The sequence below is a fragment of the Loxodonta africana genome, chromosome 20 (assembly GCF_030014295.1).
Source record: "Loxodonta africana isolate mLoxAfr1 chromosome 20, mLoxAfr1.hap2, whole genome shotgun sequence".
Lineage (NCBI taxonomy): Eukaryota > Metazoa > Chordata > Mammalia > Proboscidea > Elephantidae > Loxodonta > Loxodonta africana.
The window spans coordinates 49,781,021-49,853,109 of record NC_087361.1 but is presented as its reverse complement, the minus strand read 5'-3'; positions in this window follow the sequence as shown (position 1 = coordinate 49,853,109).

The following is a 72,089-nucleotide window of genomic DNA, read 5'->3' as shown; positions in this document are numbered from 1 at the left end:
GGGTGAGAGTAAAAGAAATGAATTATAATGTGTGGAAAAATACGCACACACACACACATATATATAAATTTCACTCACGCCCGTTGATCAGCAAGCTTCAGAATGATCAGTAATTGGGCTAATGCCATAATTATCCACAAGGGGTTTGAACCTGGATTCGTATCCTTCAAAGTAAGGGAAAAGGCAAGAACACCCGAAAGAAGGACAGAGAACGCAGCCAATAGAAGTGTCAGGACATGTGGTATGGGGCAATGGGTGTGAATGATGGGCTGAAACCCCTGCCCACCCCTTCACAATTACACACAATCGTTCTCCCTTCTGAAGTAAAACAGTTTTCTGAGATCCCACGTATTCTGACGTCTTTCTTGGTATTAGAACATTTTCATCTGGGTGTTTGAAAGTAAGTTGTGAAACATTTATCTTCGTGATATATTGTCAAAGCATAGTACTGTCGCTGTGACAGTTTATATTGCAATTACTTTTGATATTACTGTTGCTATGAGTGCTATTTCTGTTATCATCACTATTACTAACACTGTAATTATGATTACAGTTATGATTACCGTTACGATCACCATTAGGTGATGTCCAGCCCCACTCCAGAAACTTTGATACCTAGAGAATATGTCTGACTTCACAGTAATTTGCTATCATTGAGAAGGTTACAACATAACAAATGAAATTTTTTGGAAAATTTCGTTTCAAAACAAAAATGCACTAGTGATGGAATAATGATATAAACTTTCCCGGTAGCTACTCTGAAAATAACAACATTCACCTAGATGTATATATTCTAGCAGGTTTATTTTTTATACAGCACATTTCTATACAGTTACCACAGAGAGGTCATATAATATTTGATTTTATTGCAACATCAGCCTTTGGACTATAGTACATATTATATTATGTTATGCTGCATTATATTATTATATTCTGTTGTATCACCTTAAATAATTTTTTTGTATGTTTTAAAGATACTGGATTTTCTAACGATAAGTTCAATAGCATGTATTTTAAACATTCTAACAATATCTCTAAAAGAGTAATACAAAATTATAAAATAAAGTGTGAAAATAAAATGGTTTCAAGATAAGGAACTTTAATATTCAAATGAACATACCTTTTTAAATTAAATTGGTATCATCTTATGAACACAATTTTATTTTACTTAATATGAATATTTTAAGCCTTAAGTTTACTTAAACTCTTCTTTAAAAGCCTAACTTTCAGCGATGGCATAGTTCACCACCTTAAGTATAACTAATTATGTATTTCTGGACATTTAGGTAGTTTACAAAAAAATTGCCGTAATATTATGAATACCACCTTGGCCTACAAATGTGTGTCCATATCTCTGATGATTTCGGTATTCTTATTTCTTAAAAGTGGAGTTATTAGATGACATAATTTGAAAAGTTTGTAGGATTTTACTATCTATACATTATATACATTACTATGGTCAGTATAATAATAAAAAAGTCAACTTGGTAAAAAAAAATAGCATTGTGTTGTTTTAATTTGCATTAATAAAGGCTAAATATTTTCTGGTGGTCAGCCAGCATATTGATTATGGACTTGGACTGGGAAGCCAGAGGCCTGGATTTAAATCCCAGCTCTGCTATGAACTGGTTCTGTGAATTTGGGCACATTTAATTAATCCCTTTGTGCCTGAGGGTTTCTTTTTTTTTTTCCCATCTCTGTAACGTGGGGGAGAAAATACTCTATCTACCCTGTGGGGTTGTTTGAAATGATCAAAAGGTTTAATACAGATAAAATACTTAGAACATGACTGGACACTTACTAAGTGACCAATAAATGCTAGCTATTTATATATTTTTTTATATTACTATTTGATGTCTGTTAATAGCCTTCATCTATTCTTATCTTGATGAATTTATCTTTCCCATTTTGAATGAAGACACTGTTTATGTATCTTGATAGTAGTTTGCCCCATGTGTCTGTTGCAATTTTTTTTTTTTCGGTTTGCCTTTTTTTAATAGTGCTGTTTGAGATAGCTGACACTTAATTTTAGGTAGTCACATTCAATAAAATAGTTTTAAAAAAAAGAGTCATTTTTACCTCTCATTTCTTTTTTAACTCATTAATCATCTTGGTGGATGCATCTAAACTGTGTTCAAATCATATTCCACTTTTCCAAAAATTTGGTCTAAGGAGTCCACATACAAGTATCCGGTGTGAATGTAAAGTTGCAATACATTGAATTGGTAAAGCTAATTTTTCTCTAGGTTTAACATGAAAGATTCACACCTTTGGTACTTCCAACAGAATCATTAGACTTTTTTTTTTTTAATACTTTTTATTGAGCTTTAAGTGAACGTTTACAAATCAAGTCAGTCTGTCACATATAAGCTTATATACACCTTACTCCTTATTGCCACTTACTCTCCCCCTAATGACTCAGCCCTTCCAGTCTCTCCTTTCTTGACAATTTTGCCAGTTTCTAACCCTCTCTACCCTCCCATCTCCCCTCCGGACAGGAGATGCCAACACAGTCTCAAGTGTCCACCTGATACAAGTAGCTCACTCTTCATCAGCATCTCTCTCCTACCCATTGTCCAGTCCCTTCCATGTCTGATGAGTTGTCTTCGGGAATGGTTCCTGTCCTGGGCCAACAGAAGGTCTGGGGACCATGACCGCTGGGATTCCTCTAGTCTCAGTCAGACCATTAAGTCTGGTCTTTTTATGAGAATTTGGGGTCTGCATCCCACTGATCTCCTGCTCCCTCAGGGGTTCTCTGTCGTGCTCCCTCTCAGGGCAGTCATCGGTTGTGGCCGGCCACCATCTAGTTCTTCTGGTCTCAGGATGATGTAAGTCTCTGGTTCCTGTGGCCCTTTCTGTCTCTTGGGCTCGTAGTTATTGTGTGACCTTGGTGTTCTTCATTCTCCTTTGATCCAGGTGGGTTGAGACCCATTGATGCATCTTAGATGGCCGCTTGTTAGCATTTAAGACCCCAGACGCCACATTTCAAAGTGGGATGCAGAATGTTTTCATACTAGAATTATTTTGCCAATTGACTTAGAAGTCCCCTTAAACCATGGTCCCCAAACCCCCGCCCTTGCTCCGCTGACCTTTGAAGCATTCAGTTTATCCCAGAAACTTCTTTGCTTTTGGTCCAGTCCAGTTGAGCTGACCTCCCATGTATTGAGTATTGTCCTTCCCTTCACCTAAAGTAGTTCTTATCTACTAACAAATCAGTAAAAAACCCTCGTAACCACAAAAGTATGTGTTCTTCTCAGTTTATACTATTTCTCAAGATCTTATAATAGTGGTCTTATACAATATTTGTCCTTTTGCCTCTGACTAATTTCTCTCAGCATAATGCCTTCCAGGTTTCTCCATGTTATGAAATGTTTCACAGATTCCTCACTGTTCTTTATCGATGCGTAGTATTCCATTGTGTGAATATACCACAATTTAACCATTTATCCTTTGATGGACACCTTGATTGCTTCCAGCTTTTTGCTATTGTAAACAGAGCTGCAATAAACATGGGTGTGCATATATCTGTTCGTGTGAAGGCTCTTATTTCTCTAGGGTATATTCTGAGGAGTGGGATTTCTGGGTTGTATGGTAGTTCTATTTCTAGCTGTTTAAGAAAACGCCAGATAGATTTCGAAAGTGGTTGTACCATTTTACATTCCCACCAGCAGTGTATAAGAGTTCCAATCTCTCCGCAGCCTCTCCAACACTTATTATTTTGTGTTTTTTGGATTAATGCCAGCCTTTTGTTGCAGTGAGATGGAATCTCATCGTAGTTTTAATTTGCATTTCTCTAATGGCTAATGATCGAGAACATTTTCTCATGTATCTGTTAGTTGCCTGAATATCTTCTTTAGTGAAGTGTGTGTTCATATCCTTTGCCCACTTCTTGATGGGGTTGTTTGTCTTTTTGTGGTTGAGTTTTGACAGAATCATGTAGATTTTAGAGATCAGGCGCTGGTCTGAGATGTCATAGCTGAAAATTCTTTCCCAGTCTGTAGGTGGTCTTTTCACTCTTTTGGTGAAGTCTTTAGATGACCATAGGTGTTTGATTTTTAGGAGCTCCCAGTTATCTGGTTTCTCTTCGTCATTTTTAGTAATGTTTTGTATTCTGTATATGCCTTGTATTAGGGCTCCTAACGTTGTCCCTATTTTTTCTTCCATGATCTTTATCGTTTTAGTCTTTATGTTTAGGTCTTTGATCCACTTGGAGTTAGTTTTTGTGCATGGTGTGAGGTATGGGTCCTGTTTCATTTTTTTGCAAATGGATATCCAGTTATGCCAGCACCATTTGTTAAAAAGACTATCTTTTCCCCAATTAACTAACACTGGGCCTTTGTCAAATATCAGCTGCTCATATATGGGCGGATTTATATCTGGGTTCTCAATTCTGTTCCATTGGTCTATGTGCCTGTTGTTGTACCAGTACCAGGCTGTTTTGACTACTGTGGCTGTATAATAGGTTCTAAAATCAGGTAGAGTGAGGCCTCCCACTTTCTTCTTCTTTTTTAGAAATGCTTTACTTATCTGAGGCTTCTTTCCCTTCCATATGAAGTTGGTGATTTGTTTCTCCATCACATTAAAAAATGTCATTGGAATTTGTATCGGAAGTGCATTGTATGTATAGATGGCTTTTGGTAGAATAGACATTTTTACTATTAAGTCTTCCTATCCATGAGCAAGGTATGTTTTTCCACTTAAGTAGGTCCTTTTTAGTTTCTTGTAGCAGTACTTTGTAGTTTTCTTTATATAGATCTTTTACATCTTTGGTAAGATTTCTTCCAAAGTATTTTATCTTCTTGGGGGCTACTGTGAATGGTATTGATTTGGTTATTTCTTCTTCGATGTTCTTTTTGTTGATGTAGAGGAATCCAAGTGATTTTTGTATTCTTGTCTTATAACCTGAGACTCTGCCAAACTCTTCTATTAGTTTCAGTAGTTTTCTGGAGGATTCCTTAGGGTTTTCTGTGTATAAGATCATGTCATCTGGAAATAGAGATAATTTTACTTCCTCCTTGCCAATCCGGATGCCCTTTTTTTCTTTGTCTAGCCTGATTGCTCTGGCTAGGACCTCTTGCACAATGTTGAATAAGAGTGGTGATAAAGGGCATCCTTGTGTGGTTCCCATTCTCAAGGGAAATGCTTCCAGGTTCTTTCCATTTAGAGTGATGTTGGCTGTTGGCTTTGCATAGATGCCCTTTATTATGTTGAGGAATTTTCCTTCAATTTCTATTTTGCTGAGAGTTTTTATCATAAATTGGTGTTGGACTTTGTCAAATGCCTTTTCTGCATCAATTGATAAGATCATGTGGTTTTTGTCTTTTGTTTTATTTATATGGTGGATTACATTAATGATTTTTCTAATATTAAACCAGCCTTGCATATCTGGTATAAATCCCACTTGGTCATGGTGGATTATTTTTTTGATATGTTGTTGAATTCTATTGGCTAGAATTTTGTTGAGGATTTTTGCATCTATGTTCATGAGGGATATAGGTCTGTAGTTTTTCTTTTTTTGTGATGTCTTTACCTGGTTTTGGTATCAGGGATATGGTGGCTTCATAGAATGAGTTAGTATTCTGTCATTTTCTATGCTTTGAAATACCTTTAGTAGTAGTGGTGTTAACTCTTCTCTGAAAGTTTGGTAGAACTCTGCAGTAAAGCCATCCAGGCCAGGGCTTTTTTTTTGTTGGGAGTTTTTTGATTACCGTTTCAATCTCTTTTTTTGTTATGGATCTATTTAGTTGTTCTACTTCTGATTGTGTTAGTTTAGGTAGGTAGTGTTTTTCCAGGAATTCATCCATTTCTTCTAGGTTTGCAAATTTGTTAGAGTACAATTTTTCGTAATAATCTGATACGATTCTTTTAATTTCAGTTGGGTCTGTTGTGATGTGGCCCATCTCGTTTCTTATTCGGGTTATTTGTTTCCTTTCCTGTGTTTCTTTGGTCAGTCTGGCCAATGGTTTATCAATGTTGTTAATTTTTTCAAAGAACCAGCTTTTGGCTTTGTTAATTCTTTCAATTGTTTTTCTGTTCTCTAATTCACTTAGTTCAGCTCTTAATTTTTATTATTTGTTTTCTTCTGGTGCATGATGGATTCTTTTGTTGCTCACTTTCTATTTGTTCAAGTTGTAGGGACAGTTCTCTGATTTTGGCTCTTCTTTTTGTATGTGTGCATTTATCGATATAAATTGACCTCTGAGCACTGCTTTTGCTGTGTCCCAGAGGTTTTGATAGGAAGTATTTTCATTCTCATTGTACATTCTATGAATTTCTTTATTCCCTCCTTAATGTCTTCTATAACCCAGTCTTTTTTCAGCAGGGTATTGTTCAGTTTCCAACTGTTTGATTTCTTTTCCCTAATTTTTCTGTTATTGATTTCCACTTTTATGGCCTTGTGGTCTGAGAAGATGCTTTGTAAGATTTCGATGTTTTGGATTCTGCAAGGGTTTGTTTTATGACCTAATATGTGGTCTATTCTGGAGAATCTTCCATGTGCGCTAGAAAAAAAAGTATACTTTGCAGCAGTTGGGTGGAGAGTACTGTATAAGTCAATGAGGTCAAGTTGATTGATTGTAGTAATTAGGTCTTCCTTGTCTCTATTGAGCTTCTTACTGGATGTCCTGTCCTTCTCCAAAAGTGGTGTGTTGAAGTCTCCTACTATAATTGTGGAGGTGTCTATCTCACTTTTCAGTTCTGTTAAAATTTGATTTATGTATCTTACAGCCCTGTCATTGGGTGCATAAATATTTAATATGGTTGTATCTTCGTGGTCAATTGTCCCTTTTATCATTATGTAGTGTCCTTCTTTATCCTTTGTGGTGGATTTAAGTTTAAAGTCTATTTTGTCAGAAATTAATATTGCTACTCCTCTTCTTTTTTGCTTATTGTTTGCTTGATATATTTTTTTCCATCCTTTGAGTTTTAGTTTGTTTGTGTCTCTAAGTCTAAGGTGTGTCTCTTGTAGGCAGCATATAGACGGATCATGTTTCTTTATCCAGTCTGAGACTCTCTGTCTCTTTATTGGTGTGTTTAGTCTATTTACATTCAGCATAATTATAGATAAGTATGTGTTTAGTGCTGTCATTTTGATGCCTTTTTATGTGTGTTGTTGACAATTTCATTTTTCCACTTACTTTTCTGTGCTGAGACGTTTTTCTTTGTAACTTGTGTGTTCCTCATTTTCATAGTATTTGACTTTATGTTTGCTGAGTCGTTACGTTTTTCTTGGTTTTTATTTTGAGTTATGGAGTAGTTATACCTCTTTGTGGTTACCTTAATATTTACCCCTATTTTTCTAAGTAAAAACCTAACTTGTATTGTGCTATATCACCTTGTATCCCTCTCCATATGGCAGTTCTATGCCACCTGTATTTAGTCCCTCTTTTTGATTATTGTGATCTTTTACGAATCATTAGACTTTTATGGAATAGAGATTATTATAAAATTAGTCAATCAGGTTGATTTGATTTAGATAAGACTGTGATATAAAAGGAGCCCTGGTGGTCCAGTGGTTAAGTGTTTGCCTGCTATGAGTCAGAATCAAAAGGATGGCAATGGAACGGGTGACGTACAACATTATGACTTACCGACCAGATCTTCATTGTTGTTGTTAGGTGCCATCGTGTCAGTACTGACTCATAACAACCCCATGTATAACAGGCCTGGTCCTGCGCCATCCTCACAATTGTTGTTATGTTTGAGTCCATTGTTGCAGCCACTGTGTCAATCCATCTCGCTGAATGTCCTCCTCTTTTTTGCTGACCTTCTACTTTACCAAGCATGATGTCCTTCACCAAGGACTGATCCCTCCTGATAACTTACTGCTCACTTCAGACACACTCAGCTTCTCAGTCTTACAGCCACCTATTCCTCCTCAGTCTCTGCAGTGATGACGGTGCTTTTCCAGCTTGCACCACAGTGACAGACGATGACTTGACCAAGCACACTCTAGGGTACCTTACCTGCCAGGCACTGCACACCTGGCTCTTCTTCTTTCTTCCAGAAATGCTGGGAAATAACACCTAGAAGGTTACTCTTTGATTAACTGGATGTGGGAACAGTCAATATATCCTTCTCCCCCACCCTCCTATGGACTGTCCTGAGAGGCAGTACTTCATGTGGTTTATTGGCAGAGAGTTCTGATAGATAAAACAATCAATTGTCCCTGGTACCCAGCAGTGGCCGGCTTGGTAACACCCTCACCTTTGCTCTCCATCCATTGCCTCCTTTCCACTTGAATCCACTTCTTTGGAATTGCCCTTCCTAACAAAATAGTACCAAGTAGGGTTTCCAAGGAGTGGCTGGTGGATTTGAACTGCTAACCTTTTAGTTAGCAGCCGATTGTTTAACCACACTGTGCCACCAGGGCTCCAAGTAGATGTATGATTCATACTCCGATTTATGAGGAACCCAGGCTAACGGTGAACTAAAAAAATACAGTAGCTATAACATTCAATATTGTCTGACTATTGTAATCAGTATAATCCCGTTTCAGTTAAGATTTACATTGATGGTTTCGGTGTCCAAATCACCACCATGCTTTTCTTGTGCATTTAGTGTCTTTTGTCATAATAGAGCACCAAGGAATAAAATTAAAGTAAGCTGATGGTGTGACAACCTCTGCACCATTAAACACATAAAGAGGCTAAATTATTAAAGCAAATAGCCTATGGGCTGGGTTGTCAGTTATGAGCCCTAAGGACTGTGATATGTTAGGGCTCAGCAATGCTTTCAATGTGTTGTTTGGTTTTATTTTCTTAAAGCAATAATCATTGTTTTGGTTCTTTATTATGTAATTGGGGGCCCAGTGGCAATTCAGAGAGAATTCTCCCCTTCAGCGTGGTAGATTTAGGTTTGATTTCCAGCCAATGTGCCTCAAGCACAGCCACCACACACCTCTCAGTGGAGGTTTGTGTGTTGCTATGACGTTGAGCAGGTTTCAGCAGTGCTTCCAGACTAAAACGAACTAGCAAAAATGGCCTGGTGACCTATTTCTCCAAAAAATCAGCCAATGAAAATCCCATGGATCACAACAGTCCAATCCTAGTTGTGTGTCAGGTACCCATGAGCTGGGGACCAACTCGACAGCAGCTAACAACCATGACAATGTAAAGCCTTTGTTGTTAAGTCAATTCTGACTCATATTGCCACTATAGGACAGAATAGAACTGCTCCAAAGGGTTTCCAGGGCCGTAAATCTTTATGGAAGCAAATTGCCACATCTTTCTCCCAAGGAGTTGTTACCAGAATAAGGTTCTTGCCTCTCACTGGTCAAGAATGAGCAGGTAAGTCTCATAGTTTTCCACACGAGCAAAGCTTTATTGAAGAGGCTTGCAAGTGGAGATGAGGAGGTCCTAAAGCAACCCTTACCCTCACCTCACAGAACAAAAGAAAGGCCCAAGTTTTTAAAATTTCTTGGGTGGGCAAAGATTCATGTTTATTCATAGACACAGGCAGGGATATATTAACTAAGGTACTCATGCAGCAGCTTTCCAAGATGGCTCCTGTCCTGGAAGCCTCTGGGAATCGTAGCAGGGCTTACGGGATGTCGCGTCTGAGCAGCCTCCCGCTCCCAGGGTTCAATTCCCCGGCTGGGGCTGTATCCCTCACTGACCCTGGTGGAAGGTCACACAGTGGTCACAGGTGGAAGTTCTGCGCATGTCCCTGGGCCTGGTTTTCTCCAGCTGCTTCTGAAAGGCAACTTTAAAGAAGTTTGCAGACTATTTTTAGATACCCTGCCCCATTGTTCTGGGGGATGGCTTTGTTTCTGCGCCCTGGCCTATTTCTTGTTATTTTGTTTGTAGACTTGGGAGCCCCTCTGCTCTCTGTCTTACTAAGTCTCTAGGTTCCACACTTAACCCCCTACTACCTCCCTGATAGTATAGTCTATTTCTCTTTTACTTGCTTCTCCTCTAACCACACCAATCTCTTTGCTATTTTTCAAACAGGCATCCTTTGATCTCAGGGCCTTTGCTCCCTGACTTAGAGTCACTGGCAGGTTTGACTGCCAAACTTTTGGTTAGCAGCTGAGCTCTTAACCACTGTTCCACTGTTGTTGTTGTTGTTGTTGTTGTTAGGTGCCGTCAAGTCGGTTCCGACTCATAGAGAGCCTAGCACAATAGAACAAAACACTGCCCAGTCACTGTTCCACTAAGGCTCCATATAACAACATTACCAAAAACCAAAAACCAAACCCGCTGCCATCGTGTTGATTCCAACTCATAGTGACCTTATAGGACAAAGCAGAACTGCCCCATAGAGTTTCCAAGGAGCGCCTGGTGGATTTGAACTGTCGACCTCTTGGTTAGCAACCTTAGCACTTAACCACTACACCACCAGGGTTTCCGTAACAACATTAAAAAAAAAAAAAAAAAAAAAACTTTTTTTTTTTTTTTTTTAGGTTACCTAAAAAGCCAAAACAATAGTTCATGAAAACATGGAAATGTTAAGATAATTAAGTACTTTTAAAAATTAAATTGCTACTCGTTCTTAATAGAAGTAATAAATTAATTTTTGCAATATTATAAAATGTATATTTTTCTTAATTGAAAATTTACGTAACATATTCAGCTGAAAAAACTGAGAGTGCATCTTTTTATAAGAAGGGAACATTGTGCAGGGAAGTAATGTAATATACTTTTATTTTAGGCTTTAATAGAATTGTAAAAAGGGTTTCCACTAAAATTTTTACTTGTAAATCATATTCAACATGATAAACATTCAGAAAAGCTTGTTTTTCTCCTGGCTAATGGTATAGAGTGAATCAAATATAATGAAGACAGTATGCCTTTAAAATAATTGAAGTAAATTGGATAAGTCACCACAGATATAAATAGATCAGTGGAGCTGAAGAATGTGAGAAATCACTGCCAAGGGCAAAAAGAATCAAAATTCTTGACCATTCCAATACTTTTAGTATAAGCTGTGGTCTTTTTTTTTTTGTCTGGAAGGAGTTGTAAAATAACCTCCCGCATCCGAAATGCTGCTGTGCAGGAGATGCTTAAGGAGTCCTGGTGGTGCAGTGGTTAAAGCGATCTACTGCTAGCCGAAAAGGTCGGTGGTTGGAAACCACGAGTGGCTCCATGAGAGAAAGATATGGCAGTCCACTTCCGTAGAGATTTACAGTCTTAGAAACCCTAGGGGGTCGCTGTGAGTGGGACTCGCCAGCAGTGGGTTTGGTTTGTTTTAGGACATGACTAAGTGTGGTAACAACAACAAAAAAGGGAAAGCCTATACTACCCCGTAAGGCAAAGTCACAAAAGCACTTTGGGCAAGTTACTTAAATTCATTGAATCTCAAGTTCCTACTTTTTAAGAAAGGGATAAATAATAACTATCCCCAGAGGACTTTCTGTGATGATTTTTTTAAAGATGGTATTTATTAAATGCCCATCGTATATCAGGAGAGTTAATGAATGTGACTCTTTCATCCCCTTATACAAGAACCTCTGGAGTATTAAGATCACATACACAATACAGCTGGAGGCTCCTTCATTCTGCTTAGTAAGCGTTTCAGCGTGAGATTAAAGTGAAATAACTGGGGCATTATGATACTTTCTTCCACCCTTTCTGTATGAGACCACCTGGACCCTCCCTCGTCCACGTGGGTCACACTTCCTGTGCCCATTGCTGGAGCTGACAGTTTTGTGCAAGTGAAATCTGGCAGCACTTCTCACCTGCATGGTCTGTCCTTCACCTTCTGCTCTTGTGAGAATTTGAGCTTATGGGGGAGCTAATGCCCTGCGGGACATTGATAAATGGCTAAGCAGAGCCTGTGGGCTAATGCTTCCTTCCTCCAGAGTGCAACTGAGTGGGCAATTTATTGAGTGGACAATCCATTGAGTGGACAATTCTGAGGCACACTCTAAAGAGCACCTCCAAGTGCCCAGCAGGATCTTAGTCCAGTTGCTCAAAGTTAGTACAGATTCAAGTATGCCTCCTGTACTGAATTTCACTCCTCCTAGCTTTCACACCAGTCACAAAATAAACTACCTGTATTCAAGCTCTATCTCAGGCTCTACTTTGTGGGGGAGGAGGAAGGAGAAAATCTAGGGTACAAAGAAGCCACTAAGGGATTAATTAAAGTATCTTAACAGGATGGTGACTCTTACCGCCCAAAGGGCTAAGAAAGATCAATATTTGCCAATAATATAATTATAGTAGTGATGGTGGCTCCTAGTATCCAAAGGACCAAGAAAAATTGTCGCTGTTGTTAGGTGCCATCAAGTCAGTTCCAACTCATAGCGTCCCTATGCACAACAGAACGAAACACTGCCCGGTCCTGTGCCATCCTCGCAATCGTTGCTATGCTTGAGCCTAATGTTGCAGCCACTCTGTCAATCCATGTCATTGAGGGTCTTCTTCTTTTTTGCTCACGCTGTACTTTACCAAGCATGATGTCCTTTCCCGAGACTGATTCCTCCTGATAACATGCCCAAAGTATGTGAGATGCAGTCTCGCCATCCTTGTTTCTAAGGAGCATTCTGATTGTACTTCTTCCAGGACAGATCTGTTCATTCTTTTGGCAGTCGATGGTATATTCAATATTCTTAGCCAACACCACAACTCAAAGGCGTTAATCCTTCTTCAGTCTTCCTTATTCGCTGTCCAGCTTTTACATGCATAGGAGGTGATTGAAAATACCATGGCTTGGATCAGGCGCACCTGAGTCCTCAAGGTGACACCTTTGCTTTTCGACATTTAAAGAGATCTTTTACAGCAGATTTTCCCAATGCAGTGCATCTTTTGATTTCTTGACTGTTGCTTCATGGGTGTTGATTGTGGATCCAAGTCAAATGAAATCCTTAACAACCCCAATCTTTTCTCCGTTTATCATGATGTTGCTTATTGGTCCAGTTCTGAGGATTTTTGTTTTCCTTATGTTGAGTTATAATCCATACTGAAGGCTGTGGTCTTAGATCTTCATCAGTAAGTACTTCAAGTCCTCCTCACTTTCAGCAATCAATGTTGTGTCATCTGTATAGCTCAGGTTGTTAATGAGTCTTCCTCCAATCCCGATGCCCTGTTCTTTTTCATACAGTACAGCTTCTCGGATTATTTGCTCAGCATACAATTTAATTAATTCTAAACAGTCAAGGCAACCTGTATCCAAGTTTTAGTCTTCTAAAAGTGAAGGCTACCTGTTATTTTTCATGATATTCAAATGGAATGAAGCCAGAACATTGAGACCTAATGGAATTTCCTTGCTGCTTTGCTTGGCAGAAATTCCTAGTGTAATTTGAACCCACCTAAGTCCAATTTATGCTTTATCTTGTACATAAATCATATACTGAGTTTCAGAAAGGCATAACCTATTGAAAAACATTGATGCCTCTCTATACAAAAAAAAAAAAAAAATTCCAACATCACAACTGCTGATTTTTCTATTATTAACTCATAAGAGACAAGAGGATTTGAACAGCAGTATGGATTATGTTAGTCTCTCTTCTGTTTTTCCACAAGTATTGGAAGTATCCATATTACATTTTTCTTGCAAGTCTTGTGTTGCAATTTCTCCCTTCTTGTCCCTAAAAGCATATGTAAATAATAACCCAAAACACTTTTTTCAAAGCCAACTTCTGAGTATAGAGACCATATACTGTAGTGCTCTTCCTCCAAATTGGGGCCATTTGTAATAAATCAGTTTGTGAACTTAAGCAAATGAGCCTCTGAGGGTCTTTATTACCTCAGAACCATCCATGTTCTTAGGGACTTACTCTCCCTTGTAATCTGATACTTGATGGGGCAAGTCATTATTTCCTAAGCTCCACCATCAAAATCCATCCTTAGCTATTTCGTCTGGGCCTCAGACTAAGACAAATGCTACCTAAATAATCAGATTTTTTTTTAACTGTTAGTATGCAAATGGTCTGTAATAGATAAATGGGTTTCTTCTCACTGATAGTGTTTGCTTATCATGAGAGTTGCAAAGAGTCCTGAATGGTGGAACGTCAGGCACATTAGCAAGTTGGTAGGAAGTTTTTGGGTAGGTAAAACTTTCTACAGGCTCTGGCATCAAGTCTAGAAGCACATTACTTTGTGCTTATGTAAAACTATAGAAGAAGTGAAATGAGATTAAAGAAAAGATGAATGTTACCACCCATGCCATCTGTCCTTGACACAAATTTGGGCCAAGCTGCATATAATGCAAGATTAAAGTGACATTCTTGGGCTTTGTGTTTCTAAAAATTAATTTAATGAATATCTATAACATGTACATTATACACAATATATCAGATATGAATTGGGTAAAAGTGAAGGACAGTTGTAGGCCTAAGATGCTATAAAGAAGGAAGCCTTTTCCCCAAAAGTTTGGAATCTGTCATGGATTGAAACACATCCCCCCAAAAATGTGTGTACCAATTTAGCTGGGCCATGATTCCCAGTATTGTGTGGTTGCCCTCCATTTTGTGATTGTAATTTTATGTTAAAGAGGATTAGGGTGGGATTGTAATACCCTTACTAAGGTCACATCCCTGATCCAATGTAAAGGGAGTTTCCCTGCGGTGTGGCCTACACAACCCTTTATCTCTCAAGAGATAAAAAGGAAAGGGAAGTGAGCAGAGAGGAAGGACCTTATACCACAGGAAAGCAGTGCCAGGAGCAGAGTGCGTCCTTGGAACCAGTGTCCCTGTGTGGAGAAACTCCTAGTCTAGGCGAAGATTGACGAGAAGGCCTACAGAGAGAGAAAGTCTTACCCTGGAGCTGAAAAGCTGAATTTGGACTTTTAGCCTACTTTACTGTGAGGAAATAAACTTCTCTTTGTTAAAGCCATCCACTTGTGGTATTTCTGTTATAGCAGCACTAGAGGACTAAAAGCAGAGTTTAAAGAGGAAGTTTTGTATTTTCACAAAGGCAGCACACAAGGCAACAAATGGAAGAAAAAGAAGAAACATCATGTGTGATCACTGGGACAAAAAGGGAAAAATAGTAAAATGAAACTTGCAAGAAAAACGGTAACACGGAATATTTTCAATACTTCATGAAATTTCAAATCAGAGCATTAATGCTTCAAAACAAGGCAAGGCAGCTGAAATGTGGTGCAGTCAACAATGAGCTCTATTTGGATTTTTTATCTTTTTGTCTTCGTGTGTTCAACAGCACTTGCTAAAGCCACTATACTATGAGCCTGTCAAGGAACTTATAATACAGATATCACAAGAAACATCACCGTCAAAGGGCCTAAAATCACTAGTGTGAACCTGGCCAGAGTAATGTAGTGCTGATATGTTGCCTTACATAGGAAGCATTTATAAAACACGACACAGTCTTACTGTAAGTTTAAACTCAGCCGTATGTGTACAGTTCCCAGTTTGCCGTTCACATTTGAGCTACAACAGTGATCTGCTCTTGAAATTGTGCAGTCTACAGTCTGCACATAGCCATACACTGTGACCCTCACACTCTTTCCTACAACTCCTCCAGCAGATACAGTTATTGTTGGAAAAAAATTAAAGGAGAGGCTTTACCCAACAAAGGTTAATCTGGTGAAACCAATGATGGACATGTCTGCTTGATTTTTAACATATATCTCACAGCCTTATTAATTAAATTAAGCATTTGGTTTCAAGAAAAAGGGGGGAAAAATAGTCCCTTGAAGATTGTGCTTGGGACACCAAGAAATCCCATTAAAGATTTTGGAAAATAGGTGTACCTTCTCTAGTTGTATTTATTAATACAACTATAAATAGAGATATAAATCAAGAAAAAACATATATATATAGTCTTAGTCATCCAGTGCTGCATGCAACAGAAATACCACAAGTGGATGGCTTCAACAAAGAGAAATTTATTTTCTCACAGTCCAGTAGACCACACATCCAAATTTAAGGCATCACCTCCAGGACAAGCCTTTCTCTCTCTGTCTGCTCTGGAGGAAGGTCCTTGTCATAATCTTCCCCTAGTGGAGGAGCTTCTCCGTGCAGGAACCCTGGGTCCAAAGGATGTGCTCTGCTCCTGGCACTGCTTTCTTTGTGGAATGAGGTCCCCCCGTCTCTCTGTTGCTTCTCTCTTTTATACCTCAAAGAGATTGTCTCAAGGCACAATCCAATCTGGTAGATTGAGTCGTGCCTAATTAACATACCTGTTGCCCATAATACCTCATTAAGGATTTACAACAGGTAGGAAAATCACATCAGGTGACAAAATGGACAATCACACAATACTGGGAACCTTGGCCTAGCCAAATTGATACACATATTTTCTGGGGACACAATTCAATCAATGACATAGACACACACACATGCACATATATAGATATATATACATACACATATATATACATTTTTCTTGGAGCCCTGGTGGTGCAGTGGTTAAGTGTTTGGCTGCTAACCAAAAGGTGCGCAGTTAGAATCTACCAGCTGCTCTTTGGAAACCCTATAGGGCAGTTCTACTCTGTGCTATAGAGTCACTATGAATCAGAATCAACTTGACAGCGACCGAGTATTGTTTGTTTGTTTTTTTGTATCTGTATGCGTACACACATATATAAATGTATATATAATTTTCATATCAGGAGATATCTTAAATAAAAAACTTAAAATCAATTTTCAGTTGTGACAAGTATGTTTCTAATTTTCATTATATTTTATAATTTAAATTATATTTGTATGCTATTTTGTTATATTTTGTATACTATTTCAATTTGAAAATATTCGAAAAGAGCTAGTTTATTTGAGTATAAATCTCCCTTCTTTTTGAAGCACCTTTTGTGGCACTATTTCTAAAGTGTGCCTGCCCAACTATATACTCACATAAAGATAAACTGAAATTCCATCTCATGTTTACCAAACATTGATGTACCCGATATGGAGAGATACCTAAAATATCACGTTAACAATGTTGTTGTTGTTAGGTGCCATGGAGTCACAACGACCCTATGCACAACAGAAGAAACACTCCCTGGTCCTGCACCATCCTCACAATAACAATCTAAATTCAGTTTTGAATTTGCAGAATGGTATCTTATAAGCACATTCACTCTATTCATTTGACAAGTGTTTATTGCATATCTAGTTATGTACAAGATACCTTTTGGGGGAGGTTTGAGATTGCCGATAAGATTTAGCCACAGATTCTGCTTTCTAGGGTCAAAAAGAAAAGAAAAGAAAAAAATATGTCCAAATAGACATGAAACCAGATAAAAAGAAATATGTATTTATCCATCTCTATATTTGTTTCACATACTTTGGACATGTTATCAGGATGGACCAGTTCCTGGAGAAGAACATCATGCTTGGTAAGTGAAAAATAGGAAGACCCTCAACGAGGTGGATTGAGATGGTAACAATGAGCTCTAACACCCCAGTGATTGTGAGGATGGCACAGGACCAGGCAGTGTTTTGTTCTGTTGTATAAAGGATTACTGTGAATTAGAACCTAACAACAACATTATTGAACACCTACTATGTGCAAGGCTTATAGGCACTGGATCTACAGCACTGAAAGACAAAATCCCTGCAGGACTGAAGAAGAGATTCTTGTTGGAAGGGCCAGAAAAAAAAAAAATATATATATATATATATATATTAAAACGTGTAGTAGGTGAGATGGTAGCTACCGACAACAAAAAAGTGAAGAAGGGAGTGAATGGGGTGTGATTTTCAATGAAGTGTTAAGAGAAACCCCTTATCTTTGAACCAACATCCTAAAGAAACGAGATAAACTGTGTATTAGGCAGAAGGAACTAGCAAGTGCAAAGATCCTACAGGTGGAAGTGTGTCTGGTGTGACTGAAAAATGGCAAGGAGGCCAGTGTGACTATAGCAGAGTGAGCAAGAGGGGTATCATAGAATATGCGATCAGAGAGGTAAAAGGGATCACTCCAGTTGCTCTGTTCAGAGTAGAATTCTGTCTACTGAGACAGGGGAAGAAGTAGGGAGGCTATTTATGGGGCTATTGCAATAATTCAGGAGAGCTGATGATGATGGCTTGGACTGGGATGATAGCAAATGGATGTGCTGAGAATTGGTTGGATACTGGATATGTTTTGAAGATGGAGCCAATAAGATATACTGATGGATTCACTGTAAAGTATGTGAGAATGAGGAACGAAGGGTGATTCCAAATTTTTGGCTTGAGCAACTATAAGAACACAGCTGTCATTTATTGAAATAGGAAACACCAAGGGTGGACTGGGTTTGATGGGAAGGACATAGAGCTTAGATTTGGACATGTCATGCTGGAGGTGTCTTCTAAACATCCAGGAGAGATGGAAACAGTTAGATAACCAAGCCTTTTAAACATCAGAAGGGTAGACTGCTGTGGTGATATAAATTTAGGAGTCATCTTGGTATGGATGTGAGACTTGATAAGATTATAAAAGGAGCAAGTGTAGATGAAGATGAGAAAAGGTTTAAGGACAGTACTTTGGACTGCAGTGTTAAAAGATCAGGGGAATAAGGAGAAAGGAGGTAATCAGACTGAGAAGGTGCAAGCAGCGGATAATAATCATAATTGTAAAAAAAATTAATAAGGTTGTATCTCCTGAAAGACAAGTAGAGAAAGTATTTTCTAAAATAAGGAGTAATACCTATATCAAATGTTGATTATAGGCTAAGCAACACAAGTACTAAATAAGGACCATAGGATTTACTGGCATGGAGATTATCATTGAAATTGACAATGAGAAGCCAATGTTGACTCTGAACAGTAAAATATCAAGTGGAATGGAACTAATTGACCATCACAGTAACTTTACTCTGCCTTTGACTATGCTCTAGAGTCCACAGATGGTACAAATGATTAACGCACTCAGCTGCCAACAGAAAAGTTGGAAGTTCTAGTCCACCCAAAAGTGCCTTGGAAGAAAGTCTTGTTGACCTACTTCTGAAAAATCAGCCACTGAAAACCCTATGCAGCATAGTTTTACTCTGACATACATGGCACCACCATGAGCTGGAATTGTACTAAGTTTTATGTTTGTTTGTTTAACAGTGCTCTGCTTCTTGCATGCAAGAGACAGAAACGAGGGCACATAAAAAAGTTATGGTGGGAGGACTAACTATGAATAACTTAAAGGACTTGGAAAAGCTTTATTAATAAAGTTGTTTTGCATCAGGAGACTGTATAGAAGAGAGTGAAGTGAGGGGGTAGTGACTGAAAGCTTTGATGGGTACAAAAATAGTGAAGGACTGGGAGAGGTATAAAAATGAGAGGCCATCATCAGAGAGGGACACTTGCCACTTCCCTTTTGACCAAGACTGACCCAACCAACAAGAATATTAATACACTCCAAGTAGATGCAACCTCACAGAGCTCTGGTGGCTCAGTTTTAAAGTGCTCGGCTGCTAAGCAAATGTTTGACAGTTTGAACCCACCAGTTGCTCCATGGGAGAAAGGTGTGCCAGTCTGCTTCTGTAGAGATTTACAGCCATGGAAACCTTATGGGGAAGTTATATTCTCTCCTATGGGGTCACTATGAGTCAAAATCAACTCGACTGCAATGGGTTTGCTTTGGGGTTTATGTTTGCTAGGATGGAACCTATGTCTCTTCTTCCATCTACAATAGTTCTTCTCTGAAAGAGGTGAGCCATGAACCCCCACCTCATTCCTTCCAGCTTAAACTCAGACTCACGTTAAACTGTGTCCATCTTTGTTATCTACCACCAGGTTTTCCAAAACATTTAGATCAGATTCCTCAGATATTGACAACTAAACCAGTTGCTGTCGAGTCAATTCTGACTCATGGTGACAACCAACTATAAATGGAGTCAGTCCTTTATATATATATATATATATATATATATATATATATATATATATGTATATATGTATATATATATATACATATATATATATATATATATATATACACATATATATATATATATATATTTTATTTTTAATTTCAGGGTCTGCCCTGGCAAAAGATTAAGGAGCTTGGTTCCTCTTGTCTGTTTATTTTCCCTAAGCTTTATTCTCTACATTAATCACCTCTCCCTCCTAATTCCTGGACATCTGAGTGTGCTCTGAGGCCAAAGTAATACCTTCATTTGTTTGAAAATATTTACTCAGTGCCTATTATGGGTCAGGCACTGTTATACCTTGAGAGATACATCACTTTAAAAAACAAATAAACATACATGCCTCTTTCCTCAATGAGCTCGTGTTTTCAGTAAGGGGAGGTACAGAAAAACAAGCTGGGTAACAACCGTGGAAGGTAAATGTTGTTAGGGAAGAATGCAGGCCTGTACAAGGGACTGGAAGTACTGTGGTTGAGAAGCTATTATTTCATATGGTGGTCAGGTGATGATTGAGTGACACTTGAGCCAACATCTAAAGAAAGTAAGAGAGACAGCATTTTTGTTCTAATTATTTTTTTACGTCCATAGCAGGATTCATCATTCAAGAGCTGAAGGAAGGAGATCTAAGAAATGACAAAATACAGTCTGTGGCCATGTCTGTCGGGGAATGAGAATGATTGCCAGAGGTTAAAAAGTTGCAGCATAAAGAGAAATAATGGATTTTGAAGTCATGTAAGTTGATACCAGAACACATCTCTGAGAAGAAGATAGAGAACTGATGCTCAGATAATCACTCAACTTGGAGTTTCAGCTCTGGAGTTTGAGTGCTATGATTTTTGTTCTGTGTAATGAAATTCTTTGTCTTTATCATCAGCTTTCATTAGTGTATATGCATATTTTGAATGAGGGTGTAACATCACAACCAATGAAATTCACTCTTATTAACCTAAAACAACTGGACTGGCAATAGTCTTTCTATTGCAAATGTCATAAGTAGCTTTTTTGTTTTGTTTTTCAAGTAAATAATGACACTCTGATCAACACCACTACATGCAGGTGCTCAGGATATGTTCTGCACAAGAGTGCCACTTCTGCAAGGTCCCCATTCACATAGAAGACATATTCTAACTCTAAAAATGAGAGGTCAGAGACAGAGATTCTATCCTGCCAGTTAAGTCCCCGGGTTAAAAGGCAGAGCCCCTCCTTCAGAAATCCTCACTGGCACACACACAGCCATGCGCACAATTGTGGGAGCCGTCCAGAAGACAGGCTATGTAAGGCTACTTGTTGTCTTGTTGTTGCTCCCAGCGTGACTATGAACCTGACATGGTCAACTCACAGGGAGGCCTAGGGTGTGGAGGGGCAACGTGTGCAGGAGGGGGCTAGAGAGTAGAAGGTGCCTGCACTCGGCAGCCAGGGCCACTGCCCATTAGCACTCTGGAAAGATACCCTGAGCAGAGGTAGCATTGTAAAAGAATGCTGAATACATTACTTAAAACTAAAATTATATCTTAGTACTACATATCAGGTATTTTTCAGTAAGTTGTCAGTTATGGTTGTTAGTTGAGGTCAAGTTGGCTCCAACTCATGATGACCCCACATACAATAGGACAAAACACTGCCCAGTTCTGTGCCATCTTTGAGATCATTGGTATGCTCAAGTCCATTGTTGCAGCCACTGCTTAGTTTGAGTGACTTACAACTTAAGGGGCTGATTTCCCAGCACCGTATTACACAATAGTCTGTCATGATCCACAGGGTTTTCATTGGCTAATTTTCAGAAGTATATCGCCAAGCCGTTCTTGCTAGTCTTGTGTTAGTCTAAAAGTTGCCATTTGAGTGTGATTTATTCATATTTTTTTGTCTTTGGAACTGATAAACAGTGGAGAATTCCTTTATTTGACAGAATTTGAACCAACACCATCCTTCATTCCATTTGATTTTCGCATCACTTACACGACATAGATACAATTATAATCTCTATTTTACAGACTTAAAAAAAAAATTGAAGCTGAAGGCTCAGTGATTTGCTTGAAGCCACAAAGTTCATATTTGATGGAGTCAGGATTTAAACCTAGCTCTTGGGTCTGCCAGCCCCATGTGCTAGGCTGGCTCTTGCTCTGCACTGTGCTGACCCCTTCCCATCTCAGCAGTCCTTATGATACAATGTACCTGCAGATCACATGTCAATTGCAACTAACCTTGCATTAGGATCCTTAAAAAACCAAACCCATTGCCATTACACCTATTCCGACTCATAGCAACCTTATGACACACTGGTCATAAAGCTTGGCTGCTGACCAAAAGGTCAGCAGTTTGAATTCATCAGCCATTCCTTGGAAACCCTATGCGGCAGTTCTACTCTGTCCTATACAGTCACAAGTCCTATAGGGACTTGATAGCAAGATGCTTAAAAGCATCATGTCTATTTCAAAATGGCTGACTCCGTTGGGAAGTATTAGATGAGGTGAGAGAAGATGTTTCTTTTATTTCTCTTAAATATAAATCACCACTCTTTCTGAAAACCGCAATATTTTAATTAATACTAGTGGACCAAAAGTTTAACTTTGGAAGTAGTAATTTATAGATATATTCCCGTCTCCCTCATAAACCCATAGTTGGCTTTCAAGATAGCATGACATACTTCAATAATTTTTTGTCAAAACCTTGAAAAGAATATTGTGATACACATGCATAGTATTCTCTAGTTTTTTTATTTATTTCAGTAGACATGTGGGATTCCACCAAATACTTGCTTGAAGAAAGAATCTTTTGATATGCAACCCCTTTCCCTCAACATATTAGATTCTTGACTTAATACCTCAAGGAGTAAGCCAAAAGGAATATAAAAAGCAGAGGAAAGTAAGTCCATTGTAATGCAGAGTTAAACGTATATATGTAGTGCTATTTTTACAAGGCATTAAAAAATGTTCATAAAATGTATTCTGTCATCCACGCTTCTCAAAGCCCTGGGAAAATGCAAGTCAGCAATATTTTTATGCATCTCAAATACGGCTTCTTATGAAATTTTAGTATCAAACAGAAGAAATTACATCACCTACTCCTTCCCCTCAGATTTTTACTCCTTTACCTAGTAAAATAGAATATACTTCCAACTTGAAAACGTGAATTATCTTCAAGCCCAGCTGTTACAGATTATATGTACACTCCAGTAAAACCAGCTTATATTGGCTTTATGTTGGCAACCTGAGTTGACAGAAATAATGTAGCACATTTTGGGATTTTGATGGTAAAACACAAACTAGATTATAGCAGTACACAAAGGTATAATAAATATTAATGAGCAAACTCTGATTTGCTAAAATTTTAGCTATTTAACAATGTTTTCCATCATCATTTTGCAAATCACAAAAAAAAATTGTGCAAAAACAGCTCATTTGAATTATTTAGGAATCAGTGGTAAAAAACAAACTGTCCTATGCATTTTGATCGACATACTGTATTTTTATGCAAATAACACGCCCCTCCTACATTTCTTTGCCAACCTTGTTCTCTTTCCTCAAGGGATTTTCGTAAGTGCACTATACTAATTTTTTTTTTTTTTTTTATAGCAACATGTACAAAAATTGGCATAGCAGCACCTATGAAAATACATCACGGGGAGGGCGAGGCTGGCAAACAAACGTAAAGGTTATTTGTGTAAAAATATGGTAACTAATAAAATGAATTGTTGTTCACTGTTGTGAGCTGTCCAGTCAATTCCGACTCCATCAGACAAGGTAGAACTGCCCCAAAGGGTTTCCTAGGATGAAATCTTTCCAGGGGCATATTACCAGGTCTTTTCTCCCATGGAGCCACTGGTGGGTTCAAACCACTGACATTTCAGTTAGCAGCCAAGTGATTAAGCATTGCACTTCCAGGGTTCCTATGAGTCAGAATCAACCTCAGGGACCACAACAACAAAGCAGATTAGGTGCTTACAAATTATTGGAAGTGCTGGAGCTGTGGGCCCTGGTCATGGCTCCCAGGAACGACTCTCAGAACTTGGCAAAACTGACCCTCCCGTGGGGTAGCTACTTAGTCACAGTCTGGCCACGTTACTGGGCTATTGAGTTGAACAACATACTGCTGTAGTAATGATCCAGAAACCTCAAACCAAGTATCAGGAAAATGCCCAAAATGCCACATGATACGCACAAACCTAGTTACTGCTGCAGAATACCCTTTATTGTCTAGGCCCTGTTTGCCAGAAAAAAGTCCAAGGCAGCAGGAAGATGGCTTCTCATAGGTCTCATAGGAGAGATGTAGGTGGAGAAGGTAATTCACCTCTAGAACCCTAGCTCCGCAGGTGTCTGGGAAATGTAAACTTTACTCTTCTAGCTCTAGGGAATAGAGGCTGAGTGGGAATCTGTCATAGACTGAATTGTGTTCCCCCAAAATATGTGTCAACTTGGAGAGGCCATGATCCCCAGTATTGTGTGGTTGTCCTCCATTTTGTGACTGATATAATTTTTCTGTGTGTTATAAATCCTAATCTCTGCCCATGGTTAATGAGGCAAGATTAGGTTATGTTAAAGAGGATTAGGGTGGGATGCAACACCGTTACTCAAGTGTAAGGGGAGTTTCCCTGGGGTGTGGTCTGCGTCACCCTTTATCTTACAAGAGATAAAAGGAAAGAGAAAGGAGCAGAGAGATAGGGACCTCATACCACCAAGAAGCAACAGGAGTAGACCCTGTCCTTTGGACCCAGGGTCCCTGCGCAGAGAAGCTCCTACACCCAGAGGAAGATTGATGAGAAAGACTTTCCCCCAGAGTCAACACGGAGAGAAAGCCTTCACCTGGAGCTGCCACCCTGAATTCAGACTTCTAGCCACCCAGACTGTGAGAGAATAAACTGTTAAAGCCATCCACTTTTGTTATATTTTGTTACAGCAACACTAGACAACTAAGACAGAATCCAACATACATAAACCCACTGCTGTCCAGTCCATTTTAATTCATGGTGATTCTATGTGTTTCAGAGTAGAACTGTGCTCCATAGTATTTTTAATGGCTGTAACTTTATGGAAGTAGATCACCAGGCTTCTCTTCCACTGATCCACTGGGTGGATTTGAACTGCCAATCTCTTGGTCAGTAGTTGAGTGCAAACCTTTCGTGGCACCCAGGGACCTCTAAGATATATGTCGTTGTTGTTATTGGGTGTGACGGAGTCAATTTCTGACTCACAGAGACTCCATATGACAGAGTAGAAATGCCCCATAGGGTTTTCCAGGCTGTAATTTTTACAGGAGCAGATCAGCAGGTCTTTCTCCCATGAAACCATTTGGTGGGTTCAAATTGCCAACCTTTGGGTTAATAGACTTTGGGTTAACACTTGACCGTTGTACCACCAGGACTCCTTAGCACATTTTAAAGTATGTTTTGGACTGAATTATGAATATATTATTTTATGGTTTACTATAAACAAAATGAAAATTACATGTTCCCACCGATAAACAAAGAGCAAAACTCCCAAAACTGATTTTTTATTAATTAGAACTCACAGTTTTATAGACCTATTAAATTGGCACCTTTAGAACTGATATTTCAGTCATCTCTAGTGCCCCAAAGCCTAGATATAGAAATTAATACAGAGCAACAGAGGCCAGTTGATACGAAAAAATGAGAAAATTTTTGGCAACTGGTTAATACCCTAGTGGCTGTTGAGCCTGGCAAAGCAAGAGCTAGATAAGACACTTATCTTAGTGTCTGCATAGGAAAGCATTTTCCACACATACTTTGGTAGTGGGAATTCACCTCTATTCATCATAATTATCATAATGACAATAGGTTTTGATGTGCTGAATAGCAAAGGGAGTAATAGCCCAAACAAATTAGTTAAAATGATAGTTCCATTCTAGAAAACTACATTCAATCTATCAATGAGTAATTGTTGAAATTGCACTAAAGATAGCAAACGTTGCACATTCTACATGCCTTGTAGGATAAACAAAATTCCAAACACAGCCTACGTGCTAAAAGAGTTTAATGTCTACTAAAAAACCAAACCCGTTGCCTTCAAGTTGATTCTGACTCACAGCACCCTATAGGACAGAGTAAAACTGCCCCACAGAGCTTCCAAGGAGCAGCGGATTTGAACTGCCCACCCTCCGGTTAGCGGCGTAGCACTTAGCCACTACTAGCATTCTTAATGTTGCAAATTTCTAACAGGATACAAAATAATTCTCCAATTATAATAACAACTTAATATATATTTTTCTTATTAAAATGTTAAGTGCAATATTTTAAACTTGGTTAAAAAACCAAAAAACCAAACCCACTGCCGTCAAGTCGGTTCTGACTCATAGAGACCCTATAAGACAGAGTAGAACTGCCCCATGGAGTTTCCAAGGAGACCCTGGTGGATTTGAACTGCCAGCCTTTTGCTTAGCAACATAGCACTTAACCACTATCCCATCGAAGTTTATCCACAGTAAAATTTAATGAAAGTATGCCAGCCAGGAAAACTGTGATGGGATTATTTTAGCCACTGCTCACAAGGTTGTATAAAGGCAGGAGGCGAAATGACCTACTTTCACGCTTCCTTTTCATTTATCTTCCTCAGAGATTCCCATTAATACCATTAAAGTACCCATCTGTGTTTTAACGGTGGATTTTTTTTGTTTATCCTCTGGTCTGTTATACTACAAGATTCAATATCCATCTCAAATAGAATTGTTCACTACATATTTGCAATCTGCATCCAAAAAACAATTTTTAAATGCAGATAGAGGTTTTCCGGGCATATTTATTCAATCAGCACATGCAGTCGAATGACCTAAAACTTCTTCACATCCACAATGGTCTATTCAGCAAATACATTAAATAAATAAAAACATGGTTCCCCAAATTCTGCAATCTTGAATATACACAATCATCTGATGAGCCATGAAAATTAAAGAATCAACAATTTTGAATAGCTTGATGAGAAATCTGTGTCTTGGACAATAATTTATTTTAATTTCAGTGACCAAATTAGCAGTCATAACATTTTAATTTTATAATTTGTCTCCATGTTGAAAAGGAAAAATAAAAAAGCAAAAAGCATGATGTATGGTGTTCGAAAGCAGAAACCACAATAAACCTATTTGGTGTATCTAAAGTCTTTCTAAGGTGTTTCTGACCCAAGCCATGGCATTTTGAATTGCCTCATACACGTGCGAAAGCTGGGCAGTGAATAAGGAAGACTGAAGAAGAATTGAAGCCTTTGAATTGCAGTGTTGGCAAAGAGTACTGACTATACCATGGACTGCCAAATGAACAAACAAATCTGTCTTGGAAGAAGTTCAACCAGAATGCTCCTTAGAAGCAACAATGGCAAGACTGCATCTCACATACTTTGGACACGTTATCAGGAGGGATCAGTCCCTGGAGAAGGACACCTTGCTTGATGAAACAGAAGGCCAGCAAAAAAAGAGGAAGACCCTCAACGAGATGGATTGACACAGTGGCTGAGACAATGGGCTCAAGAATAACAACAATCATGAGGATGGCACAGAACTGGCTAGTGTTTTGTTCTGTTGTACACAGGGTTGCTATGAGTTGGAACTGACTCAACGGCACATAACAACAACAAGGTCTTCCTTACCCAGGAGCTACAGAGTGCCTGCCACCGTAGCTACATCTGTGCATTCACATCATCTTGTCTACTAATAGAGACTAACACTATCAGGAAACTCATTTCCTTATCTCTCTGAAAAATAGAAAAATGGATTTAGTGGACCTGGCTTTAACCATACTCATAAAAAGAACTGCCATTCATCAAGTGTCTACCATTTATATTGTGCTGTAAACATTTTATAGCAAGCCTTTACAACAACATTCCACAACTGGTCTTATCATGTCCACTACTATCACGAAGAACCCATAGTTAGAGGAGCCGAGCCAAGTAGCTGAATCCAGAGCACACAGCAATGAGCATTATGGCTAAGACTTGCTCTGAGCCTAGGTGTTTAAAAAAGTTTTTCCATCACATCCAGGTGCCTCTTGCTAGTTTGTGCCCTGATGATGTCACTCCAAAATGAGGGCTCTTTTTGCCTTTTCCCTTTATTTATTATTTTTTAGTATACTGCTTTCATGCATTGCATTGTGTCCCCAAAAGATATGTGTCAACTTGGCTGGGCCATGATTCTCAGTGGCTTGGCAGTTATGTAATGATGTAATCATTCCCCATGATGTGGTCTGATATGATCAGTCAGTCAGGTGTAAGGGGAATACCATAGGATGCAACACCTTTACTCAGGTTACACCCCTGATACTATGTAAGGGGAGTTTCTCTGGAGAGTGGCCTGCATCACCTTTAATCTTACAAGATATAAAAGCAGAGAGAAGCAAGCAGAGAGAGAGTTGGGAGTGGAGCACATCCTTTGGACTCAGGGTCCCTGCACTGAGAAACTCCTAGACCCAAGGGAAGATTGATAACAAGCACCTTCCCCCATAGCTGACAAAGAGAGAAAGGCTTTCCCTGGAGCTGACACCCTCTGTTTGGACTTCTAGCTTCCTGAACTGTGAGAGAATAAACTTCAGTTTGTTAAAGCCATTCACTTGAGATATTTCTGTTATAGCAACACCAAATAACTACGACAACTGCTAATCTGTCCTCAAAAGTAACATGACATTCGAGGTTCCATTAGGACTTCTGGAAAACTTTTTGACAGAAGTAGTGTCCCCTCAGAGAAGAGAAAGGCCATTAAAACAATTATTTGAGAAAGAAGCAAATGAAAGACAAAATAACCAAGGGAATCTTAAAACTGAAAAATCTTAAGGGTTTAAAACCACATAGAAAAGAAAAAACTGCCCTTATACCCATGGGCGAAAGTTAAACTTTTAAAGCAAGGATCCAACACAGCTACTAATCAATCGAAACGATGAATGGATTTAAATTATTGGAGGCTGAATAGCACAACCCAGTAGAAAAGAACACGGGCTTTGGAGTGGAACAACTTCGGTTCCAAAGGTGGCTCCTCCCCTTGCTATGTGACCTTGAACAGTTTACTAAATCCCCTTGACCCTTAATTTCCTCATATCTAAAATAGGGAAAATAAAAACTCACACACAATTAACCCCTAATAGAGGTGTTTTGAGGGCTCCATCATATAGCGCATGTCATGTGCTGGTACATTAATATCTCAAAGGATGTTAGCTGCTATTATTATCCCAGGGGTGGGGGAAATACTTCAGGGAAAGAAAATTAGGGGTAAGTCTATGAGAGGCTTAATTAATACATATATAGTCATTAAAATAGAATAATAGCCACAGCACTGTAAATTCAAGTAACACCAATCCTAATATCAATATAAAACCAAAAAAAAAAAAAAACAAACCCAGTGCCCTCCAGTCGATTCCGACTCATAGGGACCCTATAGGACAGAGTAGAACTGCCCCATGGAGTTTCCAAGGAGCGCCTGGCAGATTCGAATTGCTGACCCTTTGGTTAGCAGCCGTAACACTTAACCACTATGCCACCAGGGTTTCCAGCATTTATATACATGTGTAAAATCAGCAACACTGGGCCTTTTAGCATAAATTCTCCATCTTTCCTTCCCTACTAAAAATATTTTCAGAAATTCCATCTCTTGACGTTTCTCTATGTAATACTTGAAAAGTCTTCGCTTGTTTGTGGATAATACACAAAGAGGCATTTCCTCCCTGTTTTTTTTTTTTTTTAACTGTCTTTCTAAATAAATGATTCAAAACTATCTCCTTGACCTATCAGTTTCTGAAGTCCAGGTCTTTTTTTCTGAGCTCTGCTGTAATCACAGAGATTAAGAGACTTAAACGCTTAACAAGGAAAATAAATATTTGTGTCAAGATTGTTCAACTCTCTGGTATTTAGCAATGCTCGCCCTGCAAGCCCCCCTCCCCCCTAAAATATGAAGCATTTAGAGCAAGAGGGTTAGGAGGATGGTTTTTGAAGACAAACCGACTATGGTTACCAAGACTGTCTTAATTGTACCACTTGCTAGCTTAGGCAAGTTCTTTAATATTTGTGTGTCCCTCTTATCTATATAATTCTGGCAGAGCCTTGGCCCTCTACGTGGATGTAGCGACTGAGAAGACACAGTTAATAACTGTTTCCTTCCCCAATAAAACTAGCTTTCTTTTCTAAGCTACAGTATAGTTCACAAAACTTCATTGATAATATCTATTTTTTTCTGTTCCATTTCCTTTATCTCCCTTTTATGGTTACCAGATTTAGCAAGTACAAAATGGAGGATGCTCAGTTAAATTTCAGATAGACTTTTTTTTTCTTTTTAGTGTAAGTATGTCCCATATATTGCATGGGATATACTTACACTAAAATCAAATTTTAAAAAACCTGTTGTTTATCTGAAATTCAAATTAAATGGGGAATCCTGTATTTTATGTGGCAGCCTAACTCTCTTCTTTTTCTAGTTATGTCAAAGGGGGCTGATGTATAATTTGGTGCATATTGCTTTTTAAAATCACAGTTGAAAACTAGAGAGAGAAAATTATAATTCCGTAAAGTCAAATTTCGTATAAGAAAACTAATTCAGTTAGGAATGACCCTAAACCACATACGCTGAAACTCTGTGTATTTACTTAAGTCTACGAAGTATGGCATTCCTCCTTCCTTCCCCCTCACAAAAAGGAAATACTTTCAAATGTTAATCAAATCGGAAACAGGGTTTTCTTTTTTTTTTTTTAAGTGACCTTTTAAATAATTGATCGTGGAAACTGATTTGGTTTTCACAGAATACATAAGCCGAGTCTGCCAAATCATTTTATTTGATGTCTGAGAAGTTTGTTTAGCATGGGAGAATGACAGGATTTGATAGCACAGTGCATGTGCCAAGCATTCAACAACAGGGAGGTAGCCTTGCCAAAGACGTAACATGTCTCCGAGTACTTCAGTACTTGAGCTGTTTTTCTAAAAAAAAGATCCATTTTGAAAGTGTAAGCATCTTAAGCAACAGCCAACAGAAGTTATCTCAATAGATCTTTTTAAATTAAATTAAAATTTTGAGAGTTTTACTAGCATTCGATGTCATAAACAAAGTATGTTTATCAACTGACAACTACCTTAGAAGGTAGAAGTGGGAGTTAGTAAGTAAGGCTTAGGGAATATCACCTTCCTAAGAAAAGGGGAAAATCACATAAATGCTGTATTTCTTTAGTCTGTTCTCACAGCAGCACTCCATCAAGTGTTTTACTTGCAACATCTGTACTGTAGGAAAACGCAATTTTAGGCCCAAGTGAATGGTTAGGTTTGGAGTAAAGGCTGACTCTTGGATTCCAAAAGCTTACAGTTTGGGAAGGATAGGAGAGGTATTAAATAGTCTATTCAGCCTAAACTCTATATTTATACACTGTAAATTTGGCTTTTCAAAAGCAATCTTCACAGATTGTACATACCATTTTATATCAGTTAGCTTCAGGAATAGACAAACCTGTCAGGAGGATAATAAATACTCAAAGTATCTAAAGAAAGCTAAATTTGGAGAAATCTTTGGAAAGACTTTTCTAAGCAGCAGGGAAAGAAGACAAGTCCCTTCTTTGAACATCACTGGGAATGAGTGGGCTAAATTCTAGATGAAATCCAAACAGTCTAGATTAGAAGATAACATATATATACACAGAAATACATATAATCCACCAAGTTAGCAAATAATCAGGAATTAAGGCCTTACTGGACATGCGTGGTTCAGTGATAGAATTCTTTCATGCAGGAGACCCATGTTCAATTACCGGCCAATACGCTTTAAGTGTGGCCGCTAGCCATCTGTCAGTAGGGGTGTGCGTTGCTACAGGTCCTTGGAAGGAGCCCTGGTAGTACAATGCTTAAGTTCTAGGTGATTTGAACCTACCAGCTGCTCTGTAGGAGAGAAAGCCTGGAATGTGTAAACATTACAGCCTAGGAAACCCTATGGGGCAGTTCTACTCTGCACACATGGGGTCACCATGAGTCGGAATCAAGTCAACGGCAGGCAGCTAATAACAACAACCTGATGCTGAATAGACTTCAGTGCAATTTCCAGACTAAGGTGAACCAGGCAGAAAGGCCTGGCAATCTACTTGCAGAAATCAGTCAATAAAAACCCTATGGATCACACAGTCCAAATGGCAGACGCTGATGGATATGGTGCAGGACAAGGCAGGGTTTTGTTCCATTGTGCACAGGGTCACGTTAGAAAGAGCCTGACTGGATTGCAGCTAAGGACAAGAACAACATGTCATGAAAAACACCAAGATTAAAAACTAGCGACTGAGGATAAGACATTCAGAACTTAAACATTTGGTTAATGGTGTAGGTCAGAAATGTAAGTGAGCAGAGAAGGTTGGAAAACCCCAACTGAGGAACATTTGAGATTTGAATCAGGAGAGATACCCGAGTCCAGGCTGAAACTTTAACACAGGAAGACATCCAGAGAGAAGGACTGAAGGCTCAGTTTGCTGCCTGCTCTGGTGGTTTCTCTTCTACCATCTGGCTGTGATTTACAGGTTTCCCCACTATATTCCCAGAAAGCAATGCAAAACATAACCCAAAAGGCAACAGGAGGCTTGCATATTTCTTTATAGTTGGGGCAGGATTATGTTTTCTGAATGCCTCCTCCTACTTTATCTTGCTGAATTCTCACTGCCACTGGGCCAGGCAGGGCTTAACGTTCGAGCCGAATTCTAACAGGAGCAGAAGGAAGCTCACAGGGATTCAAAGATTGTCCTCAAGGCCAAAGGCCTGTAAGTGGAACTAGAACCAGCATCCAGGACTTTTGATACTAGTTACTAGTCTACATATACATTAACAAGATATTAATAATTCTTAATGTTGTAAGTTGTTAGATCTAAGGATAAAAAAGGAGGAGTTCAGAAATCGGAGGCCCAGACTTCGGAAAAAGAGGGCTGCTCCTAGGCACTCATGTGGGTAAGGAAACGTAGCACCTGAGCCTGAGTTCCTCAGATTTAGCAAATCAAAATACAGGATCCTCAGTTCCAATTTGGATTTCAAACAAACAAAAATCATTTTAGTATAGGTAAGTCAGGTGCAACAGTTCAGTCTTTTTGGTACTAAAAAAGCATTTGTTGTATTTTCTGGAATTCAAATTGAACTGGGTAGCCAGTATTTTTTCTAGCAAGCCTCCTGAAATTTAGGGGTGGCTTCTGGCTGCAAGCCTGGATCGGGGACTCTGGAAGCAGATTGCATTTTACATTCTCTCTGTTGCAGTTAAGTTTTATTGGCTTTCGTGACTGAAAAAAAACTGCTCTAATTGTGAGAAACTGAAGGTTTGTGTCTACAATTCAGATCACATAGCACAGCACAAGGAGCAATGGCCACCTAAGAGTGCTTGTTTCCAGAGAGGAGGAGCAACTTGGAACAAAGACAGCAGAGAGATTTATGATCCATGGAAGCCCTCCCTGGAATTTCCACAGATACTTGGGGAGGAGGACCTGGTAGAAGATGGGACTTCCAGATCAAAGCAGAAAATGAGGCTGGATTGTTGGTCTTTGAAAGTTAAAGTGATATGGAACTTCCTTTGCACACTAATATAGGAAGACCTCTTTATCTGACGCCATCATGACAGTGCTTGTCAGGCGACCGATAAGTACAGTGACATCAATAAGGGTAAACCAATGCAGGAAATTATTTATTTGCACTCAAGTTTATCGTCTGTTTTCCCACCGGTTCTTAAACTACTTTATACATTTCACACTAGTAAAACTATATACATTTTTCATTTACTATTTTGCTATTTTTTTTACTATTACTATTTTAATATCTTACTGTTTCAAAGATCCAGCTTCCTCATCTGCAAAACGGGAAGAATCTAAAAAGGAATATTAGAAGATTTAGAGGAAGTTAATATTCTGAGGCACTAGCATGGTGCTGGGAAGCCCTGGTGGCATACTGGTTAAGTGCTACAACTGCTAACCAAAAGGTTAGCACTCCTTGGAAACCCTATGGGGTAGTTCTACCCTGTCCTATAGGGTCACTATGAGTTAGAATTGACTCGATGGCAACCGGTTTGATTTTTTGGTTTTTAACATGGGGCTAAGGAGCCTAGGTGGCACGGTGGTTAAAGTGACTGTCCATGAGAGAAAGATATGGCAGTCTGCTTCCATAAATATTACAGCTGTGGAAACCCCATGGGGCAGTTCTACTCTGCTCTATAGGGTTCCTATGAGTTAGAGTTGACTAGATGGCAAGAGGTTTGGTTTTATTTTAATATTGGGCCCCGTATGTGGAAGACACTCACTTCATTTTGTATCCTCTTCCTCCTTCTATTCCTATCACTAACTTTGTCTGTAAATTTGATAAAGTCACTTTAGCTCTCCAGCTCTTAGTTTTAGCACGAATAATGGAAGTAAATTATCTCTTTGTTGTTGTAGGCTGCCCCGGGGTTGCCTCCAAATCATGGCAACCCCGTGCACAATGCCTTAGCTGGCTTGAAATTCAAATATTTTAGGACCGAAACAAAAAGAACCTTTAGAAGACAACGAACTCTACAGTAAAACCAATGGCATAAGGTAAAATTCCATCAAGAGTTAGATGTTTCCCCAGAAATGTGGAATTATTGCAGAAAAATTCTATCAGTCTGTGAGGTTTGCTGATTTCCACTGAAATAAGTATTAGAACAGAAGCACATGGAAAATTTGGGCTACAGACACAAAGAAAAAGATACATGCTCAAAAAAAAAAAAACCTATTAATTAATTATTTATTCATTATTTTACTCATCTCTCTTATATTTATGAAAGAAATCGTCCCATAATTAGCTAACTTTCACTCTGGTTGGAGACTCAAAGAAAGACATTTTAGTGAAAATAGTGTGTAAGGGAGAAAATCGTTGCATTACTAACGTCGTGGCTATGAGCTCTATAAACAGAAAACAGAACTTGGAAAAACAAGTTGCCTTATTTAATACACTAAAAATCAAAACAACATCAAACGTTAAACTAAATTTCGATAAAATATCTAAAAGTCTAGCTAGGTCACTCAAAACTCTGAAAATTATAGGGTATATAAAATGTAAGAAAAAAAGCATTTTTAATATTTTGTCTATGTACTACTGTGTAAAAGTGATTAATAAGAATAAATGATAAAAATAAATTAACAAGTAATAACTTACCACAATTTGAAATGCATACAGCATGTCAAAAGTGAGTTCTGGTTCAATCTTTGAATGTTATTTTTGAATTTATCTTTCATTTTGGTACTAATTTACTTACCCATAGATTTGCATATCCTTGCTAGACTGTGATTCTACCATTTTTATGGTTAAACTAATTTATTTAAAGCTGTTTAAAATGGAAAGTTGCTATATAATTTCAGAAGCCAGGTAACAGCATCATAAAACTACTGTATGCTACTTTTCATATGATTTCCAATGTGTTTTTCGACGTCCACTTCAGAGGTCATTAAAATAAATAAATCTGCAGTACTTTATTCCCAATGCAATGCTTAATAACGTCACTCAAAATTACCCAAATCAAACCACTGAGCACCTCACATGCTGTAAAATTGTTAATTATTTGAAATTACATGCATTTGATTACTTGTTTATATCAGTTCCGTTTGTGATATACTGCTTTTCATTGTGTTAAAGGCATCTAAATTTACAGAAATATAAAATCATTTGTTAAGAATAATATTTTTTGCAGGCATATGCAATTATAAAACTAAACTAAAATCCAGATTCCATGTGTTATTGGATTTTGGAATTTAGCAGTAACACTTCCAAGCTAAAAATTGTTGATAAACATGAAAGCTTTGGAAGGGGTATCCAGAAATGTTGAATAATCTTATCGTGAATCTTGTAGCACTATTATTTTCAAGGAGCGCATTGCATTTCCAAATTTATTTCCATTTGTGAGAGCTGCAAAACATTTATGCCTATCAACAAAAGTAATCTAAATTTTGAATCTTTGCATTTGATTCCTATTTGGGAATAATTGCCAGATTTAGGGGAAAAAAAAATGTGTCAACTTGGAAAGTATGTGATGATTTATTTGTATTTATTTTCTTTGCTCTTATGCATTGATTAAATGTAAATATCAAGACGTGTATTACATTGTCTTTAATTGTGTTGCCTTTATTTTTTGTTTTGCAGTGTATGCAAAGTTTCTAAATGTTAAAATAACCATTTAATTCATTTAGGCTTTTCCATGACTTTTCTCTTTAACAGTGATAGTATTTTTTGCTTATTGTGGCAAAGCACACAAAACATCAATGTCTACAAAGCACATTGCTGAGCACTCTATGTGCCAGATACAGTAGCCAAACTTCAGTCTCATTGTGCCAGGTCCGTATACAATATTTTTCACACGCAATGCCTCTAATTTCCACAACAATACGGTAAGCTAAATGGCATTACCACTAGCTTTATAGATTAAGAAAATGATTTCTAACAAAATCAGTGGCATCACTAGGGTTGTTGTCACCCAGTGCAGTAACTCATGGTGTCACCGTCTTTGTGATGCCACTGGTGCCCATGAACAGTAAAGATAGACTAAGTGTCTTAGTCATCTAGTGCTGCTGTAACAGAAATACCACAGGTAGATGGCTTTAACAAAGAGAAGTTTATTCTCTCACAGCCTAGTAATAGTAAGCTAGAAGTCCAAATTCAGGGCATCAGCTCCAGGGGAAGGCTTTCTCTCTCCGTCGGCTCTGGAGGCAGGTCCTTGTCATCGATCTTCCCCTGGACTGGGAGTTTCTCCATGCAGGAACTCCAGGTCCAAAGAATGTGCTCTGCTTTTGGTGCTGCTTTCTTGGTGATGTGTGGTCTCCCATATCTCTCTGCTTGCTTCTCTCTTTTATCTCTTGTAAGATAAAAGATGATGCAGGCTGTACCCCAGGGAAAGTCCTTTTACATTGGATCAGGGATGTAACTTAGTAACCTGAGTAAGGGTGTTATATCCCACCCTAATCCTCTTTAACATAACCTAATCTTTAATCTTACCTCATTAATCATGGGCAGAGATTAAGTTACAATACATAGGAAAATTACATCAATCACAAAATGGAGGGCAACCACACAATACTAGGAATCATGGCCTAACCAAATTGACACATATTTTTGGAAAACACAATATTTTGGGGAACACAATTCAATCCATGACACCAAGATTAAAAACTCCAGTTTCATCTGCCAGAATTGATTCCCCCAACTTTGCTTTCCTAACTGTGAAGAGGCATCTTATCTTTATTAACAAAAATGGTAATACTTGGGAAAACAGGTCTAGTTAAACTATATTTCCATATGTAAATGTTAGTAATATTTTTTGTACTAATGTTACTTGTAAATCATAATCCCCGTATATCTCTTCTTTTCCTTTAATTACTATTTCATTCTCAAAAAAGTTATTGATATGCTTTTGAAAAGGTTCATTATCACAATCTTGTAGCTAAAACACCAGGAAATTTAACAAAATCAGAGACAATAAAAACAGGGGCAGCAATGAAAATCACACATGCTTGTAGAGTGTGCAGATGAAGCCATGTGATTTGAAGTGTCATTGTAATTGGGTAGTAGTGACAGCTCTGGCCAGAGAATATTAAAAGGTTCAAAAAATAAATTAACATAGACTTGTAGCTTGGTAGCATAGTGGTTAGGAGCTATGGCTACTAGCCAAAAGGTCGGCAGTTTGAATCCACCGGGCGCTCCTTGGAAACCATATGTGGCAGTTCTACTCTGTCCTATAGGGTCTCTATGAGTCAAAATTGACTTGATTGGCAATGGGTTTGGTTTTTTTTTTTTTGGTTTTGTAGCTGTGTAGGTATGTTGATACATGTAAGCTGGCTTACAAAAAAACGTTTTTGTTGTTATAACTCGGATATTTTTACTAAAAAACAATAAATTTCTGCTGAAACACTGCACAAAATTTTCATAGGCAGTCACTTTGGTGTCACATCCTCTGACAGTGTCATCTGGTGTGGTCTGGACTCCCAGGACCCTTTCAGTGACACCACTGGTGCCCATGCACGGTAAAGGTAGACTGAGACTAAAAACAAACTTTTTCTGACTATAATACTTTAAACTCCAGTTTCATCTTTACTCAACTGACTCCCTCAACTTTGCCTTCTTAACTGTGAAAAGACATCTTGCCTTTATTAATAAAAATGCTAATATTGGGGAAAATATGTCTCCTTATGTAAAAACATAAAATTTAAATCTATTACATAGATATATATATTTGAAAGAAACATACATCTTTGTATTTTACTCTATGTAAGTCTCTAAGAGATACTAATAAAAATTGAACTTTTATTAAGTATTAGCATTTTTCATTCAAAAATTAAGAAAAATAACGAGGATAAAATTTAAATGGGTGTTTCTTGTCACTCATTTTTTTAGCTGTACATTGATGACTGTTATGAAATTTTTCTTTAACCCAAGGATTTTTTAGAAATCTTATGATTCAAAATTTTGAAATTACAAAACTTTTCAAATCGACCATGTTTTATTTCATATTGTAAAATACTAAAATCGTGCCAAAAAATAAAAATAAAAACTCTCAAGTATATCATGTTTACTCACTTTTAAGACCTGAGATCCAGCCAAAACTGTTTTTATATATTACTTCACCATAAATCTTTTACCATACAAAATATGATTATTGAGATTCCTCAAAAATAATTAGTTCTTAGAAACGTATGTTAACAATCTCATTAAAAAAAAAAATTCACTCACAATAAAATTAATGAAAAATCACTTAAGGACAACACATGGGATCACTTAGATATTTTTATGTTTATTTAGTCATTCATGATTTTGGCCATGATAGAACAGCTTGTAATAGATGACTACTTCTACCACAACTTCTGATAAAATCACATATGTAATACATTAGAGAGCTGTTGAGGCAACTAGGACTTGAGGAGTCAAAATCCTGAGAAATGGAAATTTACATAAGTAAGCCAACATTTGGAGTCTCTGGTGGTGCAAATGGATAGCAAGCTCAACTGCTGACTGAAAGGTTGGAGATTTGAGTCCACCCAGGGTTGCCTCTGAAGGAAGGGATGGTCATCTACTCCTATTCCAGCCATTGAAAACCCTGGAATCCAGTCTTTCTCTGACAGCCATAGGATTGTCATGAGTTGGAGTCAACTTGAGGGCAACTGGGTTTTTTGTAAGCCATCATTTGATTTTTCTACATTCTGTTTCTTTCCTCAGGACTTTGGTGATTTTTTGTTTCCCCCATAAGAAGGAAGGCTGAAAAACCAACTGAGTGTCAATCCTAAGACTAGAACTCTACATAGTATCACAGGTCTAGGAAGACAATATTGGATTTTGGAACTTCCAAAACAGTTAGGAGTTAATGCGCCCAGATTATACAGGGACAAAAAGAACAGGAGAAGTGACTGTGACTGTCCGAGGTTTGTCACTTTGAGACATTAGTCAAATTGTTAAGTTTCATGGAAAATGAAGTTAAGAAGCTAAGCTGAAAACAACTGAAAAGCAGGATGAAATTTTTGTAGACTTATGATACTAAGAAGCCAAGTTGAAGTTCAGGTCTGATCAAGGAAGAAGAGTTTTAATAAACACTCCAAGCCCTTAGTTCAAATCTCCGCAAATCTAAATATTTAGAGCAGGGTTGAAAGAGAAATAGGTTGAGCTTTCCAAAACTGCAAGCTTGTCTTGACTCAATTCAGCCCCTAATTGTATGCATAACAGCTGTACTTACTCAGGCTACCTGCCAGAATTTAGGATCGAGATTCTGCAGAAGAAAATAACGTTACCCAGGAGTTCCGTATTTTTTTTTTTAATACACAATACCTTTATTATATTAAAATTACCAAGCAACCCAAAAAAGAGAAATGTGATTGGAAATAATACACACAATAGAGATGAAAGACCCAGTTGTTGGAAAAATCAAATATAAACTTCATTTAATGATTATGAGAATAATATGGACTAAATAACTGTGAAACCAATATGGACAAGAAAATTTAGGGAAAAAAATGAACAAAGTAGATGAAAGGACGAATGATTTTGACCAAATTTGAAATCAATTAAAAAAAAGATTCAAATGGACATCCTAGAACTAAAAATGGATTATCTGAAATTAAAAACTCAATGGGTAGCTTTAATAGAAGACTGGATATAGCAGAATACAGGAGTTTTGAATTAAAAGATACGTCAAAACAAAAATAACTAAAAAGCAGAACACACAAGGGGGAAAAAAGATTTGGAAGAAATGAAAACATACATGGGAATAGAGTCGGAATCGACTCGATGGCACTGGGTTTTTTTTGGTGAAGCTTGAAATGTTTAACATACATGTAATTGGGGTGTCAGAGTTAGAAATGAAGGAGAATGAGACAGAAGTAATATTCAATGAAATAATGCCTAATTTCTTTCTAAATTTTAAGAGTTCAGTGAACCTGAAGCAAAGAAAAGAAAGAGGAAAGTGGAGGAGAAAGGAACATAAATAGGGAAAAGGAGGCATAAGGAAAAAAAGCACATTATCTTCAAAGAGTAAGAATAAGACAGACAGCTGATTGCTCGACAGTAATGCTGAACACCATTGATATGGGTGACTCAACTGGTGAATTTTGAATCTACAGGCTAGACCTGAATTTCAATCCCTCTCTGAAAGTATCACTATAATTTAGAGCAGATTAATTCTCCTCTCTGAGCATACATTTCTTTATTTCATCAGATCCAATTATAGTAATAATTATATAGCAAAGTTATTACAGCATCTATCAAAATGTCTGGCACACCAAAGATATTCAAGAAATATTAATACTCTTCCTGCTACACACAACAGGAAAATGAACAATTTCTATAAGTTCCTGTTATGGATTGAATTGTGTCCCCCAAAAGATAAGTTGCAGTCTTAACCCCTCTACCTGTGAATGTGACTTCTGTTTGGGATTATTTTTCTTTTTTTGTTGATGAGGTCATACTGGAGTAAAGTGGGTTCTAAACCTAATCTCTTCTGAGTGGTCTCTTATAAAAAGAGAAGCAGGCATGGAAAGACACATGCACAAAGGATAGACAGACGCTCCTTGAAGATGGAGGCAGAAGCATCTACAAGTCCAGAAATTCCAAGAATTGCCAGCAGCTCCATAAGCTGAAGAGACTAAGAAGGATCTTTCCCTAGAACTAACAACTGTGAATTCAGACTTCTAACTTTATAATTTATATGAATTAACTATTTAGTCCGGATTAAAAATGAAAAACTGATAAGTGGGTTGAACAGACACCGTAAGTACAGTTACATAAATTCTGAAAGTACACTCAGTACTTTTAATGGGAAGGAAGGATTTTAGCCAAGTTGTTCTTTAAGCATAATGGACAGTTTAACGCTTCACTACTTCTTTTCCAGCTGTTAACTGCATGCTATTTTAAAAAGAGTGTTTCTTTTTTCTAAAATGCTTTATCCAAACCATTCAAATACACTGTGCTGCTTAAGAGAGAACGATGTTTTAAGTGACCCACTTTTAAAGAACCATAACTCAGTTTGCCATCCAAAAACAGGAAAATTTTGTAAGGTTATACACAAATAGTGTAGTCTAGAATTGAATCTTTTTCCTAAAATCTTAAGCATAAAATAAATAGGCAAAAATTAAGAAGAGCACTGTTCTACAATTACGTAACACCTGATAATAACACCCATAACCAGTCTTCCAATTTGTCCTACTGTGGTTGTTTGCATATTGCTATGATGCTGGAAGCTGTGCCACCAGTATTTCAAACACCAGCAGAGTCAGCCTTGGTGGATGGGTTGCAGCGGAGCTTCCAGACTGAGATATGCTAAGACCTGGTGATCTACTTCTGAAAATTAACCAGTGAAAACCTTATGGACCACAACAGAGTATTGTCCTATATAGTGCTGGAAGATGAGCCACTAAGTGGCCACAACGATGGCTTGACTATACCAAAGATCGTTTGCTAACTAAAAGGTCAGCAGTTTGAAGTCATCAGCCTATCCTTGGAAACCCTTTGGGACAGTTCCACTTTGTCCTATAGGGTCACTATGAGTCAGAATAAACTTGATGGTATTCATCAGTGCTGAGAAGTTCATCATGGAGTCAACTAGATTCTTTGTTTTTGCAATGAATAGATGTTCCATTTTTAACACTATCAAATATATACTGTAAATAGAGGGATTTAACACTAAGATGGAAAGAGTTTTAGCCAAATGATCACTATTCCATGATAGAGAGAAAGAGCTCTGAAAGCAACAGGATGCATTACTATATATAAGATTTGGAGAGTTACCTTGGCTTGGGAAGAGGTCATGAGCCTAGATTTGGACATATCAAGTTTGGGGTGTCTGTTAGGTATACATGTGGAGATGGCAAGCAGGCATTTTGAAGTCTATACCCCAAGCTAAGGAAATAAGTCTAGCTGATCAATATACATTTGGGACTTTTTGGCAAATATGTGATAGTCAAATTTATGTAAGAGAATGAGACCACATACAGATAGAGTTTAAATGAAGAAGAAAGACAAATAGAAGAGGATACACAACATTGAATAATTGTACAAGAGGAAGACAAGTTAGTTTAAGAAATCTAGAAAAAATGAAAGAATGGTTAGAGAGAAAAAGCTTTTGTTTTTGTTTTTTTTTCTTAAATTGACTGGTAAGCCAAAACAAAACAAAACAAAAACAAACCCATTGCAGCTGAGCTGGCAACGACCCATAGAGACCCTACAGACCAGGGTAGAACTGCCCCATAGAGTTTCCAAGGAGCAGCTAGTGCATACGAACTGCCAACTTTTTGGTTAGCAGCCTGAGCTCTTAGCCACTGCACTATGAGGGCTCCAAGTAAGCCAAAGGAAGACAATATTTCACGCAAAGGAAGAGATAAACCAAAAGTTCCAAGCTGGGTCTAAAAAGTACTAATGGATTGTTGACATGGAGCTCACTGGCATGCTTAGTGAGAGGAGTTGCAGAGGAAATATATTGGCATAAACTAGACAGAGAAGGATGAGGAGTGATAGGTAGTGAAGAAGTGGAGGCAAGGAATATAGATAAAAAAGTTTCAAATATTTCAGAGTAAAAGGACTAAGAAAAAGAGAGGAAGGTAGTTAAAGGATGTGAGTTGGATCAAGGCCTGAAATGTTAAGGTGGAGGATGCAGAATGTTTAAAGGTTGATAGAAGGCAAGCAAATGAGAGAAAGAAAATGAATGACCATAGTGACATGTTATAATAACACTGTGAAAATGAGAGGGGGTAAGATCTGGAGTAATGGAGAAGGACCTCAGAGAAGCCAAACGGTATAATGTCCCCATTATGACCAGAGAGAAGGCAGAATGGGTGACTACAGGTACAGACGTTTTTGTTAGGGTGAGAAGTTCAGGCAACTTTAACCTGAGGACTTCCGTTTTCTCTGTGAAGTATTGAGGGAAGTAATCTCTCCAGAAAGAGGTGTGGTAGGGAGAAACAGTAATGCTTCTCAGAGAGCTGTTCACTGATACAAGGATCAGTTGGACTATAAATATCGGAGCTCTGCCTAATATAATGAAATATCAAGCATCTGCATTTTGATAAACTATTCCAAGTGATATTTAAACACATTGAAGTTTGGCAACCATTGGTACAGGAAAAGGAAATGAATATGATTCATTTTTTTTCAGAGCTTGTCTAATTTTCCTTAGAAAAGAGTCTAAGGACAATGCTTTGAACTCAAGTCACTCCTCTCTCAACTGTTCCTTATAAGTAGGAATCTTTGTTTGTTTCCAGAGTGTGACATTTGTTTGCTGGAAGTGGTCAGTCCTCACTTGTTCCTCAGCCAATTTCTGAGGGCTGCATGTCCCAGTGTGAGCTAGTAATTGACTGTGATAATTTTCTCCACCCAGGGACATTCCCTTCCTGTGCTTCACCATGATTGACCACTAGAAGAGACAAAAAAAAATTCTTTTCTTTCTTTTTCTTTTTTAGTTCCTTGCTGGTTCATCACTACCATTTCAATTTTGATTGGGTGAATAGGGATGGTTTTGCTCTGCAACATTGCCAGCAATAAAATATCTTCTTATTAATTGTCTTCAATTCTGGGTATTTTTTTTTTCTTTCAGAATTCACTCTTTCATGGCTATTTCTCTTAAAGTTAAAAATATATATATATATGTATTAAGAACTGATGTATCTAAAACATCACCATATAACCCATACCCAGTGAATCATTAATTATTAGTCAGCCATCCTCACAAGGCTGTTTTCAGCATATGAGTACCAGCGGGCTCAAAAGAATCCTTGCAATGAACAAGGACGTCCCGTCTTAAACCCTTATTCTCAAATTGATAATGGTTCAGTAAGCTCTTGATTGTACATATGACTAAAGGCTCCATATAGCCATCTATTAAGGGTTATTAAGTTCTGTAGCTATAACTAAAATTAATCCATTACTGGGGATTACTAAAAAAAATAGTTGGCATTACTCTAGTTTTAGAAAGCACCACTTGCTGTCACTGCATCCTCAGTGTTGCCTTGAGTTGATTATGGTTTTCACTTATTACAGTTTTTGCTTTTGCTTTATAAATAAACACAGTGAGTTTATTTTCAATGGTAGCAATTTTTTTTTTTTGCTGTAAATTGGTCAACACTAAAACCTACAGTACATAATACTATATATTGCATCAATATAATTTTTGACCTATAACTTTTTAAAAAATGTATGCTTTGGATGCTTTAAAATATGTACACATTGTCAATCAAAACTATGGAATCACCCTTGCCCCTATTAAAGGCGATACACACTTAATGTCCCTTAAATCTCTGATAGGATGATACTTTGTCAGTGATGAAATATCTAGGAATATGCATTATTTAAACATTATAAAGGAATGTATTACAAGTATTTTAAAGTTTATAAGGCACTATTTTAAAATTAATATTTAGCTATCTAAACTTGAGTTTTCTTAGACAGAAAATAATAAATTTTTGTATGTCTTGTTAGTAAATGGTGTATTGCTACTCTTTTAAAAGTTTCCCTCTGTTTTTTGGTTATCGCTTGTTCTTTTTCCAAAAGAAAGTAAAAGTAGGATGACATAGTTTTGTGTTTGTTTGGTTTTTTACCCCACTGAGGACTGAAAAGACTGGATTAGACCACAATCTTTGCGTTCAAACTCTCTAAGGACAGTCAAGACTTATTTATGTAAAATACTGGCAGGTGAGGTAGTGGCCAGACTCTGCTAAGTTCCCGTCAGTCAGGCACCAACAGCTTGTTCACTTAGATGGGAACACCTTAATATGTGTTTCAGCTGCCCCAACCACACTTCTAGAATCCCATGTTGTTTTTCCATTTCCTCATTTCTTCTTGACTATCACCTATGATCCCAGGGGTATGGAGCTATGAGTGGGTTAGCTGAGATGCCTCAACAACGGATGATCACAACCTGAGAAGGGGAGGAGGGAGAAAAGTAAGGATTTTATGTGTACATTTTCATTCGCATATCTACCATACTCTTTTCTAGGGACACAGGGAATCCAGGTTCCTAGGTGTAAAGATAGATAACTTTCTGACCATCCACCCTGGAAACAGTGGCACAGGCATTGGGGGTACTCTGACTCAGGAGAAGTGAGTCTGTTGGCATGACCTTCCCGAATCCTGAGGTGCCTGACAGAAACCACTTGTCTGGCCACAGAGCCCATGCAATTTTCATCTACCCTTCCTTTTACATGATTCAGGGGAGGCAGTGCCTGATCAAACTATAAATTAAAAGGGGTGTATGAGTGTGTGTGTGTGAAAGATCCTGAATGAGAAATTCCCTTATAAAAGACAAGTCTATCATTTTAGTTTTAGGGCATTAACTCCTCAGGTACAAAGCTGGGGTGTCCTACCTCTAATCAAACTATAGGAGTTAAAGTGGGCAACCAGTTGGCTAGTGAATACAATGAAGTAAATAAAAAAAGAGCTTAGGTAGATTAAGAAACCCAAATCAAAGAAATCTATACATTGTATTAAAAAAAACTATCTAATCCCATGGGTTAAAAAAAAAAATGGATTAGATGCCAATAAATGAAGTGAATGGATGCTCGAGAATGGTACAGTATTCAGTCAACATACAGTGAAATACAGCTCTCCAAAAGCGATTAGTATTTTCTACAATATTTAATTTTACCAAATGAAAACAGTAATTTAAAATGATATAAGAATATTTTTAAGAATATTTGACTAAAAGTATATGTATTTTTTGCTTTTGAATGTATAATAGTACTCCTAAATGGGTTTTAGAGATTTTTAAGTAATTCGTTTGTATGTTAATTTATATACACCAACATACCTGCCTACACACACAGACACCCAAGTATTCATATCTGTATAAAATGTGTAGTAACTATTCTTTGTGAAAATGCATCTGGTGGATACAAAATTTTTATAAAAATAGCACTTTGAAACCGTAATTTTAGTAGTCTAGATCTCACAAAAGCAGAACTATGGCTTGCTTTAAATAGCCAAAAAAAAAAAAAATCAGTCAATAGAATGTTCTAATTATGGGAGAATAAATGAATCCAAATACATTTGACAGGTGGGAGTAGCTCTTAGATATAACTGAATTAGCTACAGCTGCTTTCCATAGAATAAAGCCATATGCTCAGTAAAAAGGGAGATTAGTTTTTATCATATGGTCACGTTCAGTAATAATATTTAAGGAGCCATGTTAATGCAACCTAACTCCATTTGTATTTAGTGCACTAAAAATTCAATGCAGGAAAAAAGAAAAACTACCATATGTGAGGAGGATTATGTGCCTGACCTCCCAGAACTATTCAAGGGAGTAACTTTTTATGGGACATTGACACCTTCTATAAATCCTGATATTTCTCCTAATTGCTTCATACCCTATAGATAGCTGTATCTGGGGAACTGGTCATTACCTGAGAACTGACTTAAACATGGCTCGGTTTCAATAAAAAGACTGTAGATTTGCCTTTGTGTGTGTGAACTAGTAAATTCAGCATGAAATCCTGGTATTCACAGTGACAATGAATGTATTTGTTTCTGGAATGTGGCTTCACATTTTTTTTCCCACTGTCTTCCAAATATTCATAATTATTTTAACTCTTAGTTGTATTTAATCACTAGGTACTTTAGTCAAAATATAGACTTGCTATTTGATAATAAATACATTAGCTAGTACACAGGAATAAACCAAAAAAACCAAGCCCACTGCCGTCGAGTTGATTCTGACTCGTCGCGACCCTATAGGACAGAGTAGAACTGCCCCATAGAGCTTCCAAGGAGTGCCTGGTGGATTTAAACTGCCGGCCACACAGGAATAGGCTAAATATATTTAGGGAAAAATTTCTTGGTTATATTTGATAAAATCTCATAGTTATTTTATCTTTGATTAAATAAATATAAGAATAAAATATAAATTATATCTTGTTTAATATTATATGATTTGAATCACTATGAATGAAAAATAAAATAGCCTTTTGAATGTTACAGGGATATTTAAAGAGAGATTTTCACAGGGTCCATTCAGCTCCAATTTCGCCAACGATCTGGGCAGAGCAAGGGATGGAAAATTCTTCCAAACAATGCAGCTTAGTGAGTTATCTATGTAAAATTACGTTATATTGAAAATTAAATGAATAATAGCGAAGGGTAAGTGTGAATGAACATCATATTTTATATGTATGTATATAATACATGTATATATATAAAAAATACACATATAAATATATATTCTGTCTTCCTCTCCATTTAATAAGCTTTTAGGCATAGGTAGGTGATGGCCATTGAATACCTTCTATGGCATCCATAGCTCTATCACCTCCAAACCAAAAAACCAAACCAATCTTGTTGCCATTGAGTTGATGCTGACTCTTAGTGACTCTATAGGACAGAGTAGACTAGGGGCCTTTGAAAGAGAGAAAGACTCAGAGGCACAAAGTAATGAACTAAATGAACAACCCCTTTCTAAAGCTTCCTTGGAGACCTGAAATCCTGGAATTTCTGATTGTTAAGGCATGACTCTAGCAATAACAAACAAAGGATAGTTTGGATTCACTGGCAAGCACTATGTACTTTTTGTTGATAAATGAGAAACCAAATATGGCTTTATCTTTGGTGGATCTGATCAGTTCTGAACTCTCTCACACAAGTATGTCTATTATGTTAGCAATGCAGGGAATGTTATCCAAATCTTAATGATAATCTCCAAGTTTATATTTCAACTTTGATGCCATTTATGCATCCTGGAAGGACAAAAATGTAACTATTTTAATTAATAAAACGTGAATCAAGACCAAAGTATTTTGAATCCATTTTCAGCCCTATATATCCTTAGAGGAGCTCCTGTCGCTACAGTTTAAGAGCTTGGCTGCTAACCAAAAGATCAGCAGTTCAAATCCACCAGCTGCTCCTTGGAAACCCTATGGAGCGGTTCTACCCTGTCCTTTAGGGTCACTATGAGTCAGAATTGACTCAACAGCAATAGGTTTGTTCGTTTTTTTAGTCTTATATCCATTAGAATATAGAGAAACAAAATCTAAAGAAATATAGAAACTAAAATATAAGAGAAAAAAAATATTCCAAGACCATTTTGTGTGTTTTATTCTATTTTGAAGGTTATTTTCCAGTTATTTTTCTAAACCTTTTAGGCAAAAATCATTTAGAAAAATTTCAGGAAGAAAATATCTACTAAGATTTCTATCCCTTAAAAGAAATTTGTGCTAATAACCAGTGCCATTAGATCATTAAAGCTCATTTAGCCAAAAACTAGATGGTGATAATTTAACAACAAAACGCATATGTGCACACACGCACACAAAAACACATATCCCACATAAATTGTTAATAACCACTTTATTCCCATTATAAAGTGAATTTTCTGGAAGAAAAAAGAATCTAACTTTTGACTTCTAAATTTTGTTCGAAAAGAAAAAAATCAGAACCAATAGCAGAAGGAGGAATTCTACTAGGGGTTCTACTTTAAAACTGTTTCAATGTTCCCACCACACCCATGGAAATGCTATTTCATTCATGGTTGACGAAAAGCGGCCCATTCATAGTTGTGGAATGTAAAGGAACTGGTTGAGATCTTATTTATAGGCTTGATAGGAGTTCCATAAAGCCTGAAACAGATGTACTGCATTTTATTATCTATGTTCACATCCGAAATGGTTGTGCAAGGAGGTTGTCTCTTCTCTAAGGAGAAAGAAGCTGAGAATCAAATAGAAAGTTCTTTGTGTAATCAATAATAAAACACTGCGGGGGCATATTGAAGAAACTGTATTACAAAATCCCTTCCCTTGTTTTTTAAACTACACATTTGAAAGAGTACAGTCTAAGCTACAAATGTTTTGTGCAGTGGTTAAAGTGCTCGGCTGTTAACCTAGAGGTAGGCGGTTTGAACCCACCAGGCTCTCCATGGGAGAATGATGTGACACTCTGCTAGGTAAAGATTACAGTTTTGGAAACCCTGTGGGGCAATTCTACTCTGCCCTACAGTGTTGCTATGAGTCAGAATCAACTCGACGGCAGTGGACTTGGTTTCAGATGTCTGGCCAAAAAGATAAATAAATAAATAAAATATCCACAGTGAACGTTCACAGCCTTTGTTTAAGAATTCAGTAGTAAAAAGGAAAGCGATAGAGCAGAGCTGCTCTGAATAATAGAGGAAGAACCATACAACAACAAATGGGGAAGAGGGCCAGAGCATTATTGAAGGCATGGTGGCTACTCTGAGGGAGTTCCAGGGTGCAAACAATTAATGCAATTGGATACTAACTGAAACGTTTGAAGGTTGAGTCCACGCAAGGGGACCGTGGAAGAAAGGCCTGATGATCTATTGTGAAAAATCAACCACTGAAAACCCTGTGGAGCACAGGTCTACTGTGACACACATGGGGTAGCATAAGTTGGAATTGACTCCATGGCAACTGTTTTTTTGTTTTGTTTTGTTTATCAATACTGAATATATTGGTCCTGAATGGGAGACAGATTTGGCAAGGCAGGGGGCCCGGGGAGCCCTTGACTTTACGTCATGTGAAGTTGGGTTTACATTCTGTCTTCACCAACCATCAGTTCTGGTCCTTGGACAAGTTACTGTAACTTTCTTAGTCACATTTTTCTTAACTTTAATAGGAGTATTTATCTAACACACCTACAAAGTGTTGGAAAGATTACACTGGATGATGTAGGTAAAACATTCCGTCCACTCTCAAACTTACAGTGACTACTCTATAAACTGGGACGTTTCTTCTTTCGCCTTTGATGCGTCTTCCTTCTTCTTGTTTTCTTCTTTCGTCTTAGCAATTTTCCCTGTCCGCATCCCCTTATTATGTGTGTGCCTTAGATGTCAATACCTGAACTTCTTTTATGACATCTAATGAAAATTAAAATGTCCAAATGAAAGAGTATGCATGTTTTGTTATTAAGTTCTGCAGCAAAAACATATTAAACCAAACATTTAGCAGAAATCATTCCAAATATTTCTTAAATTATGCAAAATGAGTAAAATAGTAATAATCTTTATTGACTGATTGTCATGATTCGTGACATATTAAGCCCTCTATACCACATCACTTAATCTTAACAAAATTACTACTCTCCTCATTGTGGATCTGAGGTTCCTAAGGCCTCATAGAGTTTATATAATAACTTCTGTAAATGTACACCACTCATTCTGAACAAGCCAGGGTTTGAATCTAGACTGTCTGTGATGTTTTCACAGCCATAATGTTTAGTGGAACTTCTTATAGGGAAGGTTCCCACAGAAAGAACTTTTCTGATTCAGGTTTAACAGTGGAGGATGATGTCAAAAAAAAAAAAAAAAAGGAGGCTCAAAAAAGATGGTCATTAATGGCAGTAAGGTTCATAATATCTTCTGTGATATAAAAAAAAAAGGCATAAACTTTCATCTTAAGAGGGGTAACTGCAATGCAGAGAAGCATTTTGTAATAAACTCAATTCGATGACTTTTTTTAATAAAAAAATCATTTTTGTAAATGATTAGAGGGAGCTACAAAAGTGTTGACAGTGATAATTCAAATTTACCTTTTTAACAACATGAAGCATCACTATACGTTTTGATGCTAATTGTGTTCTGTTAAGTAAACAAAGTAAAATACGTCAAGAAACCATCGGGAACTCAGTGTAATGAATCTAAAAGCAGGGAAAAAACCTCAGTTCCATCATTGAAAAAAATATATATGGAAATATTGAAAAATAAGAGGACACAAGACATAGGAATGGTAGAATAAATAAGCTGCAGATTCTTGATAGATAAAAGGCCAAATGTTAATCACATCAACATAATGAATGAGATGAGATTCTTAGACATAAAAGACAAAGGGATCTCTTTGAAATTTTAACAACTATTTTAAATGATTCATTACCACACCTTATACTTGGTGCCATTAATTTTATTTTATTTCAGCCTTTTACTTTGTGTAGGCTAGATATGGAATTAACTAAATTCACTATTTAAATAGTGTCAATGGCCTATCCATAAAACATTCCATTAAAAAACACACTAAAACTCAGTCATTAAGACCTATTTACAATTGCTTATGAAGCTCTGAATCAGGAAGGAGTTGAGCCTTGATCTGGGCTCAGTGGAGTTACTCAAGTGTCTGTGGTGAGCTGCAGGTCAGCTATATGGCTTTGCTGATCCTGGCTAGGTTCTCTCATGTGCCTGGGCTCGGTTGGGAAAATTGAGCTGACCCAGCTCTGCTCCACATGGTCTCCTGTCCTCCAAAATGTCAAAGACAAGGGCCTAAGAGAAAAGTGTGATAGTTAATTTTATGTGTCAACTTGGCTAGGTTACAGCTCCCAGTTGTTTGGCCAAACACTAGTCTAGTTGCTAATATGGAGTAGTTACATGTGATTAAATCAGCTGGCTCAAAGAAAAGCAGATTACTTTGCACAAAGAAAGGCAATGTAATGCAATGCAATATAATGTTATCAATCAATCAGTTGAAAAAGGAGTTTTCTTAGAGTGTGTTCTGTCTCCAGATTATAGATATTTTGGCAGAACTGTCACTTCACTTTTCCTGTCGTCTGACCTACAGAATTTTGACTTGCCAGACTCCCACAATGGTGTGAGCTAATTTCTTGAAGGAACGTTGTCTGTATCTATATGCATACCTGATCAATCCATAGCACTGGTTCTACTTCTATAAAGAACCTTGGCTAAGACAGAGAGAATGGAGTGAACGAGGCCTCCAGCAGCCTCAACTTGAAACTGGTACTCTGTCACTTACAACCACATTCTCTTGACAGAAGTGAGTTATAAGATCAGCCCAAACTCCCGATGTGGGGAAATAAACCCTTCTTTTTGATGAGAAAAGCTATGAAGATTCATTGAAATGTGCAAAACATAGGCAGGGGTACAGAGTTGGGGACCGTTTTGCAATCAATCTACCAAAAAAGGCATTTATGACTTCAATATCTCAGAGATTTGGTTGTTAGGCACTTTTTAAATATACATGTGTAAGATTTGTAGGAAAATTATAAAGACAGAACAAACAGTACCCATATACCTCACGCCCAGTTTCTCCTATTATTAACACCTTACATTAGTATGGTTCCAAAAATAAAATCCAAATTGACGGCCATCAAGTCCACTCCAACTCATAGTGACCCTATACAACAAACTAGAACTCCAAAGACCTGGAGTTAGAAAACAAAGAGGGAAGAACATGCTTAGCATTTTCAAGCTGAAAGAACTGAAGAAAAAGTTCAAGCCTCGAGTTGCAATATTAAGGATTCTATGGGGAAAATATTAAATAATACAGAAAATATCAGAAGAATATGGAAGGAATACACAGTCACTATATCAAAAAGAATTGGCTGACATTCGACCATTTCAGGAGGTAGCATATAATGAGTAATCAATGGTACTGAAGGAAGAGGTCCAAGCTGTACTGAAGGCATTGGTGAAAAACAAGACTCCAGGAATTGAAGGAATACCGGCTAAGATGTTTCAACAAACGGATGCAGCACTGGAAGTGCTCACTCATCTATGCCAAGAAATTTGGAAGTAAGCTACCTGGCCAACCAACTGGAAGAGATCCATATTTATGCCTATTTCCAAGAAAGATGATCCAACAGAATGTGGAAATTATTGAACAATATCATTAATATCACATCCAAGTAAAATTTTGCTGAGGATCATTCAAAAGCAGTTGCAACAGTATATCGACAGGGAACTGCCAGGAAATTCAAGCCGGATTCGGAAGAAGGCATGGAACCAGGGATATCATTGCTGATGTTAGATGGATCCTGGCTGAAAGCAAAGAATACCAGAAGAATGTTTACCTGTGTTTTACTGGGTAGGCACAGGCATTTGACTATGTGAATTATAACAAATTATGGATAACACTGCGAAGAATGGGAATTCCAGAACACTTAATTGTGCTCGTGAGGAACTGTACATATATCAAGAGGCAGTAGTTCAAATAGAACAAGTGGATACTGCATAGGCTAAAGTCAGGAAAGGTGTGCATCAGGGTTGTATCCTTTCACCATACTTATTCAATCTATATAACCAAAAAAAAACCAAACCCATTGCCATCGATTCAATTCTGACTCATAGCAACCCTATAGGACAGGGTAGAACTGCCCCATAGGGTTTCCAAGGTGCGCCTGGTGGATTTGAACCGCTGACTGAGCCTATAATCCTAGAAGCTGGACTACATGAAGGATGGGGCGTCAGGATTAGAGGAAGGCTCATTAACAGCCTTCCGTATGCAAATGACACAACCTTGCTTGCTGAAAGGACTTGAAGCACTTACTGATGAATATCGAAGACCGCAGTCTGCAGTATGGATTACACTTCAACATAAATCAAAAATCTCACAACCGGACCAATAAGTAACATCATGATAAATGGAGAAAAGATTGAAGTCGTCAAGAATTTCTTTTACTTGGATCCACAATCAACACCTATGGAAGCAGCAGTCAAGAAATCAACTGACACATTGCATTGGGCAAATCTGCTGCAAAAGGCCTCTTTACAGTATTAAAAATTCTTCATGTCACTTTAAGGACTAAGGTACACCTGATCCAAGTCATGGTGTTTCCAATTGCCTTATATGCATGTGAAAGCTGGACAATGAATAAGGAAGACCAAAGAAGAATTGATGCCTTTGAGTTGCGGTGTTGGAGAAGCATATTGAATATACCATGACTGCCAAAAGAACAAACAAGCCTGTCTTGGAAGAAACACAGTGGAATGTTCCTTAGACGCAAGGATGTCAAGACTACATCTCACATACTTTGGACATGTCATGAGAAAGGATCAGACCCTAGAGAAGGACATCATGCTTGATAAAGTAGAGGATCAGAGAAAAAGAGAAAGACCCTTAAGGAGATGGATTGGCACAGTGGCTGCAATAGTGGGCTCAAGCATAACAACAATCGTGAGGATAGAGCAGGATTGGGCAGTGTTTCATTCTGTTGTACATAGTGTCACTATGAGTTGGAACCAATTCAACAGCACCTGACAACAACAACAAAGAACCACCCCATAGGGTTTCCAAGGCTGTATGGGAGCAGACTACCACATCTTTCTCCAGTGGAGAGGCTGGTGTGTTCAAACCACTGCTCTTTCGGTAAGCAGCCAAGTGCTTTAACCAGGGTGCTACCAGGTCTCCATTTAGTATGGTACAGCTGTTACAATTAATGAACTAACACTGATACATTATTATTAACTAAAATCCATACTTTATTCGGATTTCCTTAGTTTTAACCTAATGTCCTTTTTCTGTTTTAGGATTCTATCCAGAATACCACATGACATTTAGTCATCATGTCTCCTTAGGCTCCTCTTGGCTGTGACAGTTTGGTGTTAGGCATTTTAAAGAAACTGATCCCAGATTCATACTGGGATAAAAATGGGCACATTTTAAGTGGTTCTTCAGAAATAAACATGTTCAAGGCAAGTCTACACTACACTGTAGCTGTGAATTGTTCCTGTCAACAAAGACTACACACAATTAAAAAATAAAATCTGATTTCATTAATGCACAATGCATTTTAATTTCTATTCCCCATTCTCCTACATGTGGGGGAATTTGTAATGTACATGCCATTCAGATAGAATAACTGACAGCTGAACCAAGTGGCAAAAGTAATTTAAAGCAAGGATATAATTCCAAGGGCTTTGAAAACCACCCAGAAAGCTTTTCCAAGCTTTACCTAATCTGCTGCTTTAATGGAACTCTTCAGTACGTGTTTGATCCTACCCTTGGGCAGTTCTAGAGAGTATTTTAAGTCATCCACAAAACCTACAATTGAAACTGGCTGAGGAATGCAGCTAACAGAAGCAACTGTCCTTAGCACGGCTAACAATGCAGGCTTAAACATTATTTTTTTAAAGATTAAGAGTGCTTGACATCATTAGCCACTGACCAAGAGTATTGTCTTCTCTTTAAGTGACAAAAAAGAAAGTTCCTTTCAAGGAGGATTTTGTTTTCTCCAACCCCCCCACCCCATTTTTTCCCAGATCTATACAGCTACTTCATTAAAAACAAAAACAAAAACACGCCTTTGATTCAATTCTGACTCATAAAACGTGTTGCAGTCCAGTCTATTCCAACTCATAATGACCCTATAGGACAGAGTAAAACTGCTTCGTGGAGTTTCCAAGGAGCATCTGGTGGATTTGTACTGCCGACCTTTTTGGTTAGCAACCATAGCTCTTACCCACTACGCCAACAGGGTTTCCTTCTGACTCATAGTGACCCTAAAGGACAGAGTAGAACTGCCCCATTGTCTTAGCTATCTAGTGCTGCCATAACAGAAATACCACAAGTGGATGGTTTTAACAAAGAGAAATTTATTTTCTCACAGTCTGGTAAGTTACAAGTCCGAATTCAGGGCATCGGCTCCATGGGAAGGCTTTCTCTCTCTGTAGGCTCTGTAGGCTCTGGAGGCTCTGTCAGCCCTGTTGAGAGATAAAAGTGGTGCAGGCCACACCTCCGGGAAACTCCCTTTACCTTGGATCAGGGAGGTGACCTAGACAATGGTGGTGTTACAATCCCGCCCTAATCCTTTTAACATAAAATTACAATCACAAAATGGAGGACAACAACTGAATACTGGGAATCATGGCCTAACCAAGTTGATACATACATTTTTGGGGGGACATAATTCAATCCATGGCACCCATAGTTTTCAAGGAGTGGCTGGTGGATTTGAACTGCTGACCTTTTAGTTAGCAGCTGAGTTCTTAACCACTGCACCATCAGGGCTCTATCAGAAGAGAAGAAAATAAAGGATCATTTATGAACCTGAGGCCAGTGTTCTCACAGGCTATCATCAGCCTTCAGGGTGGGCCATTCCGATCCCTTGGCTGTGTCTCTAAGAAATAAGTCACACCCTTCAGGAATTTTGCAGAATGCTAGAGAATCTATTCTAGACAAATGATAATCCTAAAGCAAAGGTTCTATATTTCATAATAAAGATCAAAATGAAAATTTCCTTGGCCTTTAAAAAAAAAAGTTCAGGAAGTGCCTGTCAGAAGAATATTGACACACCTATGAGTTAACATATATTATGAGGTAACTTAATCACTCATCATCTGTCAGTTCCTTGTACTGTGGTAGCTTGCATGTTGCTGTAATGTTGTAAGCTGTGCAACTGGTATTTTAAATACCAGCAGGGTCACCCATGGTGGGCCAGTTTCAGTGGAGTTTCCAGATGAAGACAGACTGGGAGGAAAGGCCTGGCAATCTACTTTCAAAAATTAGACAATGAAAACCATATGGATGAAAACAGAATATGGCTAAATACAGTGCTGGAAGATGAACCCCCTAGGTTGGAAAGCACTCAAAGTACAAAATGGCCACAAAAATGGACTCAAATATACCAATGATCATGAAGATCGGGCAGGATGAGGTGGCATTTTTTTTTTCTGTTATACATAAAGTCGTAACTCAATGACAACTCACAGCACTAACATTCAGTAAAATTGTGTGGTTAACCTCACATCTCTGGACATACTAGATTTTTGAATAAAAACCATATTTTTATCACATATTGACTTAAAAAAAAAAGATGCTCTGATTACAAAATGTCACATGAGAAAAAAAAAACATGAGAGTCCCTGATATTTGGACATAAGCAAACAAATTGTCCAATGAGAACATGTATGTCAAATTTAATGACCAAATATATCAATAAAAACTTGACACTATCTGAAGATTGGAAAGGTAACGAGAGTTGAGGCAGTCCTAAAAGGATACAGAAAACCCACTAAGAAGAGTAAGAGATGAACACAAAATCAGCATCAGAAAACTTTAAGTTCTCCCCACACCATTGCCCAGGTGCACAGAATGTTTGCCAAGCAGGGGATGTGGCTCAGCCAAGGAGGAATGTGCAGGAAAGGTGATGTACAGTGGGATGGGAGGCAGTTCTCAGGAGCTTCTGGTATCAGGGCACAGGAGCAGCCAGGAGTGACTAGGGGACATCAACCAAAAATTTTAGGAAAACAGCTCTAATTAAAATATGACAACATCCTCTATGAGTTATACAGTTACTTGAAGAACTGTGACACTTAGGAAGCAGAGTTTCAGTTTGTGGTAAGAAAAATCTCATTGATTAAGGTAGTGTTGCACAGTCAATTAATGTAATTACTGTCAGTAAGGTGTATACCTGTAAAAAGTTGAATTGGCAAAAATTGTGTGATAGACACAAAAGTGACCAAAAAAAAAAAAAAAAAGTAGCAGCTAATGCTGCTTGTGTACAACCAAACACATCGTGGGATTTGGTTCCTTGGTTTGGAGGTTTAGAGTCATGGTTTCACGGGTATATCCCAGTTAATTGGCCAAGTAACACAATTAGTGTTTCTGTTCTACTTCCTGGTTTGATACGTAGTTCCTGGGTTCTTAAAAGCGTGCAAGCAGCCATCTAAGGCGCAACAATTGGTTTCTATTCACCTGGAGCAAAAATAGAAGGAAAGTCAGGAATAGGAGGAGGACGTGGAATGTGTGCCTAATTGCCTCTGTGAACAACGGCCTCCTCTGTTCACGGGGGCAATTAGCCACACATTCCATATCCTCCTCCTATTCCTGACCCTCCTACGAGTTTACTTTCCCTAGGCCACATTCCATGAGACCGGAACTGGACGGTGCCTGGCTACCATTACCGAACATTTTGATCAAAGATTCTGTCGGAGAATCCTGATCAAAAGGGGGGAAATGTGGGACAAAATTTCAAATTCTGTTAGACTCCAGACTTTCTGGAGCTATGGAGGCTGAGTGAACCTCTGAAACTATAGCTGTGAAGTAATCTTTAAATCTTAAATAAAAAAAAAAAAACTCCCAAAGTTTTCTTAAAATTAAACAATAGTCTAGCTTAACTAGTAAAAAGCATCTGCCTTAAGCATTATGCTCTTTTAAGAACTGTCACTATGGGGTTAAATTGACAACTGCAACTTGAAAGATTAGATAGGAACCTTAGGGAGCAGAGAGTTTATGTTAATGGAGAGGAACAACTCAGAAAAAGAGGGTGAGAATGGTTGGACAACTGGAAGAATGTAATCAATGTCACTGAATTGTACATGTAGAAACTGTTGAATTAGTGTATGTTTTCCTGTGTATCTTCTCAACAACAACAACAGCAAAATAAATAAATAAAATAAAAGAACTATGGCCCTCTGGGATAAAAATGATCAAATTATTGCCTAATTCATGAAGCTATTTTATTCGTCAGAAGATTTTAGAAAATGTATGTTATGGTATACATATAATACAAAAAGGAACTGAGGCAGAGTAAGAGGATTTTTCTGAATCAAAGAATTCTAATTCTGCTCTTGATAACATAGCTATTAATTTGTAATGCTAATATAATTAAGGTAAGAAGACCAGGCAAGGAAAGTCATATAAAGTGAGAATAAATATTAAATATCTATAATATTCTATAATTGGCATCATCTTTAAAAAATTACACTGCTACTCCAAATCTCTGAACACAATATTAGATTGTAAAATAGAAGCCGTATTTACATGTTACATTTGCATATATTTTTTTTAATTTTCTCCTCCTAATTTTAGAGCCTGTGCCTAAATAATTTTAATTCCTTCTCTGAGACGTAACAGAAATTCCATGCTGCACCTGTGCCAAAATATTTGAGCTAATAATGAACAAACTAAAAAAAAAAAAATCCAAGGTCATTGCTTTTAAACGACTTCATAAAAGCCCATTTTCACAGATGAAATTGATAGCTCTGTACACCCGTCTTTAGCATCTCTTCGTATGTGGAATTTGTTGAGAGGACTCCATGAACATGAAATCTGGGGGTGGGGGAAACACAGTTTTGCTAAATGCAGAGAGAACACATTTGATCTTCGAGGTTAACTTCAGGAAGTAGACCCAAGGCTACTTGATGATCGAGGTTACTTGCCTGGGGCCAAATTTAATTCTTGTGGTTCAGGAAGCAGGCTTTAGATGGGTCAATTCGAAAATGTGCGTAGGCTCCTTTTTCTGAGTTTATCCTTTCGTTGGACACTTTGGTGCCCCACTCAGATCCCCTCTGTTTCATTTAGCAGCTTTTATGTGTTTTGCCTCTGACAGCTGTCACCTGTGACATTCTTCAGAGAACTTCCTTTGGGCTAACGAAGGCCTTAGGGCAAACTCTGCTTGCAATGTGCACTATGAGCTCCTGGTGGAATCAACTGAGGCTGAGTCTTTGGCAAAAAGCTCACCCTGTCACCCTTGCTCAGCTTCTTTCTCTCCCCTGACTCCATTACCAGATTGTCCTGGAAGGACTTAAATGTGAATATTCATCTCCGGGTCTGCTTCCAGAAAACCCTATCTAATACCCCATGGATTTAAGCAACCAGTAGCCCTGTGTCGATTCCATGCTTTTCAGAGTAAAACTATGCACCACATGGTTTTCAATGGCTGATTTTCCCTGCCTTTGGTTGGATTCCAACCTCCATCTTTGAGTTAGCAGCTTAGGGCATTAACCATTGGCATCACTCAGGGACTCCCCTTTGATCTTCTAGTATAAAAATTCTACATAAATTATTAACAAACAGAATCTAACAAAATAATTAAAAAAGATTAAAATCAAATAGCAGTCATTTCAGGAGGGCAAAAATTCTTCAATACTAAATGTGTTATTGAATACGATTAACTGCATTAATTTTCAAAGGAGAAAATTATCAGTGATTAATGTATAGAAAATAAGAAGAGCTAGATACTTCCTGCCTTAAATCATAAAAGCAAGTGTCATCTTTATGCTTAATTGAAAGTGTCTAATAACATTCAATTTATGTGAGACTCCCTGGATTAGCTTGCAAATGTTTTCCCACTTTTCTAATTCCATGATGGTTTCTTTTCATATAATTCATAGAAACCAGAGACAATATGTAACATAAGAAGTTTATCACAAGACTGAAAATGCACTCGTTATAATTCTATGATGGAGTCTCACGGTGGTGCAAATGGCTAAGCATTTGACTACTAGTTGAAAGGTTGGTGATTCAAACCCACCCAGAGGTGTCTTAGAAGACAGGCCTGGTGACCTGCTCCCAAAAGGTCACAGTCTTGAAAATCCTTTGAAGAAGTTCTATTCTGCATACATTGGGTCAGAATTGACTCGATGACAACAATAACATAACTATATGAAACGGAAAAAAATTGAATGAAATCACAAGAAAAGCAGTAACTGGTAAGCTCTACTGTGATTATATTTTAAAAGAAATTTAGAACATTTGAAGATTTTATTTCCAGGAAATAATATAAAAACATCTTTCCTCCAATTGTTAATTTTTCTAAGTTGATAGCAATTCTGTTTTTTTTTTCCTGCTGATTGTACTAAATTAGTTTTCTTAAAGCTTGTGCACTAATTAAGTATTTATGCAGATCTCTTAAAACCTAAAAAAAAAAAATATAATAACTCTTTTTTTCTTAAAACCAGACCACAGATACCAATAAAAGTTCAGTCAAGATTTAAAATAAAGGTAATCTCTGAAATTGGCCTGTTTATGTGTCTGTCTCTTTAAAACAGTCTAAGGTTGTATGACTGAAAAGCCTTTGCAACCCAGCCATTCACGACTCCTCAAGCACTTACGTTGTTAGGTGCCATCAACTCAGTTCCGACTCACAGTTCCCCAATGTACAACAGAATGAAACACCGCCCAATTCTGTGCCTTCCTCACAATCGTTAGCTGCTTCAGTCCATTGTTGTAGCCACTGTGTCAATCCATCTTGTTGACTGTCTTCCTCTCTTTTGCTGGCCCTCTACTTTACCAAGCATGATGTCTTTCTCCAGGAACTGGTGCCTCCTGATAACATGTCCAAAGTTTGAGAGACGAACACCATCCTGCCCACCAAAGAGCGCTCTGACTGTACTTCTCCCAAAACAGACTTGTTCGCTTTTCTGGCAGTCCATGATACATTCAATATCCTTCACTAACACTGTAACTCAAAGGTGTCACTTCTTCTTAAAAAACAAATCAAACCCTTTGCCATTGAGTCGATTTCCATTCATAGCCCTATACGGCAGAGTAGAACTGCCCCAGAGAGTTTCCAAGGAGCACCTGGTGGATTTGAACTGCCAACCTTTTGGCTAGCAGCCTTAGCACTTAACCACTACGCCACCAGGGTTTCCCAGCTCTTCTTAGGCCTTCCTTATTCATTGTCCAGCTTTCACATGCATATGAGGCGACTGAAAACATCATGGCTTCAGTCAGGCACATCTTAGCCCTCAAAGTGACATCTTCGCTTTTTAACACTTTGCAGAGGTCTTTTGCAGCAGATCTGCCCAATGCAACGTGTCATTTGGTTTCTTGACCACAGCTTCCATGGGTGTTGATTGTGGATCCAAGTAAAATGAAGTCCTTGACAACTTCCATATTTTCTCCGTTTATCATGATGTTGCTTATTGGTTCAGTTGTGAGGAGTTTTGTTTTCTTTCTGTTGAGGTGCAATCCGTACTGAAGGCTGTGGTCTTTGACCTTCATCAGTAAGTGTTTCAAGTCTTCTTGGCCTTCAGCAAGCAAGCTTGTGTTATCTGCATATCATACTTATAAGCAATGTAAACTAAGATTTATAGTCCTGGAAGATTAAACCTATGTTAGAAGTGATTGGGAGTAAGGTAATCTGGTGAAAAATGGCTGTCCTTGCTTTCAAATAGTAATTTCTCCACAAACTCACTTACTGAATAGAGAAATCAACGGTGAGAGAGAGGGCTAAAGTTTTCCTCTCAAACTTCTGAATTGTTAGAACGAGACTACGTTACCACAAACCACTGGGTGATTTCTTTGAAGACACCTAAAAAAAAACACAAGTGAGTTTATCCTATACCTGGTCCTTTACATAATTTATCTCATGAGGGACAAAAGGAAAAAAACAGAAGGAGATAGTGTAATTCCCATTTTTCAGATGCAGAAACTGAAGTTCAAGCAAAAGTGAACAAATCTCCGGCATTAACTTCTGTGGGATTATAACCTTTGACATTTTCTCAGGGATGAAATGATGATCCCTGAAAAACAACCGCATCATCTTTCTAGTCCTTTCTCTCAGAGACAGTCACAGAAACAGAGATTCCATCAGACAGCAGGCTTTGTTCTAGAAGAGCAAATAACTTCAGCTCTTGGAAGTCATGTTAAGGTTTTTAAGAATTTATGAGGTGAAGACATGCTTGATGGCTTCAGTTTATGTGGACCTCTTGTAAGCCCTCAAATGGAAGAGAGGAAGAGCAGAAACGTTCCAAGAAGCATAGGCAGGCGACCTCACAGCAGCGTGTTACTGGAACAAAATTCATGCAAGATTGTTTATCACCCTAAAGACCCAATAACCAACTCCTTTACCTAATTGACATTTAAAAAATTAGTTTATCATTGTGTATTGTTTGTGTTGAGGCAGATAACTTGTCTTCCAGTTATAGGTCATATAGAATAATAGTTGGCAAACATTTTCTGTAAAGGGACATATAGTAAATATTTAACATTTTGGAGGCCAAGAGGCAAAACCAAGAATATTATATACTTATATAACCGTTTAAAATGTAAAAAACATAATTAGCTCATGGGCTCTACAAAAATATGTGGAAGCCCAGATTTGGCCCAAGGGCTGTATTTCACTGACCTCTGATACAGAACACGAGAAAAATTAAACATGAATCTGGTAAGGATTACACATCACATAAAAATACTGAATTTAAACACAGAGGAGGCTTTGGGTTGTTTCCATTTGAGAGGGTGTCAAGTGCATTTCATTTGGACACTAATTTTTTTTTTTTTTAATGTAATACATGGTAAGAGATGGATTGTAATGGACATTTTGAGTGTACTCTTCCCAAACATCCATATTGCACCAGATGATTGATCTATTCCAGCCATGTCAATTCTCTCTTCCTTGCCAGTGATTAGGCAAGGAATGGGAAGATGACACAATTCTGGCCAATAAGATATATGGGAAGTTCACTTGGACCTCTGAGAAAGATGTTCTTTTTCCTAAGAAGGAAGCATAGGAAAGAGATGATCCTTTTATTCCTCTGAACGTAATCCTATGTGGATATGAGATATGCTGCCAGAAACCACTGTAACCATCCTGTTCCCACTCTGAAGATGAAGCCGGCAAGAAGAATGGCAAATGAAAAGGTCAACGTTATTATTTCACTAGCTCTGTCTGCTCCACCCAAATCCCATCAGACCCATAGATTTAGATCTTTTCAGAATCTCTATCACTACCATTTCTGATCTTAAAAAATATTTAGGATTTTTTGTTGTTATTGTTGTTTGTGGCTATACCTTTTACATTTCGACTTTTAGCTATCATTACTATGAACTTGAAGCATTCTAATGTACGGAACTATTTAAATCTTTTTTTTTTTTTTCAATGTCTGGGCCTTTTTCATTTTACCTTTTATCTATTCTGGCAGATACTTAACAAAGAGTTGGAGAAAAACCAAAGTATGGCCTATATGGATATCTTGGCCTTAACTATTCAAATTCTCTAAAAATCTACCATTTAAATGCTGGCTAATTGTGTTGCTCAACTTGTGGAGGGTATCCCATCAGCTGGCCATTTTCACCAAGCTACGGAGTATACTCATCAATATATGGATAGCTGCCAGTTACCTAGTTGCCAATCTGGCCAGGGTAGTAGAATGCATGAGACAATTAGGTGTGGTCAAGGTAGTTGAGCTAGACAGTATAAAGCAAGGCGGAGAAGGAACAATCTATGGCTACTTTTGCCAAAAAGGTGTGGAAAACTTTTGAAATAGGGTTGAGGACAGTCCTAAGAGATAAAAAAAAAAAAAAAAAAAGAGAGAGAGATAGAGAGAGAGTTTGTCCAATATAGGAAGTGTGCAGGTGTGTTTTCTCCCTCCATGTTTAGGGAACGTCTCCAGTGTGCTACTAGTAAATTATATGAGTGGAGATCTTTGGGGCTGAAACATGAACGTAGGTTTCACAGTGTGAGGAAATCTCAGAATCTTCTTTTTCCTGACACCAACTATGAGGATATAACTAGTCAAGATAAATTAAAACTCCCACTCTTCACATCTATTCAATATTGAAACCAGCTGCCCATGCAGCACTTCTTCCTCTGGCCCTAGCCACCCAGAGCTAGGTCAGAACTTGCTAGTTAAAAGATACAATCCTTGAGGCTTCAAAGTAGGTCCAAGATTTCAGACACAGTCACAAGTGTAGAAGTCTGCATGACACCCTCACTTCTGAATTGCTGTCTACAAATTTGGGTTTCCCTCTATCTCCTCAGAATACCAGCCATGATCTCAGGGGTTCCAAGTCCCTCTCACGTCTAACCTACTGGCTCACACTACTCCTTTGGGTTTCATAATTTGCTGGGACTACCACAGAACTCACTTTAAGAGCTATACTTAAAATTCAAGCTTTATTATAGCAAAATAGGATATAAACAAAGGCACCCACAGGGCAAGATCTGGGAAGGTTCTCACACAGAAGCTACTCTCTCAAGTGCATCAATGTCTTTCACCAATCAGGAAGCCCACGGAGCTTCCGTGTCCAGAGTTTTCAGGGCCTTCATTATGTAGTCTTGATAGGGTCCTCATTGTATAAGCATGGTTGATTGAATCATCCCCCTATCCCTGCCACCAGCTGATATCTGGCCACAGAGTATCCTTTCTGGCCAGAGTAGCCCTCATTCATTCTCAGGTGCAATGGTCAAGAGACTTAAATAAAAAAGCCTTCTCAATTACTCAGGAAATACCAAGTATCTCTCAGGAAACAAAGACAAAGGCCAAGTTACTTGAGATAAAGTAGTACTTTATTTCACACACCGTATCAGAGAAGCAGCCAAAGCAGGAGGTATGAGCATATGTCTGAAGCCACAAATAAGGAGAAAATTTAAATCTATGTAGAGATCCTCTAGGAAATAGCTGAGATATTGAGGGAATATGTCCTCGAGGTATGCAGGATAATAAGACTTCAGCTTAGATATTGGAGTGAACTTTGTTTTAACCCATTTTATTTTCTTTCCTTGTAAAGTCTCTATACATTCCTTCTTATCTGTGTTCTGTACTCACTTTCTTTCAGATTGAATTAAGCACAATTTAAAATGAATGAAAGGTTCCCCACCTTCACTTCTTCTGCCAGGTAAGCATATAACACTTCCTGCCAAAAATCTTCCAAGTAAATAATTTGTACAGAGCCTGAGCTCTTGGATTTGAACAGACATTTTCAAAATACAACTATCAAGCTGTCACTGAAGTGAGGGTGAGTACCCTGCCTTATCTGGCAAGTACCAAAGAATGCAGGACGAATTAATTTTACTACTGTTGTATCCCATAGGAGCAGGGTAGGCTAATAAAACCAAAATGTGGGCTGATTGTTTCTTTGTGTTTATTGGCAGGACATTCCTAAGATATTCCACCACATACTCCCTAGGTTTTTATTATGTTGGAGATGTCTGATACACTTTTAAAATCATTATTCAGGAATAGAGAGAGAGAAGTCTACATCTTTTATGTGCCAGTCCATGAAAGAAAGTGACCATTGAAAAAGTACAAGCAGCCTTTGTCCTAGGTGATTTTTGTATAAAATTCTGGATGCTGGAATTTGGAATTGCTTTGGGACTCAGCCAGGCAACCAACCCATAGGGTGACAGAACAAAATAAAGAAATGTGCTATGTAAGTTTAATATGTAAGTTTCTCAAACTGAGTGCTATCTAAAATAATTCTGAATGCTTACCCATTGGGTCATCTCTGAACAATTTTCAAAAAAAAAACTATGTATTTGTTGGATAAAGAATATTAGGTTACAGACCTGATTTATATTGCACTGCATTTCAGAGAATAGGAAATTGATGACTGGAAACCCAAATATAATGGTCGACCAAGTGGAACTGAAATATTCCTGCAATTACCATATTACCACATATTGTTTTTGTTGTTAGATGCTGTTGAGTCAGTTCCAACTCAGCGACCTAAGGCACAACAGAGCAAAACACTGCCCAGTCTTGCACCATGCTCACAATGGTTGCAACGTTTGAGCTTATTTTTGCAATCACTGGGTCAATCCATCTTGTTGAGGCTCTTCCTCTTTTTCACTGACCCTCTACTTTACCAAGCATAATGTCCTTCTACAGGGACTGGTCCCTCCTGATAACGTGTCCAAAGTACCAAAGTACATGAGACGAAATCTCACCATGCTTGCTTCTAAGGAGCATTCTGGCTGTGCTTCTTCCAAGACAAATTTGTTTGTTCTTATGGCAGTCCATGTTATATACAATATTCTTTTTTAGCACTGTAATTCAAAGGCATCAATTCTCCTTTGGTCTTCCTCATTCACTGTCTAGTTTTCACATGCAAATGAAGCAATTGAAAATACTGTGGCTTGGGTCAGGCACATCTTAGTCCTCAAAGTGATATCTTTGCTTTTAAAAAGTTTAAAGAGATTTTTTACAGTAGATTTGCCCAATGTGATATGTCCTTTGATTTTTTGACTGCTGCATCCATGGGCGTTGATTATAGATCCAAGTAAAAGGAAATCCTTGACAACTCCAATATTTTCTCCATTTATCGTGATATTGTTTATTGGTCCAGTTATTACCACATATTAGTCACTAAGTAATTCTGTATAAATTGAGCAACTGATTAGCATTTTAAAACAATATGTTTGTTTTTATAAAATTCTTTTACTCATTCTTTCATTTATTCCTTCAACAATATTGAATGCTTACTATGTGTTAAATCCTGTTCTTAATACTAAGAATATAATAGCAAACAGTTCTCAAACTCATGGAATTTACATTCTAGTGTATTTTATACTCACTTACTCCAAAGTTTAGGTTTGGAATACACAGTAATAGTATATAAACCAAGTCTGAAAATAGCTAATATTTTGTAATTTTGATAAAGAATGACTCCAGACTAGGACAAGATAATTAACATAAATATGGTAATGAATATTTGGAGATCAATTCATTTAAAATGTTAATGAGAACACTTCGGAAATTTTATACATTTTTTCTGCTTTAGATTTTCAAAGAGTACAATAAATATATATATAGTATAAAAAGTAGTCAAGGGTTCTTCAACACAATATTTCAACCAAATGTATTTCATATATTTCAGTTATACCTATTTTTTATAAATAGGAACCCAAGAGTCATCTTTGGCCAGCTTCTGTTCTGCACCAGTTTCTCAATCTCCCACTGTGCAACAAATTCAACCTAGCAAGTCTATATTCTTAATATATTTCAAATCTAGACCCTACTTTCTATTCTCATGGCCACTATATTAAACTAATCATTAATTTCCCTGGATTAATGAAATAGCAGTTGTACATGCTTTTCTTCCTGTTTCCTGGTCATAACCTAAATTGATCTTCACATTCTACACAGAAAGCGCTCTGAAACCCACTTTTCTTCATTCATTTTAGTTCTCCCGTGGCTCCCTGATGTATAGAATTGCAGTGCAGTTGGGTTTCTCTTTAGATATGGCCTTTTTGGCCTTGGGTTTGCCATTCTGCAAAAAATGAATGGTTGGTCCACAGTCTGCCCTGTGACTGGTCTATTTTATGCACCTTGCATTGATTGGTGGATTTGCTATGGAAATAGTGGTTTGAAAATCCAGCCAATAAGATTGACTGACTTGTGGTTCACCTCGGGGATTAGTGAGTTTTGCCACCCTGCTAGGCTTATATAAGGGTCAATCCCACATAGGTACAGGATGGACCTCACTACCATCAGGAAGAGTCTGGAGTGAAATGCATCCTTTGGACACAATGTCCCTGTGCTGAGAGCCTCCTAGATCTAGAAGAAAGAACTGTAACACTGAAGACAGCATGAAGTGATAAGAAATGGTGGGAAGCAGAGCAGAGCTCAGTGGCAGAGAAACAGCGGCAGCAGTATGAGTAGCAGGATCCATGTGACTGGCAGAAGCTCTGGTGGACTTGCCAGCCCACAGAGAGAGGAAGCTATGGTGGGCTTGCGGGCCCGGAGAGCTGATCGCCTTTGGGCAGGAGGTTTGCTGGTGGAGCAAGGTGTTTCTGGACACTTGTTGGCAGATCTAAAAGAGTTGTAACACCTCCCTGAACAGAGAAGAGACCTAGAAGGGCCCAGAAACAGAGTCGGTTGTGATGGCAGAAGGCTGCTGCTCAGAAGGTGACAGCTGAGCAGGCTGCTGCTACACAGACCATGAGTTGGACCAGTTAGCAGCAGAGAGGCCAATGGTGGGGAAGCCAGGTGTAGAGAAGGGCAGCTCGACTGTGGGCAGAGCCAAGAATGGCAGCCTGCCTACAGGCAAGGCCAAGAAGGGTTATTGGCTAGCACTGCTAAGAAGGGTCATTGGCTAGCATGACTGAAAAGCGTCCTCAACTAGCATGGCCTAGAAGGGGGGTCTGCTTGCATGCATGACCAAGAGCACCCCAGAGACTTGTCCTGGTTGTAAACTCTCCAGATTGACAAATTGTAGCCTGTCTCTTAAGTTGTGCCTTTTACTTTCAAGTTGATCTTGAACCCAAGTTGTAACCTGTTACTTCCCTAACAAACCACATAATGTGAGTTTTGTGCGGCCAATGCAATGAATTATTGAACCTAGAAGAGAAGTAGAGAGTGCCATGGGAACGACTGGTGTCAGAGATGATAAAGAAGTTGGAGAGTGGAGGTATGTCTGACCTCCACCATGCAGGAACCAGCTTTGTGCTGATCCTGATTCTTATCCCTCGGGATTTAAGTGAGTCCAGAAGATATCTTACAAGAATATAAATTCCAGATCCTTTGGTACAGGTATTGGGTCGTTTCTGTTCTATTCTCTGCCTGCCTTTTGGTCATTATTTAGCCCCACTGTCCCATCTAAGGAGCTCCGGTGGCCCAGTGATTAACAGCTCTGCTGCTAAACAAAAGATTGGCAGTTTGAATCCACCAGCCACTCTTTGGAATCCCTATGGGGCAGTTGTACCCTGTGCTTTAGGTTCACTATGAGTCAGAATCGAATCCACAGCAATGGGTTTCATCCCATCTAATATCCTGAACTCTGCTCATGTTGAGATACTGTCCCTGGAACAGCTCTCCTTCATAGGGCCTCTGTCATTTGTAATGCTTGTCTTCATTCCTGGCTGCTCTCCCTCAACCCTTGTCCTTCTGGTAAAATCTCTCTCAGCTTTCAGTATATTAACTACTTCCTTATCCTCAAAACTTTCCAAGAGCCATTCTCCCAACCCCTACCTCAAGGTAGTGTTAACCACTTCCTCTTCCTTTTATTCCTGGTAACTACCCTATTATCTGCCCCACCTACTAACCATCAAGCTCCTCAAGAAAATTTTTTAAAAAGTTGCCTTGGAGTAGATTCTAACTCATGACACCCCCACATGTATCAGAGTAAAACTATGTTTTAGACACATCACCAGGAGGGATCAGTCATTAAAGGAGGGCTGTTTGGTGATGTAGTGGGCCAGCAACAGCAAGGGAGACCCTCCATGACATGGATTGATACGGTAGCCAGAAGGATGAATTCGAACATACTGTTGGTTGTTTGATGCGGGGCCAGGCAGCATTTCCTTCTGTTGTACATGCATTTGCCATTAGTGGGAGTCAACCTGATGGCAGTTACCTATCTATCTATCATCTATCTATACAAATACTTGCATAAAAATGTTTGAGCAGCTTTAATTGCAATGGTTAAAAGCTGAAGCAACCCAAATGCCTATCAACAGATGAATGACTAAACAAATTGTGGTATATCCAAACAGTGAAATATTACTCAGAAAGAGAAAAGAAATGAACTATTGTTATACTTAAAAAATATATATGAACCTCATAGTAATTATGCTGAATAAAAGAAGCTGGATAAAATGCGTACACACTGTATGATTCCATTTTTTTTCTTTAATTCTAGAAAGTGCAATTTCATCTATAGTAGCAGAAAGTGGCTTGCTTAGCTTGAAAGACCAATCGCTAGAAAATAACATCATGGTTGGGGTTATAGATTGAATTGTGTTTCCCCAAAATATATGTTGGAATCGTAACCCCTATACCTGTGGAAGTAACCCAGTCTAGAAAAGAGATTTTCTTTGCTATGTTAATTAAGTCATATCAGTGTAGAATGTGCTCTAAATCTAATCATTTCTGAGTTATAAGGAGCAGTGTAGACACAGAAACAAGAAGCACAAACTGAAAAAGACAGATGCTACAAGAACCAAGAAATACCAAAACTACAGAAGCTAAGACAAGGGTCTTCTCCTGCATCTGACAGAGAGAGCACTCCCCTAGCAGAGCTCTGAATTTGGATCTCTAATTTCCTAAACTGTGAGAAAATAAATTTCTGTTCATTAAAGCTGCTGATTTTTGTTACTTCTGTTATAGCAGCACTAGGAAATTAAGACAGTTGGTAAAGTGGAAGGTCAGTGAAGGGGAGAGAGGCCCTCAGTGAGATGAGCTGCCACAGTGGAAGAAACAATGGACTCAAATATGGCAAAAATCATGAAGTAGGTACAGGACATGACAACATTTCATTCTGTTATATATAGGTCACTACGAGTTTGAGGGAACTCAACGGCAACTAATAACGACATATGATACATTGTTCAGCTACAAAAATATGGAACCTAAAGTTCCCATTTATCTTTTCTATTTAATATCTCATTTCTAGGTTTTTAATTCTAAAATGATTTTTCTTTTTTGTTGTTGTTGATGTAGATTTCACATAACAAAAAATTAGCCATTGACCAGGTTAAAGTGCCGTTTAGTGTATTCACAGTGTTATACAAGCATCACCTTTATCTAGCTCCAAGACATTTTCATCATCCCAAAAGGGAACCCCACACCCATTTAGCAGCCTCTCCACACTTCATTTCCTATCCTCCCAGCTTTTGGCAACCACAGTCTGCTTTAAAATTTCTGACTTTTACGCGTAGATTTGCCTATTCCTCCTTGCAGTTTTATCAGTTTTGTTTTCATGTGTCTTGAAGCTCTGCTTTTAGGTGTTGTTAACAGAATTATTGTGTGTTCTTGATTAGCTCATCCTTTTTTCATAAAATTACTTTTTTTTATCCCTAAGAAATATGGCATTGTTCTGAAATCTAATTTATCTGATATTAGTAGATACTCCACCTTTCTTTAGATTAATGTTAGGATGGTGTACCTCTTTGTGTATTTTTACTTTTAACCTATTCCTTTCTTTATTTTTAAAGTGTGTTTCTTTTATATAAAAATGTTGCATTTTTATATAGAAAGACAATGACTGCTTTTTAATTTGGATATTTTGATCATTTATATTTAACGTGATTATTAATATGCTTAGGGCTAACTCTATTATCTTGATACATGTTTTCTCTTTATTTCATCTGTTCTTTGTTCCCCTTTTCTGTCACTTTCTTCTTTCTTTTGAATGAATTGCATATTTTTTATGACTCCATTTTTTTTTTTTTTTTGATGGCTTGTTAGCTATAACTTTGTTTTGTTATTTTAGTGGTTGTTTTAGCGTTCATGATACAGGTCTTTATCTTCTACCCATTTATACTTAGTGATATTATAACACTTTATGTGCATTATACTAACCTTAACGATAGTATGTGTCCATTGCCCTACTGCCAGCCTTTGTGGTATTGTTGTCATACATTTTATTTTATTTATTTTATAAATCCTATGCTCTACTGCCAGCCTTTGTGGTATTGTTGTCATACATTTTATTTTATTTATTTTATAAATCCTATGCTCTATATTTTCTTTTTATTTAAACACACAAGTATCTTTTAAATATATTTAAATAATGAAAGACAATTCTGATATATCTGCCCATATAGTTAGCATTTCTGGTGTTCTTTATTCCTTTGTATAGATGCAGATTTGCATCTGGTATCATTTTCCTTCTCCTTAAGGAAAGCCTTTAACATTTCTCATAGTGCAGGCTGATGGGTGATTAATCTTTTCTGCTTTTACAGATCTGAAAACTCCTTTAGTTTACTTTCATTTTTAAAGATATTTTTGACTGGTGTAGAATTATAAATTGAGAGATACTTTTTTTCCTTTCAATACTTTAAAAA